This window comes from Camellia sinensis, chromosome 7 (genome assembly GCF_055761805.1).
Source record: "Camellia sinensis isolate YWXY chromosome 7, ASM5576180v1, whole genome shotgun sequence".
Taxonomy (NCBI): Eukaryota; Viridiplantae; Streptophyta; class Magnoliopsida; order Ericales; family Theaceae; genus Camellia; species Camellia sinensis.
In genome coordinates, this window is record NC_138967.1 from 98,055,207 (window position 1) to 98,127,295 (window position 72,089).

A 72,089-nucleotide genomic window follows, 5' to 3' on the forward strand; every position below is an offset into this window, starting at 1 on the left:
TGCGTAGACCGCATGTTTGTTCAATTTCATTACTTGCGTAGACCGCATGTTTTGCTTGTGTAGACCGCATGTTTGTTCAATTTCATTACTTGCGTAGACCGCATGTTTTGCTTGCGTAGACCGCATGTTTACATCCAAATTCATTATTTGCGTAGACCGCATGTTTTGCTTGCGTAGAACGCATGTTTGTTTAATTCCATTACTTGCGTAGACCGCATGTTTATAATTAATCACGTTACTCGCGTAGATCGCATGTTTTGCTTGCGTAGACCGTATATTTTGCTTGCGTAGACCGCATGTTTTGCTTGCGTAGACCGCATGGTTGTGATTAATTCCATTACTTGCGTAGACCGCACGTTCTGCTTGCGTAAACCGCATGCTTATGTTCAATTTCATTACTTGCGTAGACCGCATGCTTATGATCAGCTTCGTTGCCTGCGTAGACCGCATGCTCTACTTACATGACTATGCCTTCACAGCATTGTTATGTTTCCCACTTGCTTTGCGTTGTCACGCATTTTCAAGCACATTAATATGCATGTTGTTAATCACATTGTACCTGTTAAGTTTGTTTTCTTTGCAGGCACGATATTGTATGTATGGTTCATTTGAGGTTGGTGCAACCAGACGAGCCGCACAGGTATGGTACACTCCGAGTGAGACATATCGAGAATATACACGGTCTAGGAGACCTTAAATCCTTGGAAGGTGCAAGACATTTGGTGCATTAATGTGCACAGTTCGTTTGCATTGTCGTGCATCTCAAAAGCCGCGCATTGTCGCGCACTTCAAAATCATGCATCATCATGCATTTGCATCTCAAAAACGAAAAAAAAAATGAAAAAAAAAACATGCATTGTCATGCACCATCGTAAATAGTTGCATTGTCATGCACCATCGTAAATAGTTGCATTATCCATTGCATCATTGTAATATTTACAGATATTGCATTGCAGCTCGCATGCATTCACTGCATCACCTTCCATCTATGGCTTGCGTCTTTCCATGATTGAGCTTGGTCTGGTATGTGCCCATACTTTTCACGTCGAAACATAGTTCAGTAGACCGTTCTATGTTAGACACGGCTTGTATGTGTACATGTCTTTCCTAGGCAAGATTGGGTTTGGCCCGCAGGCCATATCCATCATATTGCATTTCCATTCCATTGCATATTTGTAGATATTGCATTGTAGCTTGCATGCATTCATTGCATCACCTCCGCCTATGGCTTGCGCCTTTCCATGTTGAGCTTGGTCTGGTATGTGCCCATACTTTTCACGTCGAAACATAGTTCAGTAGACCGTTCTATGTTAGACACGGCTTGTATGTGTACATGCCTTTCCTAGGCAAGATTTGGTTTGGCCCGCGTGCCATATCCATTGCCATTTCCCCAGCATTTTTATTATATATTACATTGTAGTGTAATTTCTGCATCCGACATTAGGATCGTAGTCCTTTCCCCAGCGGGTCGTTTCCCTACTTATGTCATCCCCACCCAAATACTTGTGCTTGCGTCCGTCTACATTACTTATAGTTCAGTTGACCGTTCTATGGTAGACGGACTTGTTACCTCCATCAATCTATTTGACATAGGTGTGGTTTTGAACCGCTCATGATTGGATCATGATTCAATTGCTTTGCATATAGTTTTGCATTGTTTTAATTGCATTGCATTTTCATTTGCATTGTTTATACATAGTTTTGTATATATAGCATATCATCTCGCATCCATTTTTGCGTTGTCATGCATGTTGCTAACGATATTGTACCTGTTAAGTTTGTTTTCTTTGCAGGTACGATATTGTATGTACGGTTCATTTGAGGTTGGTGCAACCAGACTGCACAGGTATTATATCCTCCGAGTAAGACGTATCGAGAATTACATAATTCTCTTACATCCTTTCTGCATTATAGTGTAGTTTGGTGTATGCTAGCTTAAAATTGTCGCATGTATGCTTCATTACAGCTTTCTTTGCATGATCATAAGTTATGTCCGGCTCTGTGCATTGTCTTGCATTTTGCCCCTGCCTTCGGGCACATACCTTGTTTGTCTTGCATGTTTGTCTAAGTCTTCGGCCTTGTCAAAAATGGGTCGTCTCTGGGCTTTAACATTCACTCCCGTCATTGTTATGACTTTGAGTTCTGTCAAAGAGGGACAACTGTAGACACCCCATTTTTGACCGTCCTCAAGACTTGGACGTCACCAGTTGAACACTCGGTGATTATCCATGTTTGTGTTCGTCTTGAGTTCCCGGAAGCCTTGGCAGCGCGCCTCGTCGCAGGACCTCTTGACTGACTGTTTTGTGCTTGGTTTGACACCAAACACTTGTGTTTTGCCTTTGAGAGGCAGGGTAGGGCTTGTAGACCATCCCCACCCATCACCGGCCGTGGCTTGAGGCCATCGGTTGTGTTTTGTGGCCACCGGCCAAATATTTGGCCGGCCGGCACTATAGATGGCAGGTCGGCTATCTTTTTTTGGTCAATTGCATCTTTGGCCGGCCGACTACTATGCATCTGCTTTTGCAGATATTTTGACACAGCTGTCTTGCATTTGGCTCCCCTCCATACACGTGTATGGAGGGATCTCTCTCTTTAGAAGCTTGTCTCGTAAGCTTTACAAGACAAAAAGCTCTATAAGAGGAGCCCTCCTCTCTTGGCTTTAGGGTTAGACATTTTAGACAGCCATTTTAGGGTTTGAGTTCTAGGGTTAGGATTGATATATATTCAATCTCTATACCTCTCTCTCTTTTTGCCTTTGTGTGTGTATAAGTGTGTTTGTGTCTTACTATTGCACACAAACACATAGTGTTACACCTTTTCTTGGTTCTTGAAGGGCCAGAGGTTTGTTCTTGAAGCTTGGGGGCTGTTTTGAGCTCAAAGAAGCTGCTGGAGCTTCATTTGTGAAGAGGGTCTTCAAAGGTAACAATCTTACTCCTTTTTATCCCATTCTTGCATACTATTTTTGCCTATCTTAGAACTGTTTTTGAGCTTAGTGTATAATATAAAAAAGTTCTGTTTTTGGGCCCTCTAAATAGTTTGTTTAGAGTGTTTTGTGGTTTGGAGGTGTTTGACCCCTCTTAAGCCTTGAGAGGCTCCATTTTTGTGCCATTTTGAGTGAGCTCCGGGACTTTGGTGTTTGGGCCTCCTCGCCACTGAAATCTTGAGGGATTTCAGTGGTAAGGATGGTGCCTTGAAGTCCCAAGAAGGAGAGGGTCACCCCCTCTCCTTGTTGTCCTTGAAAAGGGCCATTTTTGCCTCCTTAATGAGCACCTAGCTAAGCCTCATGTTGACCATGCCTTGGCTGTTATTTATGCTTATTTTGCCATGAAATAGCATTGTTGTATGTTGGTTTTGGTACGCCATGCATGCTTAGCATAGCTACCTTGTAATGCCATGTTTAGGCCTTAACATGCCTTAGGTTGTAAACCATTGTTCTAGCATGTTTTAGGCTTGGCTTTGTGAAGCTTTTCTGTTTATTTCGCCATGTTTGAGGTCTATCCATAGTCATTTTGGCCAACCATGACATGTTTAGTATAGCCCCTTTGCATTTTGGCTTGTTGGCCTAGAGTGTGTGAGTGTGTAGCATGCATTACTTGCTTTATTTTAATGGTTTGGCACCATTTATAGCATCATTTCAGTCCCCTTAGCATGCTTGTATGCTTGCCTTGGATGCCTCTTTGATGCCTTATGAGCTTGTGTGGTAGGCTCCTTGAAAGTGCATTTGTGTATGCTTTTGAATTCAAGCCATTTAGATGCCATCTAAGCGGTCTTTTCGGCTTTGTTTTATGTGCTAAAACTCTGTTTTTGGTCATTTAAGTCTTGCCATGTGTGGTCATATCAAGTGTAGTTCAACACTCCCTTAGCTTGCCTTGAATGCTTGGGTCATTTGTTGCATGTTTAGCCTATCTTGTTTGCTTGGTTTGGCACCATGTTCTTGCATGATTTTCAGAGCTTAATGCATGCCCCATGTCCATGATTATTCCCTTTTAAGTGCGCTTAAAAGATGCCCTTTGATGCTTAAGTGTTTAGGCCTTAACATGTGCATGTGTGTATGTGTCTTTGGTCCCATCTTCTTAAGCTTTGGCCACTGTTTTGGACCTAACTTAGAGCCGTCCAATTAGTGTAAGTCCATCCCTTGTATGCCATTCAAATGCTATTACATTATCTCATGTTTGCATGCTTTGGTTGCATGTGTTTCATGCTTGAAATTATTTGCATTTGGCATGCATTCCCTTGGTCAAATTACTAGCATATTGCATGATTACATTACATCTCGCATGCTCTAAGTAGTTTGCATAGTAGTGGCATACTTGTTTGTCTTGTTGCTTAGGTTGTGTACCTAATGTGCATTGCATGTTTGCATGCTCCCTTTTATACCATGTTGCATGATAGTTAACATGCTTAGGTTGCATTGAACATGCATGCCTTGTCCCTTGATTTAGTGATAGGGATTGGGCCCTTATGTGTTTGCGTGCATTACATTTGAAATCGAAGTGCACACTCGGTCCCTTGGGCCATCACGCATGGAAATGCGCGATTGATGGTCCAAGAACCAAAGATCATGGCCCTTTGAGTCATAAACATGATAAGGGGTGTGATTGGTGCACACATTGCTTGAATTGCATTACCATGCTCTGCCTTGCCCTCTGTTGCTGTCAATTGCAGATTCTGCAGGAACTTTCTGCCGACCGGCAGTGTTCAGTGCCGACCGGCAACCCATTGGTAGCCGATAGCTTCACCAACAGCCGGTGATTACACACTACTGCCGGTGGCCATTCTACTCAGCCGGTGGTGTCTCCCAATGTCCAGAGAAGCAATTCCGAGACTTTGGCAGTCTTCAAAGAGGCAGAGCAGGGAAAACAGAGGCGGCCTATGCATGGCAGTGTACTTCCGAGTAGGACCGAGCATGCTTTGCATTGGGCTCTCTTCCCGAGGCGGTTTATCTGTTTTCCCTAGATTAGTTAATTTGCCTAGCTAATTAGATGGCCTGTAATATTTAATTAGCTTGTAGGTTAATTATCTGTAATATTTATTTGGTCCCTCCGGGCGAGGGCGAATCTGTAATAAGTGTGGGTGCGTGTGTGTGCATATCTTCCAATCCCCACTTCTTTCTTCCCTTTTATTTACCTGCTTATGAAGGTAGATTAGGGCATGTTTAAAATTAGCATACCTTATGCTATGCATGCGTGCATCCATACATTTGTCTCACACGCACCGGGCTCGGTACATCATGCTAACTGCATTTGTACTTCAATTCCAAATTGAATACGTGCATCAATTGATTGCATTTCACATGCCATGTTTAGGTTAGTCGAGCCTACTCTAATTGCATCATGTATGTGTTGCATTAGTCAATTTGATATGAACTAGGACCATGCATGCTGGCTAACTAGTTTATTGTTTTGGCACGGAGTACGATGTAAGTATTTTCATGCTTTAGCATACCGCATGCGTGTGAATGCTATCATGACGACATGCTTACTATGTGGCTAGATGATTATGTGATAAAATGTTTGAATGCCTGTGGGTGAAGGTTGGATTGTCTGAGTTGGAAAAACTCGTTGAAATCCGTATTTTAGCCCACTTGCGAGTAGCAAATTCCAAAGTACTTTTCAAGACAAACGGATATGCAATGCTTATTTCCAAATTAGGCGATCTAGTCTATACTTGCTTGCTGTGCACATAACATAGTAATTTTAGGCTAAATAACTGGAATAAGAACACATAGCGTTTTCAAAAACGGATATCATGGTTAGTAGAGGCCGATCTTCGGATCGGGCGAGAGGGGGTGCTCATAGCTGACCTTCCCCAATCGTACCCAAGTTCCCGAGCCGAGGCAACTTTGGTGATGACGGACACGTGGCCTTTGGCACCGAGTCAAGGTTTCCTAAATTCTCCCATTTTAAAATATTTAGGTGGCGACTCTGTATCTGACAAAGTAGTCCATGTTTGGCACTTCTTTTCAAAAATCTGTTTCTCAAAACGATTTGCCGGATTTGGACTCTTTGGTTCAGATTAAGAACCGTGACACAAATCGAGTCCGAACTGTAGCGAGGGCCCCACGCGTTCTGGGACGTCTACAGTGATCAGGCACGAGACCAAGCTGAGAGATAATTGCCTAGACCTATCCGAGTCAGCCAAACCACTATGCCTCACGAAGAGGTTCCTGAAAAGCTGTTGTGTGTGGTCAAATTCTATGTTGACAGTAGCTGTTTTTGTTTACTATTTTCTGTTTTCTTTTGTGTCTGAATATTGGGCTAAGTCTCATCCTGTTTTGTTTGTATATCTGGTGACATATGACTATTGTTTATTTGACGTTACTTATATGTATATAAAGCTTTTAATTTTTTGTCTAATATGTATCTACACAGCTCTATGGACATTGTATTTCGTATAGTTGCTTTTGCTAACCCCTTAATTATATGTTATTCTATACAGAGGCCTATGGTAATCCAATGATTACTGGTCGGTTATGATGCTAAACCTATAGGGCGGGTTTGGGTCGTGACATGGTGGTATTTATGATAACAATGATAATGATGATATTAAGGTGGTGGTAGTAGTAGTAATAGTGGTAATGGTAGCGATGATGGTTGTGATGGTGGTAATGGTGGTAGTGGCATGATGGTGGTGGTAGTGAGTTTATTATAATGTATATTAATTCTTATATTTGGTATTTATAAATTCAGTCAGAATTAAGTAGGTTTCATATGATTTAAATTTTTCTTAAATTTTAGATTACATTTTAAGTGACAGCTAAAATTTTGAGTAATATCAATTATGATTATTAAATAGACTTAGTTAATTATTATTTAATACATTTAGTTTTTAAGTATATTAAAATTAAGTGTATAATAGAAGACAGAGAAATATTCTTTTTGGACAAGGGTAAAACAGTCTTATGATAGATAAAGTTGAACAAATGTTAGATTGTAATTTTGTCCAAAAGCACAAGAGAGCTTTTTGCCCATATTTAAATTATAGGAGTGTAAAGTGTTTCGAGCTCAAACCATAAGGAAATAAAAGTGAATTTAAAATAATAATAAAAAAAGAAGCAAAATAGGAATTGAATTCTTTCATATTCTATTTATAGATTATAAATTTTCTAGGTCAAAACATACTACAACAAACATACAGGTATATCAATAAAGCGTGAAGGGAAATTCTACTTACACAACATATTTATCTCTTTACATTTTCTATTGAAGATATATATATATATATATATATATTTAATTTTATCCATGTGTGAAATTATCTTTAAGGACAAAAAATAAAAATTAAATAGATTTGATTACCTCTTTACATCCATTACATTGTTTTCTCATTTCTTCTTCTCTATTATACATTTACTTTCAAAAAGTGAGAATCACAATGTTTTGATTATAAAAGAAATCAATGGATGAAGAATGGTAATGAATGACCAGCAAAAAAAAGTGAAATTGTGAGTTTTTTTTTTTTATTTTTTATATTTTCATTTCATTTTTAAAAAGGAATATTTGGCTTTTGTTCAATATGTCAAAACTGAACAAAATTAAATAGCCCGGAATCATATTACCGAATAAAAAATACATAGCTAGTAATCCACTGCTGAATAAAAAGTACATGTCCAGTAATTCACTGCAAACATTTCCAGTTTCATTTTTTGACATTTTTGTTTTTAATTTTGTTTTTGTGTTTTTGTATTTTTTTTTTTTTTTTTATACTTTGAATGATTATGCTTCTATTTATTACAGTAAGACTAGTAGTGCATTGTTAATGGTTTGTTAGATTTATCTGTTTCCTAGTTATCTAGTACTTTCGAAAGTAACTAATTGGATTCATTTTTATCACTCATGTGCTAATGGATGGGAGAAAAGCACATACTACCCGTATTGATCAATTCCGTACACTTATCAGCTCTAATGTAATAACTATCGAAACAATCATTATAGATATATTGTGATAACATCTCAGTGTGTTTTTATAAATATTTTTACACTTTATGTTTTTATGGATACTTGATGTTTTAAGGAAAGTTAATCTGTAAATGTGCGGAACAAATGGTTAGACAAATCTAATTTATTCCGCAACATGATACCAGAATAATAAAAATTGTTTGGCAATATATAACTGATCAAACCCATCATAAATTTAGAAGAAAAAAAAATAATATTTTAAGGAAAGTGAATCTGTAAATGTGTGACAATATATGGATGGGCACATATAGTTTGTTCGGTAACATAACACTAGAGTAATTCAAAAATAATAGGTGCAATGAAAAAAATCTGTAAGGATTTTAAAAGGGGTTTAATTTAAGGTTAATTTTGATATAATAAAGAGTAAAATGAGAATTTTAATTATTTATTGACAATATAATAATAAAATATGTGTAAAGAGATAAAATTATAGTGTAAATAGAATTTTTCAAACGCGAATCATATGAAGCGTAATGCGACAATATAAATTGAAAAGATGACCATTTGCTACGTAAATTACATAATTAACTGTTGTTCTAGTGCTTTGCATTATTGTTGTTGGTCCACCCATTTCAATACTTGAACGTTTTTTTTGGGTAATTTTACTTACACGTTTAATTGTCTTAATAGCTGTCACGAGACACATTTTTTTGTTTTATGTGCTCATGGTGCTGCTATGCACATTATTGAAGTTGTTATATATAGATATAAATGTTTGCAAGAGTTGCGTTGTACATGAAGCACAATAAGGCATATCTTAATAAGGGGTCGTTTGGGAAAGGTTTTCGGACTAAATTAGTCACTAAATATTAAAAGAGGCTAATTTAGCCAGTAAAGGACAAAAGAGCCACAGTTGGTTGGCAACAATAAACGGTCAGGGGAATTTACGAAACTACCCCTCATGAAGAGGGGCATGAGGCAGCACAAACAAAAAATAAAAAAATAAAACAATTTCCCAAAAAACACATTTTCCCAGAACAAACAAAGTTGAAAAAAAAAATTAAAAACATTTTTTTTGTTTTTTGTTAAAATATTTTATAAAAATAAATTCAAACTCTATTTTATAAAAATAGTTTTAAATATTTCAATTTTTTTGTTATGTATTTGGTTATGATTTACGTGTAGAGTTGTGAAAGTACTGTGGAGTTTCAAGTTATGTGTTTAGTTATGAGTTTTAAAAATAATTTATTACTTAAGTTTTATTTTATGTGTTTGGTTATGATTTGAATGTAGAGTTATTTTTAAATTTAAAATATTAACATTTTAAATTATTTAAATTTTTTCGATTTCAATTTTGTGAATATTTATTTTAATTTTTTACTTATTCAATTTTGAAGATTATTTACATTATTTAAATATTTAAAATAAAATATTACGATTTAACATATTATGATTTGAGTGTAGAGGTTTGAAAATAGTATGGAATTTCGAGTTATGTGTTTGGTTATGAGTTAACTCAATTATTTATTAATTGAGTTTCATTTTATATGTTTGGTTACGACTAGAGTGTAGAGTTGTTTTTAAATTTAAAATATTAACATTTTAAATTATTTAAAATTTTTGAATATTTAAATTATTTAAATTTTGTTGTTAAAATATTTTTTTTTTATTTTGATGTGTTTGATACGGCTCATTGAATTTTTTTTTTAAAAAAGAAAACATGAAAACATAAATTACCATTCGCCACGTAATTAAATAAGGCAATAAATATAAAAATAAATAAGGCAAAAAATAAATAATTAATGTATAAAACAATAAATAAAAATAAATATGGCAAAAAAAAATAAATAAATAAGGCAAAAATTAAATATTACGATTTAAATTTCAAATATTACGATTTTTTTTAAAATATTATGATTTAAATTTTAAAATATTACGATTTAAATTTAAAATATTACGATTTAAATTTTTTTAATTTTAAAATTTTTTATAAAAAAAATTCAAACTCTATTTTATACAAATATTTTTTAAATATTTTAATTTTTTTGTTATGTATTTGGTTATGATTTGAGTGTAGAGTTGTGAAAGTAGTATGGAGTTTCGAATTATGTGTTTGGTTATGAGTTTTAAAAATAATTTCTTAAAATACACAAGACAATAAAATAAAACCTCACTTTTTATTATTTTACAGAAAATGAAATCAAATTGAAATTAAAAATAGAATAAAAATAAAAACCACATGAAAAACTATTTGTAAAAAAAAAAAAAAAAAAAAAAAAAAAAACTTAGCCTGGGTTGGTGACGTCACTGTCAGGACAGCCGCCCAAATAAAAACAAAATTTAATACCAGGGACAGTTTAGTAATATTACATATAGACATCTCACCAAAAAGCCAAAAAGTCAAAAAAGCCAAAAAGCCCTTCCCAAACCAGACTTTTTAGCCCAGGCTAAAATAGTCAAAAAAGTCAAAAAATCAAAAAGCCAACCCACTTTCCAAACGAAGGCTAAGATGGATATGACCAATGATGAACGGCGGATAGAGCTACTCAACTCTCAAGCTCACATATGGAACCACATATTCAACTTCATAAACTCTATGTCACTAAAATGTGCAATTCAACTAGGCATACCAGACATAATCTACAAACATGGCCGAGCCATGCCTCTCTCGGAGCTCGTTGCAGCTCTTCCAATCAACCATTCCAAAGCCCAGTGTGTCTACTGTTAAAATTGATGTATTATTGATTGATGTATGTTATGTTTACAATGAGTCCTATATATAGAAGATTAGAGGAGGTAGGTATGTAGTAGGTGGAGTAGTAGGTGGAGTAGGTGAAGTGGGTGGAGTAGGTGTAGTGGTAGGTTTTGGTAGGTTTTAACAGCCCCCCGTAAACTCAAAGAGGATAGGAACTAACCAACTTGAGTTTGGAGAGAGTAACAAAACAAGAAAATAGACTAATACATAAAATAAAAGAGGATAGGAGACATTGTATGGTCGTGTCAGACCGTTGGTGAAGACACTAGATGGTTATGTCATAACGTTGTAGAGGACATTGGATGGTTGTGTCATAACGTTGTAGAGGACACTGGATGGGTGTGTCATAACGTTGTAGAGGACACTGGATGGTTGTGGCAGACCGTTGTAGCAGATAAAGTCTGGACAGTTGACGAGGTCACACCGAACCGATGGAGAAGCTAACCGGAATCAATGTTGGGACAGTTTATGGGGTCACGTCGGACCGTTGGAAAATACACTGTAGGATGGTGTATATAGGCTGCCCAAATATATATATACATGGATATATATATCGAGCCCTCAAAAGTCGCGCCCTCAAAAGGCATCGAGCGGAGCCATCAAAAGTCGTACCCGACAGAAAGCGTCGAGCCATCAAAAGGTGAGCCGGAGACGCGGCGAGGCACGTGAGCGACAGAGCGGCGTGTCGGCCGCGTCGTCAGTGTCGATATAAACCAATGCGGAGGCTGTGGAAACCAAACCAGGCATTGTCATTCTGAAACACTCTGTAAATACTCTGGATCCAACCCTTTGCTGAAAAAACTCTGCGTTTTCGGAGAGAGAAACTTTGTAACACTCTGTAGCCCAGAAATGGCCTCTTCTTCTCGTGGTCTGCTCACTCTCTTTCCAGACCTCAACGAGTCAACAAGAGAGATAACTGGTGCGGTGGCCCGTGAACTTCAACCAAACACCTCTGGTTTTGCTCCGTTGAACTTTCCGATGCGGTCTGTGGAGCAAAAAATGGCAGTGCAAACGGATATTGAGGCCAATCAGTATACATTGAAGTCATGTGTGGAGACCATGACTGCGGTCACAAACTTGTCGCACCGGCTTCAGAGTAGGACAAATGAGGTGCAGCAGTTAAACGCCCAACTGGCTTTGCTCCAGCGCATGTATAAGGATGCACGAGCAGAGATAAGTGTGCTAAAGGCGGAAAATAAGGAGCTGAAGCGGAAGGCCACCGTGATGTTCCGATTTGGAGGTCCGCCATATGCTGCAGTGGAGGAGCAGGGGGGAGTGAATGTGCTTGGTGGATTAGGAAGCACAGAGGCAGCACCGTCAAGGACCGCCCAGGACGGAGGCAAAAAGAAGAGACTGGCGGCAGAGTAGGTCGGTGGGTGGCCGTCTGCAGAAAAGAAAACAAATCTGTTGTTGTTGTGATGGTGATCTTGTGTGGTTTTTTTTTTTTTTTTTTTTTTTTTTTTTTTTGTTGTGGTGTAAAATGTGGATCGGGGTGAATCTCTGAGATGAATAAAATATGGTTTGTTGTGCAAATTTGTAAATGGTTTTGGGTTGTTTGTTTTTTTTGTTTGTTTTTTTCGTTTTTGTTTTTTTTTGTTAATAATAATAATAATAATATATTAATGGGGAAAGCATGTGCGCTCTGGGTTGGAAAGTGAAAAAAATGAGAGAGAGAGAGAGAGTGGGGTACATGATGATGATGTTGGGTCTGTTTAGCTCTGTGATAGCCGTGTGTGAGAAGATGAAGTTGGTGGTGTGAAGTGTGTGTCCTCTCTCTCTCTAAACCGTGTGTGTGTTGTGTGTGGGCTCTCTCTCTTTAAACTGTGTGTGTGTGAATGGTGTGTTGGGTGTAATGCTCTCTCTGTCTCTAAACCGTGTGTGTGAATCTGGAGGGTTCTTCCTGCGGAGGTGGTGGGGATCTGGAGGGTTCCGCCGACGGACATGGCGATGGCGGGGACAGTGCCGGTGACGGTGGCAGAGATGATGGAAGGCTCGGCGTGTTCCAGCAACCACCGGATGGTCTCGCCGTCGGACTTGTGGCGGAGTTCTTGGGTTAGTTGGAAGATCCGGGCGGCGCAGGTGGCGGGGATTCGGATTCTCCGCCATCGGCCCTCCACCTTGGTGTGGCGGTCCTTGGGAGGCGCCGCTGCAGATGGTCTGATCTACAACGGCAGGGGCATCGCAGCGGCCGGTAACATCCCAAATTCCGCAGGTGGCTCCTCCTTCAATGCCACTGCTGGCCGTGGCGGCGATTGACGTAGTTTCTGGGGTAGCTCCGAAGTTAGCGGTGGCGTTGAGTCCATATCACCTCCACCGTTGATTCTGTGATCACTTGTCTGTTTGTGAGTGTGTTGAGTGTCTCCAGGTGTGTGATCTGTGTGGAAGGAGAGAGAGATATGGAAGACGCTGTGGAGAGTGGAAGGTATGTGTAGAAAATTCCAGCGGGCAGCAAAGGCAAAGTTGCCCGCCGGCTGCCCGCCGGTGACAAAGAAATACAGGCTTAAATCTTATAGCTCTGATACCATGTTAAAATTGATGTATTATTGATTGATGTATGTTATGTTTACAATGAGTCCTATATATAGAAGATTAGAGGAGGTAGGTATGTAGTAGGTGGAGTAGTAGGTGGAGTAGGTGAAGTGGGTGGAGTAGGTGTAGTGGTAGGTTTTGGTAGGTTTTAACATCTACCGCCTCATGCGCATCCTCGTGCATCCCGGCTTCTTTACTGAGGAGAAGCTCTCCAAAAATGCGAAGGAAGAACAAGACAGCTATTTGCTCACACCGGCCTCTCGGCTCCTACTGAAAGATGAGCCATTGAGCGTGACACCATTTTTGTTGGCCATGTTAGATCCAATCTTGACAAAGCCGTGGCATCGTGTGAGTGAATGGTTCCAAAATGGCGATCCCACGCCGTTTGACACAGCTCATGGGAGGACGCTTTGGGAATATGGGCGACATGAACCAAGGCTGAACCATTTCTTGAATGAAGCAATGGCTAGTGATGCCCGGTTAGTCACAAAGGTGCTTGTTAAGGACTGTAAGGGGGTTTTTGAGGGCTTGCACTCGTTGGTTGATGTTGGAGGTAGCACGGGCACAGTGGCAAAGGCCATTGCTGATGCTTTCCCAAACTTGAAGTGCACTGTGTTGGATTTCCCACATGTGGTTTCTGGCTTGCAAGGGACTGACAAGTTGAACTATGAAGGAACCAATCATAAATATCTATGTAAAAAAGTGATGCAAAATAGTCACAAAAATTCATTGAGATATAGCATTTTTCAAAATATACATTCATTCTTTAAATTTTATTATAGAAGCACACGATTGTAGCACAACACCGTACTAGGATGGTAAGGTGATCAGCATGATCAGCACTGCACAAACACATGCGATGCGAACCATATAAACAAAACAAAAGGAGATGTTTATATTTGCTTAGCAATACATAATAAACCATGACAAGTTTGAATTGAATTGTTCTAAGGACAAACCTCAATGAAAGACGTCAAACCCAGAATGGGAGTGATTTTATAGTCACTGAAACCGTACTAGAAATTAGGTTCACTGAATATTTTTTATTTGTGAGAGATTTACCCTTTTCTGAAATAATTTAGTGAGCAGTCATTTTGTTTATTTTGAAAGACTTTATGTTTTCAATTTTACCCTTATATTTATTTGTTGACTTCTTCTTCTTCTTTTTTTTTTTATTTTGTTTTTTTATTTTTTTTATCTATTAACTTTTTTTGACTATTCAAATTTATATATATATTTCAAATTTGTTTGACTGTTTTTTCAAATTTATATCTATCTATTGAATTTTTTTCCTTATCTGTTAAATTATTTTCTCTATCTGTTTAAATTCTATAGGCTTCTCTCTTTAATTTTTTCAATCTGTTGAAATTCTTGTGTTGATTTTTCTTATTTGTTGAAATTCTTATGCTAATTTTTCTTTTATGCTGACACCTATTTTTATCTATTTAATTTTTTGAATGAACGAACATTAGTCATATATATATATATATAGAGAGAGAGAGAGAGAGAGAATTAAACAGATTGTATGCAAACAAAACGTAAAAATATTTTTACAGAGCACAAAAACAAACACATATATACAAATTTATTCAAATCTATTCAATTAAAACATTAGGGTAAATTACATTGACACCCCCTGAGGTTTATATTTATTACAGTTTCCCCCCTCGCGTTTTGGAAATTACATCTCCCTTCCTGAGGTTTAAAGTTTCATTACAGATTCCTCCCTCAGCAATTTAATTTTTTAAATACCAATTTTGCCCTCACTAGGTAAATTACTTTAACACCCCTCACATTTTAGAAATTACAATCACCTCCCTAAGGTTTGAAGTAGCATTACCAATTGCTCCCTCCGTTAGTATTAGTTGGAAAAAAAATTCATTGAAAAAAAAATTAATTGGAAAAAAATTTATTTGAAAAAAAAATTAATTGAAAAAAAAATTATTTGAAAACAAATTTTGTTAGTAAAAGTTTTAAATTTCTGTTTAAAACCAACGTAAACTCATTTTTTGAATTTACGTTTTTTCCTCAAATTTACAAATTGAGATAACCATTTATAAACCAAAAAAATTATCAAACAAGTTTTTATGACAGTTTTTTTTAATTTTTGTAAATATAAATTAAAAATTGAAAACGAAATGGTAACCAAACAGGTTTCAGATGGTAAAAATATCGTTAAATTAATAAATAATTAAATAAGTTACCAATGTAAGAAATGACTTATCAAAAGATTCTTAGACTATGTATGGTTTGATTTTACACAAACATACAGGTATATCAATAAAGCGTGAAGGGAAATTCTACTTACACAACAGATTTATCTCTTTACATTTTTTATTGGAGATATATATATATATATATATATATATAATTTTATCCATGTGTGAAATTATCTTTAAGGACAAAAAATAAAAATTGAGTAGATTTGATTATCTCTTTACATCCATTACATTGTTTTCTCATTTCTTCTTCTCTGTTATACATTTACTTTCAAAAAGTGAGAATCACAATGTTTTGATTATAAAAGAAATCAATGGATGAAGAATGGTAATGAATGACCAGCAAAAAAAAGTGAAATTGTGAGTTTTTTTCTTTATTTTTTATATTTTCATTTCATTTTTAAAAAGGAATATTTGGCTTTTGTTCAATATGTCAAAACTGAACAAAATTAAATAGCCCGGAATAATATTACCGAATAAAAAATACATAGCTAGTAATCCACTGCTGAATAAAGAGTACATGTCCAGTAATTCACTGCAAACATTTCCAGTTTCATTTTTTGACATTTTTGTTTTTAATTTTGTTTTTGTGTTTTTGTATTTTTTTTTTTATACTTTGAATGATTATGCTTCTATTTATTACAGTAAGACTAGTAGTGCATTATTAATGGTTTGTTAGATTTATCTGTTTCCTAGTCATCTAGTACTTTCGAAAGTAACTAATTGGATTCATTTTTATCACTCATGTGCTAATGGATGGGAGAAAAGCACATACTACCCGTATTGATCAATTCCGTACACTTATCAGCTCTAATGTAATAACTATCGAAACTATCATTATAGATATATTGTGATAACATCTCAGTGTGTTTTTATAAATATTTGTACACTTTATGTTTTTATGGATACTTGATGTTTTAAGGAAAGTTAATCTGTAAATGTGCGGAACAAATGGTTAGACAAATCTAATTTATTCCGCAACATGATACCAGAATAATAAAAATTGTTTGGCAATATATAACTGATCAGACCCATCATAAATTTAGAAGAAAAAAAAATAATATTTTAAGGAAAGTGAATCTGTAAATGTGTGACAATATATGGATGGGCACATATAGTTTGTTCGGTAACATAACACTAGAGTAATTCAAAAATAATAGGTGCAATGAGAAAAATCTGTAAGGATTTTAAAAGGGGTTTAATTTAAAGTTAATTTTGATATAATAAAGAGTAAAATGAGAATTTTAATTATTTCTTGACAATATAATAATAAAATATGTGTAAAGATAAAATTATAGTGTAAATAGAATTTTTCAAACGCGAATCATATGAAGCATAATGCGACAATATAAATTGAAAAGATGACCATTTGCTACGTAAATTACATAATTAACTGTTGTTCTAGTGCTTTGCATTATTGTTGTTGGTCCACCCATTTCAATACTTGAACGTTTTTTTTGGGTAATTTTACTTACACGTTTAATTGTCTTAATAGCTGTCACGAGACACATTTTTTTGTTTTATGTGCTCATGGTGCTGCTATGCACATTATTGAAGTTGTTATATATAGATATAAATGTTTGCAAGAGTTGCGTTGTACATGAAGCATAATAAGGCATATCTTAATAAGGGGTCGTTTGGGAAAGGCTTCCGGGCTAAATTAGTCACTAAATGTTAAAAGAGGCTAATTTAGCCAGTAAAGGACAAAAGAGCCACAGTTGGTTGGCAACAATAAACGGTCAGGGAAATTTACGAAACTACCCCTCATGAAGAGGGGCTTGAGGCAGCACAAACAAAAAATAAAAAAATTTCCCAAAAAACACATTTTCCCAGAACAAACAAAGTTGAAAAAAAAAATTAAAAACATTTTTTTTGTTTTTTGTTAAAATATTTTATAAAAATAAATTCAAACTCTATTTTATAAAAATAGTTTTAAATATTTCAATTTTTTTGTTATGTATTTGGTTATGATTTGCGTGTAGAGTTGTGAAAGTACTGTGGAGTTTCAAGTTATGTGTTTAGTTATGAGTTTTAAAAATAATTTATTACTTAAGTTTTATTTTATGTGTTTGGTTATGATTTGAATGTAGAGTTATTTTTAAATTTAAAATATTAACATTTTAAATTATTTAAATTTTTTCGATTTCAATTTTGTGAATATTTATTTTAATTTTTTACTTATTCAATTTTGAAGATTATTTACATTATTTAAATATTTAAAATAAAATATTACGATTTAACATATTATGATTTGAGTGTAGAGGTTTGAAAATAGTATGGAATTTCGAGTTATGTGTTTGGTTATGAGTTAACTCAATTATTTATTAATTGAGTTTCATTTTATATGTTTGGTTACGACTAGAGTGTAGAGTTGTTTTTAAATTTAAAATATTAACATTTTAAATTATTTAAAATTTTTGAATATTTAAATTATTTAAATTTTGTTGTTAAAATAATTTTTTTTTATTTTGATGTGTTTGATACGGCTCATTGAATTTTTTTTTTAAAAAAGAAAACATGAAAACATAAATTACCATTCGCCACGTAATTAAATAAGGCAATAAATATAAAAATAAATAAGGCAAAAAATAAATAATTAATGTATAAAACAATAAATAAAAATAAATATGGCAAAAAATAAATAAATAAATAAGGCAAAAATTAAATATTACGATTTAAATTTCAAATATTACGATTTTTTTTTTATAATATTATGATTTAAATTTTAAAATATTACGATTTAAATTTAAAATATTACGATTTAAATTTTTTTAATTTTAAAATTTTTTATAAAAAAAATTCAAACTCTATTTTATACAAATATTTTTTAAATATTTTAATTTTTTTGTTATGTATTTGGTTATGATTTGAGTGTAGAGTTGTGAAAGTAGTATGGAGTTTCGAATTATGTGTTTGGTTATGAGTTTTAAAAATAATTTCTTAAAATACACAAGACAATAAAATAAAACCTCACTTTTTATTATTTTACAGAAAATGAAATCAAATTGAAATTAAAAATAGAATAAAAATAAAAACCACATGAAAAATTATTTGTAAAAAAAAAAAAAAAAAAAAAAAAAAACTTAGCCTGGGTTGGTGACGTCACTGTCAGGACAGCTGCCCAAATAAAAACAAAATTTAATACCAGGGACAGTTTAGTAATATTACATATAGACATCTCACCAAAAAGCCAAAAAGTCAAAAAAGCCAAAAAGCCCTTCCCAAACCAGACTTTTTAGCCCAGGCTAAAATAGTCAAAAAAGTCAAAAAATCAAAAAGCCAACCCACTTTCCAAACGAAGGCTAAGATGGATATGACCAATGATGAACGGCGGATAAAGCTACTCAACTCTCAAGCTCACATATGGAACCACATATTCAACTTCATAAACTCTATGTCACTAAAATGTGCAATTCAACTAGGCATACCAGACATAATCTACAAACATGGCCGAGCCATGCCTCTCTCGGAGCTCGTTGCAGCTCTTCCAATCAACCATTCCAAAGCCCAGTGTGTCTACTGTTAGAATTGATGTATTATTGATTGATGTATGTTATGTTTACAATGAGTCCTATATATAGAAGATTAGAGGAGGTAGGTATGTAGTAGGTGGAGTAGTAGGTGGAGTAGGTGTAGTGGTAGGTTTTGGTAGGTTTTAACAGCCCCCCGCAAACTCAAAGGGGATAGGAACTAACCAACTTGAGTTTGGAGAGAGTAACAAAACAAGAAAATAGACTAATGCATAAAATAAAAGAGGATAGGAGACACTGTATGGTCGTGTCAGACCGTTGGTGAAGACACTGGATGGTTGTGTCATAACGTTGTAGAGGACATTGGATGGTTGTGTCATAACATTGTAGAGGACACTGGATGGGTGTGTCATAACGTTGTAGAGGACACTGGATGGTTGTGGCAGACCGTTGTAGCAGATAAAGTCTGGACAGTTGACGAGGTCACACCGGACCGATGGAGAAGCTAACCGGAATCAATGTTGGGACAGTTTATGGGGTCATGTCGGACCGTTGGAAAATACACTATAGGATGGTGTATATAGGCTGCCCAAATATATATATACATGGATATATATATCGAGCCCTCAAAAGTCGCGCCCTCAAAAGGCATCGAGCGGAGCCATCAAAAGTCGTACCCGACAGAAAGCGTCGAGCCATCAAAAGGTGAGCCGGAGACGCGGCGAGGCACGTGAGCGACAGAGCGGCGTGTCGGCCGCGTCGTCAGTGTCGATATAAACCAATGCGGAGGCTGTGGAAACCAAACCAGGCATTGTCATTCTGAAACACTCTGTAAATACTCTGGATCCAACCCTTTGCTGAAAAAACTCTGCGTTTTCGGAGAGAGAAACTTTGTAACACTCTGTAGCCCAGAAATGGCCTCTTCTTCCCGTGGTCTGCTCACTCTCTTTCCAGACCTCAACGAGTCAACAAGAGAGATAACTGGTGCGGTGGCCCGTGAACTTCAACCAAACACCTCTGGTTTTGCTCCGTTGAACTTTCCGATGCGGTCTGTGGAGCAAAAAATGGCAGTGCAAACGGATATTGAGGCCAATCAGTATACATTGAAGTCATGTGTGGAGACCATGACTGCGGTCACAAACTTGTCGCACCGGCTTCAGAGTAGGACAAATGAGGTGCAGCAGTTAAACGCCCAACTGGCTTTGCTCCAGCGCATGTATAAGGATGCGCGAGCAGAGATAAGTGTGCTAAAGGCGGAAAATAAGGAGCTGAAGCGGAAGGCCACCGTGATGTTCCGATTTGGAGGTCCGCCATATGCTGCAGTGGAGGAGCAGGGGGGAGTGAATGTGCTTGGTGGATTAGGAAGCACAGAGGCAGCACCGTCAAGGACCGCCCAGGATGGAGGCAAAAAGAAGAGACTGGCGGCAGAGTAGGTCGGTGGGTGGCCGTCTGCAGAAAAGAAAACAAATCTGTTGTTGTTGTGATGATGATCTTGTGTGGTTTTTTTTTTTTTTTTTTTTTTTTTTTTGTGGTGTAAAATGTGGATCGGGGTGAATCTCTGAGATGAATAAAATATGGTTTGTTGTGCAAATTTGTAAATGGTTTTGGGTTGTTTGTTTTTTTTGTTTGTTTTTTTTGTTTTTGTTAATAATAATAATAATAATATATTAATGGGGAAAGCATGTGCGCTCTGGGTTGGAAAGTGAAAAAAATGAGAGAGAGAGAGAGTGGGGTACATGATGATGATGTTGGGTCTGTTTAGCTCTGTGATAGCCGTGTGTGAGAAGATGAAGTTGGTGGTGTGAAGTGTGTGTCCTCTCTCTCTCTAAACCGTGTGTGTGTTGTGTGTGGGCTCTCTCTCTTTAAACTGTGTGTGTGTGAATGGTGTGTTGGGTGTAATGCTCTCTCTGTCTCTAAACCGTGTGTGTGAATCTGGAGGGTTCTTCCTGCGGAGGTGGTGGGGATCTGGAGGGTTCCGCCGACGGACATGGCGATGGCGGGGACAGTGCCGGTGACGGTGGCAGAGATGATGGAAGGCTTGGCGTGTTCCAGCAACCACCGGATGGTCTCGCCGTCGGACTTGTGGCGGAGTTCTCGGGTTAGTTGGAAGATCCGGGCGGCGCAGGTGGCGGGGATTCGGATTCTCCGCCCTCGGCCCTCCACCTTAGTGTGGCGGTCCTTGGGAGGCGCCGCTGCAGATGGTCTGATCTGCAATGGCAGGGGCATCGCAGCGGCCGGTAACATCCCAAATTCCGCGGGTGGCTCCTCCTTCAATGCCACTGCTGGCGGTGGCGGCGATTGACGTAGTTTCTGGGGTAGCTCCGAAGTTAGCGGTGGCGCTGAGTCCATATCACCTCCACCGTTGATTCTGTGATCACTTGTCTGTTTGTGAGTGTGTTGAGTGTCTCCAGGTGTGTGATCTGTGTGGAAGGAGAGAGAGATATGGAAGACGCTGTGGAGAGTGGAAGGTATGTGTAGAAAATTCCAGCGGGCAGCAAAGGCAAAGTTGCCCGCCGGCTGCCCGCCGGTGACAAAGAAATACAGGCTTAAATCTTATAGCTCTGATACCATGTTAAAATTGATGTATTATTGATTGATGTATGTTATGTTTACAATGAGTCCTATATATAGAAGATTAGATGAGGTAGGTATGTAGTAGGTGGAGTAGTAGGTGGAGTAGGTGAAGTGGGTGGAGTAGGTGTAGTGGTAGGTTTTGGTAGGTTTTAACATCTACCGCCTCATGCGCATCCTCGTGCATTCCGGCTTCTTTACTGAGGAGAAGCTCTCCAAAAATGTGAAGGAAGAACAAGACGGCTATTTGCTCACACCGGCCTCTTGGCTCCTACTGAAAGATGAGCCATTGAGCGTCACACCATTTTTGTTAGCCATGTTAGATCCAATCTTGACAAAGCCGTGGCATCGTGTGAGTGAATGGTTCCAAAATGGCGATCCCACGCCGTTTGACACAGCTCATGGGAGGACGCTTTGGGAATATGGACGACATGAACCAAGGCTGAACCATTTCTTGAATGAAGCAATGGCTAGTGATGTCCGGTTAGTCACAAAGGTGCTTGTTAAGGACTGTAAGGGGGTTTTTGAGGGCTTGCACTCGTTGGTTGATGTTGGAGGTAGCACGGGCACAGTGGCAAAGTCCATTGCTGATGCTTTCCCAAACTTGAAGTGCACTGTGTTGGATCTCCCACATGTGGTTTCTGGCTTGCAAGGGACTGACAAGTTGAACTATGAAGGAACCAATCATAGATATCTATGTAAAAAAGTGATGCAAAATAGTCACAAAAATTCATTGAGATATAGCATTTTTCAAAATATACATTCATTCTTTAAATTTTATTATAGAAGCACACGATTGTAGCACAACACCGTACTAGGATGGTAAGGTGATCAGCATGATCAGCACTGCACAAACACATGCGATGCGAACCATATAAACAAAACAAAAGGAGATGTTTATATTTGCTTAGCAATACATAATAAACCATGACAAGTTTGAATTGAATTGTTCTAAGGACAAATCTCAATGAAAGACGTCAAACCCAGAATGAGAGTGATTTTATAGTCACTGAAACCGTACTAGAAATTAGGTTCACTGAATATTTTTTATTTGTGAGAGATTTACCTTTTCTGAAATAATTTAGTGAGCAGTCATTTTGTTTATTTTGAAAGACTTTATGTTTTCAATTTTACCCTTACATTTATTTGTTGACTTCTTCTTCTTTTTTTTTTTATTTTTTTTTATTTTGTTTTTTTATTTTTTTTATCTATTAACTTTTTTTGACTATTCAAATTTATATATATATTTCAAATTTGTTTGACTGTCTTTTCAAATTTATATATCTATCTATTGAATTTTTTTCCTTATCTGTTAAATTATTTTCTCTATCTGTTTAAATTCTATAGGCTTCTCTCTTTAATTTTTTCAATCTGTTGAAATTCTTGTGTTGATTTTTCTTATTTGTTGAAATTCTTATGCTAATTTTTCTTTTATGCTGACACCTATTTTTATCTATTTAATTTTTTGAATGAACGAACATTAGTCTCATATATATATATAGAGAGAGAGAGAGAGAAAAAGAGAGAGAGAAAGAGAGAAAGAGAATTAAACAGATTGTATGCAAACAAAACAGAAAAATATTTTTACAGAGCACAAAAACAAACACATATATACAAATTTATTCAAATCTATTCAATAAAAACATTAGGGTAAATTACATTGACACCCCCTGAGGTTTATATTTATTACAGTTTCCCCTCTCGCGTTTTGGAAATTACATCTCCCTTCCTGAGGTTTAAAGTTTCATTACAGATTCCTCCCTCAGCAATTTAATTTTTTAAATACCAATTTTGACCTCACTAGGTAAATTACTTTAACACCCCTCACATTTTAGAAATTACAATCACCTCCCTAAGGTTTGAAGTAGCATTACCAATTGCTCCCTCCGTTAGTATTAGTTGGAAAAAAAATTCATTGAAAAAAAAATTAATTGGAAAAAAATTTATTTGAAAAAAAAATTAATTGAAAAAAAAAATTATTTGAAAAAAAATTTTGTTAGTAAAATTTTTAAATTTCTGTTTAAAACCAACGTAAACTCATTTTTTGAATTTACGTTTTTTTCTCAAATTTACAAATTGAGATAACCATTTATAAACCAAAAAAATTATCAAACAAGTTTTTATGACAGTTTTTTTTAATTTTTGTAAATATAAATTAAAAATTGAAAACGAAATGGTAACCAAACAGGTTTCAGATGGTAAAAATATCGTAAAATTAATAAATAATTAAATAAGTTACCAATGTAAGAAATGACTTATCAAAAGATTCTTAGACTATGTATGGTTTGATTTTACACAAACATACAGGTATATCAATAAAGCGTGAAGGGAAATTCTACTTACACAACATATTTATCTCTTTACATTTTTTATTGGAGATATATATATATATATATATATATATATATATTTAATTTTATCCATGTGTGAAATTATCTTTAAGGACAAAAAATAAAAATTGAGTAGATTTGATTATCTCTTTACATCCATTACATTGTTTTCTCATTTCTTCTTCTCTGTTATACATTTACTTTCAAAAAGTGAGAATCACAATGTTTTGATTATAAAAGAAATCAATGGATGAAGAATGGTAATGAATGACCAGCAAAAAAAAGTGAAATGGTGAGTTTTTTTCTTTATTTTTTATATTTTCATTTCATTTTTAAAAAGGAATATTTGGCTTTTGTTCAATATGTCAAAACTGAACAAAATTAAATAGCCCGGAATCATATTACCGAATAAAAAATACATAGCTAGTAATCCACTGCTGAATAAAAAGTACATGTCCAGTAATTCACTGCAAACATTTCCAGTTTCATTTTTTGACATTTTTGTTTTTAATTTTGTTTTTGTGTTTTTGTATTTTTTTATACTTTGAATGATTATGCTTCTATTTATTACAGTAAGACTAGTAGTGCATTGTTAATGGTTTGTTAGATTTATCTGTTTCCTAGTCATCTAGTACTTTCGAAAGTAACTAATTGGATTCATTTTTATCACTCATGTGCTAATGGATGGGAGAAAAGCACATACTACCCGTATTGATCAATTCCGTACACTTATCAGCTCTAATGTAATAACTATCGAAGCTATCATTATAGATATATTGTGATAACATCTCAGTGTGTTTTTATAAATATTTGTACACTTTATGTTTTTATGGATACTTGATGTTTTAAGGAAAGTTAATCTGTAAATGTGCGGAACAAATGGTTAGACAAATCTAATTTATTCCGCAACATGATACCAGAATAATAAAAATTGTTTGGCAATATATAACTGATCAGACCCATCATAAATTTAGAAGAAAAAAAAATAATATTTTAAGGAAAGTGAATCTGTAAATGTGTGACAATATATGGATGGGCACATATAGTTTGTTCGGTAACATAACACTAGAGTAATTCAAAAATAATAGGTGCAATGAGAAAAATCTGTAAGGATTTTAAAAGGGGTTTAATTTAAGGTTAATTTTGATATAATAAAGAGTAAAATGAGAATTTTAATTATTTCTTAACAATATAATAATAAAATATGTGTAAAGAGATAAAATTATAGTGTAAATAGAATTTTTCAAACGCGAATCATATGAAGCATAATGCGACAATACAAATTGAAAAGATGACCATTTGCTACGTAAATTACATAATTAACTGTTGTTCTAGTGCTTTGCATTATTGTTGTTGGTCCACCCATTTCAATACTTAAACGTTTTTTTGGGTAATTTTACTTACACGTTTAATTGTCTTAAAAGCTGTCACGAGACACATTTTTTTGTTTTATGTGCCCATGGTGCTGCTATGCACATTATTGAAGTTGTTATATAAATTTTGCAAGAGTTGCGTTGTACATGAAGCATAATAAGGCATATCTTAATAAGATGGATATGATCAATGATGAACGGCGGATAGAAGCACACGATTGTAGCACAACACCGTACTAGGATGGTAAGGTGATCAGCATGATCAGCACTGCACAAACACATGCGATGCGAACCGTATAAACAAAACAAAAGGAGATATTTATATTTGCTTAGCAATACATAATAAACCATGACAAGTTTGAATTGAATTGTTCTAAGGACAAACCTCAATGAAAGACGTCAAACCCAGAATGAGAGTGATTTTATAGTCACTGAAACCGTACTAGAAATTAGGTTCACTGAATATTTTTTATTTGTGAGAGATTTACCGTTTCTGAACTAATTTAGTGAGCAGTCATTTTGTTTATTTTGAAAGACTTTATGTTTTCAATTTTACCCTTACATTTATTTGTTGACTTCTTCTTCTTTTTTTTTGTTTTTTTTATCTATTAACTTTTTTTGACTATTCAAATTTATATATATATTTCAAATTTGTTTGACTATCTTTTCAAATTTATATCTATCTATTGAATTTTTTTTCTTATCTGTTAAATTATTTTCTCTATCTGTTTAAATTCTATAGGCTTCTCTCTTTAATTTTTTCAATCTGTTGAAATTCTTGTGTTGATTTTTCTTATTTGTTGAAATTCTTATGCTAATTTTTCTTTTATGCTGACACCTATTTTTATCTATTTAATTTTTTGAATGAACGAACATTAGTCATATATATATATATATAGAGAGAGAGAGAGAAAAAGAGAGAGAGAGAGAGAAAGAGAGAGAGAGAATTAAACAGATTGTATGCAAACAAAACAGAAAAATATTTTTACAGAGCACAAAAACAAACACATATATACAAATTTATTCAAATCTATTCAATAAAAACATTAGGGTAAATTACATTGACACCCCCTGAGGTTTATATTTATTACAGTTTCCCCCCTCGCGTTTTGGAAATTACATCTCCCTTCCTAAGGTTTAAAGTTTCATTACAGATTCCTCCCTCAGCAATTTAATTTTTTTAAATACCAATTTTGCCCTGACTAGGTAAATTACTTTAACACCCCTCACATTTTAGAAATTACAATCACCTCCCTAAGGTTTGAAGTAGCATTACCAATTGCTCCCTCCGTTAGTATTAGTTAGAAAAAAAATTCATTGAAAAAAAAATTAATTGGAAAAAAATTTATTTGAAAAAAAAATTAATTGAAAAAAAAAATTATTTGAAAAAAATTTTTGTCAGTAAAATTTTTAAATTTCTGTTTAAAACAACGTAAACTCATTTTTTGAATTTACGTTTTTTCCTCAAATTTACAAATTGAGATAACCATTTATAAACCAAAAAAATTATCAAACAAGTTTTATGACAGTTTTTTTTTTAATTTTTGTAAATATAAATTAAAAATTGAAAACGAAATGGTAACCAAACAGGTTTCAGATGGTAAAAATGTCGTAAAATTAATAAATAATTAAATAAGTTACCAATATAATAAATGACTTATCAAAAGATTCTTAAACTATGTATGGTTTGATTTTTAGAAAAAAAATTTAAAAATTAAAAATTAATTTTGGTCAAGAAATAAAAAATAAAAAATAATTTTTAGGGCGGCGAGGACGACGAGGACGATACCGACACTAGAGCCAACAACGACATCGAAGGCAGTAGCGATTCGCAGAGGCAAAGGCAGAGGCAGTGGCAAGGCGACGACGGCGATCAGCACCAGAGGCGGCCGTCTGCGTCTACGGGAAGATGAAGAGAGAGAAGAGGAGTTGTTAGGATAAACTGGCCATGTTTGGTTTAACTTTCAAAACATAATTTTTGAAAAAAAATTTCAAAATTTTGTTTGGTTAGAAATTTTTTAAAACAATTTTTAAAATTACTTTTTTTTTTTTTTTTTCTCTCATCTCTCCTTCTCAATCACTTTTTATCTCACATACATACATTCAATTACAATAAAATATCAAATCATCCCAAACTCTTATACTTCAAAACTATTTTCAAAATATATAACCAAACAAATAAAAAAAAATTCTAAACTCCCTCTTCAAAACTTTTTTTTTTTTTTTTTTGAAAATTTATCTCCTAAAACCAAATCAAATACATCCACTATTTTTGCAACGGGTTAGGCTAGAGACCCCAATAATTTATTAAATTTTTTATCAAATCTCTCACATGGGTATGAAACTCACCTACGCTTGTGTAGGTCTCTTAGCTATATAAAAAATTTAATAAAAACTTTTATAAATCATTTGGGTCTATAGATTTTTTTTTTCCCGGTTGCAACCACTTATCCTCATGACAAAGTATTTTAAAGCATGAATGTTTGAAGAAAGAAAATTCGTAATTGGACTATTTAACTTAACTCTCAGTAATAAAAGCAAATAGTGTGTTGCCATGGAGCCGGTGATATAAAATGGTTACTATAAATAAAATAAAATAAAATAAAAGGATATAAAATGGTTACAAAAATCAGGTGCCCTATAGAAGTCCTTTGTTTGTTTTATTTTGCGTTTTATGTCCGTGGATCAATTGTATGACAATATATATTGCAGAAAATCAATAGAGTAAAATATATTAAAATTACAACGATGTAAAATTTTTGGTACAAACAAATCAGATTGCGGTATGAAAATCTCACTCTTTTAAAGAGGTTCAACCCTTCTGCGGTTGGTAAAATTCACAAATCGGTGCAGCAGAATTTAACTTTTGAGTTGTCTGAAACACCCTTTTTTATTTTGCCCAAAAAATTAGGTTCGGCTTGATTTAAAAAAAAAAAAAAAATTTATAAAAAGTTAAAATAAAAGAAAATGAAGTAGAGGAAAAGAAAATATTTTCTGGCAAGTTTTTGACTAATATGAAAATTTTATAAGAAAAATATAAAAAAATTTAAAAGTTTTGTTATAGATAACTCACATATTCATTTTTTTTTGTTTTTTTTCTTTGTATTTTTTGCAAAAAATAAAAAATTAGTTACAATGTTAATATAAGTTGTATAAGAAAATTAGTTTTTTTTTTTATACTTTCCACTACTTTCAAGCTAAACAAACTCATAGAAATTAATTATTATTATTATTATTATTATTATTATTATTATTATTATTTTTTTTTTTTTTTTTTTTAACCTATTTCATTCTAAACAAACTGAGCCCAAATGTTTGATTTGTTGAAAGATAGAATAAGTGCATAAGAGAGCTAAGTAGCACTTCCATGTGGGACTGTGCAAAATAACGTCCAATCTGCTAAAATCTCACTGATCCACATCAATTCGCACCGCTTTAACCGCTAACCATGGTTTAAACTTTAAAATTTATAATATGCCTTCCAAACCACACCGCTCCACTATAGTTAATATATATACTTTTCAACTTCTAATGAAATATCAAAGTAAAAATGAGTGTGGGAGAAATTTAAGATATGAAATATATTATGTAAAATTATTTTGAGTTATATATATATATATATATGTAATATTATATAAATTAGTATTATATATTATGTAAATTTATGATAATTAGTTAAAATATTCTTAAATCTGCCAATTCGTCAAAAATTATCCAAAAATGCAGTTTTTTTGTTGGTTGGCTTGGTGTGGCAGGGTTAAAACCTCTTCATTCATACAAAGAATTGAGGCTCTTGACATGAATGCTAATAATCTGTGTGTTTTCTGTCACTCTGAGGTGGAATCTATTGATCATGTACTTATGTTTTGTCCTCTAGTGTGGCAGTGCTGGTCTAACATGGTTAATTGATGGGATTAGGCATGGGCAATACCAAGATCAGTAGCAGATCTGTTGCAATGGTGTGCTGGAGGCAAGTTATGGCAGATAGTCCCTTCTGTTGTTTTATGGTCTGTCTAGAAGTTGAGGAATGAATGCTTGTTTAAGGGTGCTCATCCTAATATTCAAGAACTGTGTGAAAAAATTAAGGTGCTTATAGCCTTGTGGATTAAATGGCATTTGGAGCTGGATTATTCAGTTCATGACATTGTGTCCAATCTTCACCAGATCAGGCTGGCTCTTTGAGGCCCCAGATGTGCAGCGTTTGTTTCAGTTAGTGTGTCCTTGGTCTGTGGCTTTTGCCTTTTGTTGGTACCTTACCAACTTTTGTGGCTTCTGTTAGCATTTGCTATGGCTCTCTCTTGGTGTCCAATTTGATGGGATCATGTAGTAGTCCTATGATGCTTGCTCTTTCCTTTCCCCTTTATTGATGTACCCTCATACTTTGTATGCTCCATTACATAAATAAAGTTTTTTGCTGATCAAAAAAATAAAGTTGGGCTTAGATTTAGATTTAATCTTGGTTTGGACTAGGCTTGTGCTTGTGCATGTGATGGGTTTGGTCTTAGACTTATAATCTTGAGTTTGGGCTAAGCTATGTTGTGTTGGACTTAGCTTGTGCATGTGTTTGAGAATTGGGTTTCGATCAGGTTGTGACCCAACATTATTATCCATTCTGTGACCCATGTAGTTAGTTTATTCAAATATCATTATATACATATTTATTTGTATATATTAAGCACATGAAAAATGTAAATTTTTGTAACTCTCATCTTTTGATGATGGAGTAAATGACCATATTAGTGGCCATAAGTTTTTAACCTTTGTAACTCTAGCTCTAATGGCTAGAGTTGATGGCCTTGGTTAATGGTATTTGAAGGTCCTACTAATGTATAATCTGCATGGCTAGGGATTCCCTTACTTGTATAAATAGGGGTATTTTTTCTCCAACTTGGTAGAATAATTTTTGGAGAGATTTTTTTTTTATGGAAAATGAGGTGGTGTTTCACTACAAAAAATTAGGTTTTAGAGACCAAAATTTAGGGACCAAATTATTTTTTAGGGATCAAATATTTTTGTTCCAAAAAATGTCGTCATTATATTTTTAACAAAGAAAATTGGATATTAGTGATGAATTATTATCATTTTGGGACCAAATTTTTTGTCTCAAAAAATAAACTATTTTGAGACTAAATAGTTTCATCCTTAAAAGTCTATTTATTAGTGACATTTTCAAAATTTTGTCGCTAAAAGCCTTGTTTTTGACTTTTCAGAATGACCTTTTAGCAACTATCCTCACGAAGATAAAAATTGATCCCTAAATGTCTTTTGCAACAAAATTTTCACTTTTACAGACTAAAAAATTTGGTCTCTAAAACTCTTATATGGTGTTGTGTTTTGATAATAAAGGTGCAGATGATTTTTATATCAAAGAATTTTTTTTCTATTTTCTTTTTGCTAGCCTCTTCTTTAGTTCTTATTAGAGAGAGAATGCTGCCATTGTGAATTTTGCCGAAGCTATTCAAAATGTGCTTTTACATTAGTTGGTTTCGACGTATCCTAGAAGATAGATGCTAGCATACCTCCAACATCCATCGGGAGGCGGTGAATTTGTTTTAAGGAAACTGTAGTATCACATAGGCTTTAGTTTGCTTCTTTTCTTATCTATTGTCATAGCGGTTCTGGTGTGAACCCGACCCATTTGATATTCTGGAACCAAGTTTTATTGCCTTACACGATTGTTCATATCTTGTCACTACAACAAAAAGCAGTTTTGGCCGCTTAACAAAATGTGTTGGCAAAAGGCACATATCGTCGACAAAAAGTTTTGCCGACCCATAAAGTTGCGTCGGCAAAGGTGTGTGGGGAAAAACTTTTGCCAACGAAATATGATTATGTCAATAAAAGTGATGTCTTTAGCAACAACTATCTTCGTCGGCAAAAGCCCTCATCAATCATTGTCATTTTAGCTTGCGTCGGCAAAAATGGCTCAAATAAGATGATTATGTGGCACTTTTGCCAATCCAAATTACATCAGGAAAAAAAGAGACTTTTGGTGATGCAATATCTATCGGCGAAAGTAGACTTTCAGTGACAAATAGTTGTGTTGGTAAAATATCTAATTGTTTTCAAAATAATAATAATTTGGTATTTGGGATGGCCAAAACTACCATTATAAATAACAAATTACTTTTCAATAATAAATTATTTATTGCTTACATATCAATTCGACAGTTCACATACATCAATTTTTTAACATCCAAATATATATTTCTATTTATACCTACACATGTTCTTACAATTCAAAATTTAATTTTATACAAAACAATACTTAAAAGTGAAACTAAGTTAAAAAAAAAAAAAAACAACAACAACAAAAACAAAATTAAGTCAATCCTAATTTGAACAATATCCTAGAGATGGAGATGCTGTTGCAATTGTTGCATAACCAATGATGATCTACAATTCTAAGATTAATGCAATTGAATAAGCCTTCTACTCATATCCACTTAGCACTCGAGCAAGATCATAATATCCATCTTGAACAACCTATATTTAAGAAGGCAAAAGAAAAGCAAGTTATTATTATTAATATTATAAATAAAGAAAATTTAAACTTATGTTATGAGTTTAACTAGGATGATATTAATCCTGTCCACACTTGGTAATTTACCAATTTACTTTATGTCTGTATTTAAGATTCCTTATATGTGGCTAATGAATTGGAGAAATTTCAGTGTAGCTTCTTACATATGAGAGACAATAAGGATTAAAGAAAGCTTAGGTTGATTAAATGGGACAATGTGACTAGATCAAGAGATTTTAGTGAGATGGGTATTGGATCACTTACAAATTATAAATTATGTTTGCGCTATAAAGAAAAGTTCTATCGATTAATTTAAAAGTAATCAATTCAGTTCTATCGATTTTCTTAATAAGAAAATGATTCATTCTCACAAAAATCTCTCACAAAAGTATCTCTTTATAAATTTTGATAGGTAAAAATTTAACATTACCGTTTTTTTTTCCCACTCTTAATCTCTCCAAATTCAAAGTGTGGGTTATGATAAAAATGAGTTTCTCTCAATTTCTACTCATTTCTCTTCTTTTTACTTATTCAAACAATTAATATAAACAAAAAAAATTCTTTTTTCTTCCCAAATCATCCAAATCAAAATGAGCTATTAAACTTGAACCCTGTGCTACAAATCTAGAGAATAGCAGTTGAATTTTGTTCTTTTTTCCCCCCAAAATCAGGATGCATTTTCTCATTAAATTTATTAATTAAGCATTGAACGCTAAAATCTAAAAACAACTGAAGTTGTAATAAAATATGTAAAAACAACCACTTCACTCAACCATCATATAATTTTTAACAAAAAAATATATATTTTTCCTAATTCAATCAACAACTCCACAAAAACAAGCCACAACACCAATCCCCCAAAACCAATACAGAGAGACCTGCTGGAGATGTTCGATCGACACAGAGTGAGGGACTTTTTGTTACAGTTTTTGGGAGGTGATTATAACTTATTTGATATTGGTAATATCAGAGTCGGGTTCGGCCGGCGGGGAAAGTTGCAAGGTTTGGAACTTTGCAAGGATTAATTGAAGGGTGTTATGAATTTGATCGAAATTTGACTCATGACGGGCCAAAATTTCGCTTACTTCATTGCGGAATTCGGTGTTGGTTTTGCCATGGGTATCCATGGAACGCGGCTCTGATACCACTGATAAGGAATTTGTGAGAAAACAGTTAGAGAGAGAGCAAGAAGCAGAAGAACAGAGGCTTGAGAGAGGAATGAAGCTGGGAATTAAACTTACTATCTTTATTCAATAGTTTCCAGGCTATTTATAAGCTAAGTCAGAACACTAACTACAAAAGATAATGCAAAAAGATGTGGTTGATCATGGAAAAAGTGGTTATAATCATTTGCTGAAAATAATGAAAACAAACTATTATTAAGCCTATTTCTAAGGCAGTATATTCTCTAAGCCCACTTTCACGTATGCATGAGATCATGGGTGTGAGCATGGTATAATGGGTGATGTTTGTGGATAATGGGTGTGCAGTATCACATAGTTTTATTTGTTTTATTTGTTTCTTTTTTTTTAAAATTTTTTTTATTTATCTTTTTTCTTTTTTACATGTTGGGCATTTTTTATTTTTTTTAACGTTAATGTTTAATGTTTTTGTATTTTATATTTGTTTTATATAAAAATAATTATGAATCTCTTCATTGTGAATCATTTTCATTCTACATCTGAAAACAAACGGGGCCTGAGTCTCTACAAACTGTTAGATTTACAAAATTTTTTTTGCTCTAAGATGGCTTGAGGTCCATAATTCTTTTTATTTATACTTTGAAGAATTCATGTCCCCTTACATATAACTGAAGGCCCTTTATATGGCATTTCCAGACTTTAATTTCAAATTTCAAACTACTCTAAAACAGTACAATAGTTGATATACTGCTCCAAACTTAAAATACTGACTTCAAATATATTTTAACAATGCACTAATTAAAAATAAAGGTGGAACTATATCCCATCAATCTACAACATTGATAATATTTCATTCCCCTGTATCATTCATGGCATGACTAAGATAAAAAACACCCTCATATTCTTCCCATCAACCCATAGCTTTTTTGCACAATAATAAATTTGACAGCAACATTTTAACAATAAAAAAATATATTTGACAGCAACGCTTTGATTTTAAGAGTTGTCCTTACCCATCATGGTGCTGCTTTATATCTTCTGCATCCCTACATTAAATATTTATTTTTAGTGTATTCTTTTCAGCTTTAGATTTTCTTTTCCACCGAATCTTTATTTGTCTTTCTAACTTGAAATGTTTTTTTATTATTATTATTATTATTTTTTTTTTATTGTTACACTTATCACATTTTTATATCATCTTTAATATATCATCTTTTATGTCAACATATTATTAAAAATAAACGTGAGTGATGAGACCTATTACATCAATAGTATGTTAACTCATGATGTGCGGCTTGAGATTTGCGATGTGTAGCACAGTGTTGTGAGCTCATGAGAGCGTGTCCCAAATTTATTTTAATAATCTGAATTGTTCATAATATAGAGTTCGTTGAGTAGATCATCCATAAAAAAAATTAAATTAATTAGATATTTATAACCCATAACAAGATCACGTTTATGTTTAGAAAAAATAAACTATTAGTGCATGATTTTGATTGTTTTTTAAGGCTATTATTCGGCTTGATCATAGAATTATATTTGTCTGATTAATTTTATTTTTTATATGGAAAATATATTTAATGAACCTTATAATATGAACAACTTAGATCATCAAAATATAGTCCGAACAAATCTCATGAGGTGTGACAACACAGATGCTGTGATAATACTGGTGCTGACACAACACTCCCTCCAAATTTTATGAGATGATATCTTAAAAATAATATATAAAATGATAAATGTAGCATTATTGATATTTTTTGAAGCGTCATCATCTCCACAACAAACAGCGGCTTCAATTATGAGATATGTATCCTACAATTAATATTAAAATATCAAATATCCAACCATGCTTAAAATGCGTAATTTCTGGTGAAGTACAACTGTGGCCGAAATTTCAATAGAAATTAATGTAGGTTTACTATGATTGTAATAATATTTAAATATGACATGGATAGGCCTATAAAGGTTACAGTCCACTGTGAACAACTCAAACTCACCACTTAGGGCCCAATACATAATTCAACTGATAAGGCCCAGTACCATCTAGAAGTCAACATAGCATGAAGGACCAATGATATTCAGACACCTGGCAGGTAAAGGGCAAGCCACATCAACAGACAAAGATCTGCAAAGTTATAGCCACTGCACATCGCCATTAATATAGCCCTTCACTGCATTTATTACGACAACACCTCTCCGTCGGGACAGCACGCCCTCACCCTGAACAAGGTAAGCCACAGCATAAACTTTTGGCCAAAGTGGACAGGTTGGAAGAGACAACGAAATGATTACCAGAATATAAGCAAATATTGAAGAGAAGAAGAAGGTTAAGCTTTTTTATCTCTAATTCATCTCCACACTCTACTTCTCTCTCTAACTTGCTTGTCGGAGGGTTCGCTGGGGGACTCCCGTTCCCCGTTGAACTCGTGTGCAGGTTCTCTGGTGGGTTTGATCATTCAGATACCGGTTCGAGAAGTGTGGATCAGTCCGACCCGCTCTGCTTGGAACTCGTTACATTACAACTGTATCATCAGTTGGCGCCGTCTGTGGGAAACGCCTTGCTCCGCGCGCCAGTTGTGCTCATTGCCGCCGGTGACCCTGTCCCAATAACCCTTTCTTAGTATCCATCAAAGTGTATGGTCACGACTAGATCCATGGCTTCTCACTATAACGCTCCGGACCACCAAGCCGACCCCCCCAATCTAAACAACCCATCGCAATATTTCATCGAGCTTACCAACAGCATTAACCGCATGGCCAAACAAAACCAAGCCCTGATAAATGCCCTACTCCAAAAGAACCTTCTTATACCCCCCTCCACCACCTCCCAATATTAGGCCCAACCAAGAACGAGCCCCGAGCCATACCATCCCGCAGCCCTATCCACCCAACTTGAAAGGTTTGCAACCTCCTCCTCGTCATATGAATCCACCACCCCGGTCCCCGCATCCACCGCTCCTGGTACCAGCCCCTGAAGGGGAGGCTAGTAGCGTCCAACCCCCACTGCCTTCCGATGGTGATAACATCCTTCTCTGGGATGCAGAACTCCGAGCCATGAAGCTCCAACTCCAAGGGGTCATGTAGAACATCCAGCATAAACCCTCTACCACAGCAAACTCACTATTTGTCGCCTCCATCCGGGACAAGCCTCTACCCCCCAAGTTTAAAATGCCCACCATCGACTCTTTTGACCGCACGACGGACCCAGTCGACCATCTGGAGACCTACAGAACCCTCATGATCCTCTATGCATTCCCTGACGAGATCATGTATCGAGCTTTCCCCGTGACACTAAAGGGATCAGCTCGGTTGTGGTTTAGCCAGTTACCAGCAGACTCCGTCTCCACTTTCCAACATCTTAGTGACTCCTTCCTCAGCCATTTTACTGGAGCCCAGCGCTAACGTCGTCCGGTGACCTAACTCCTCAACATCCGTCAAACCGAGGGGGAGTCCCTGCGCAGTTTTGTTACCCGCTTCAACACCGAAGCCTTGCAGGTGGCGAAAAATGATGATAAGGTCATCCTTACGACTTTCATGGTCGGACTACGGTCGTCTGATTTCCTCTTCTCCCTCTCTAAAACCCCCCCACTTCTATGGCAGCCCTACTCTCTAAAGCCCAAAAATACATGAACGCAAAAGATTCCCTAACCGCTCGCCAAGACCCTACAACAAAAAACCTGACCTCCCGAGAAAAGAGAAAGGACCTAGAAGCCAAAAATACCCAGTACGATAACCAAACACCGCATTATACAGACCGACCCCCTTGAGCCGACCGGTCGGCACCAGCCCGACCGCCCAGTCAGTTTGAGTGGTACACACCTCTCAACTCCCCCATAGAGCAAGTCCTCAACCAGATCCAACGGGATTACCCCCTCAAATGGCCGCACCCATTACGAACCCTCTTCGGTCGGAAAGACCAGTCCAAATATTGCCGTTTCCACCAAGACCACGGCCATAACACCGATGAGTGTGTCAACCTCAAAGATCAGGTCGAGACCTTCATACGTCAGGGACGTCTTAGTCGGTTCACGGACACCCGCCCTCAGCAGAGGCAAAGGAATGAGCCCCCCAGAAACAACCGCCGGTGCAGCCCCCTCCGACAGCCAACCCAACCTAACCCAGGCCATGATCGCCCTCCACAGCAGCCTCGACCGCAAGGTAATCCCCCCCCACCTGTTGGAGAAATCAGAGTTATTTCGAGCGGCCTTGCTTTTGGGGGACCATTTCGCTCGGCTCAGAAAGCAGAGTTCAGAAAGATAAGGCAGGGTTTAGACAAAGCTGTTGCCACGGTGGACTGACCCTCCAAACGGCCCAGGCAGGGGAACGAGCCTATCACCTTCACGGACGCCGACTGCGCAGGCATCCGCTACCCTCATTATGACCTCTCGTCATTTATGCCCTCCTCTCCAACTACAAGGTCAGACGAGTTCTCATCGACAACGGTAGTTCTTCCGACATCATTTTCCTCAACTGCTTTTGCCAGCTCAAGATTGGAGAGGAAAGTCTGTCTCCTCTCCAGACCTCTTTGGTCAGTTTTACTGGTGACCGAGTGACCTCCATCGGCTCCATCGATCTTCCTATCATACTCGGCGAGTACCCGCGGCAGACCACAAAGTTGCTCACCTTTCTTGTTGTCGACTGCCCCTCCGCCTACAACGTCATCCTTGGCCGCACCGCCCTAAACGCTTTCCAAGTTATCACATCAACTTACCACCTTGCCATTAAATTCCCCACCGATCTGGGGGTTGGGACAGTGAGAGGAGAGCAGACAGTTGCCAAGGAGTGTTATGTCGCCTCACTCAAAGAAGTCAAGCTGAAGGAGGCAATGATCATTGAGGGGCTTGACGTCTGAGATGAGGACGAGCTGGTCAGAGGGGAGCCTATGGAGGAGCTCGTTGAGGTTCTCATTGACCCCGCCAACCTGACCAAAACTGCCAAAATTGGCAGCCAACTATCCCCCCAAGCAAAGGCAGACCTTACTGCCCTCCTGATCGAGCACAATGATGTATCTGCCTAGACCCACTCGGACATGCTGGGTATTGACCCCTCATTCATAACGCACCACCTCAGCATTGAACCCCATTTCCGACCTTACCGCCAGAAGCAGCGCATCTTTTATTCGGAGCGCAACACTCTCATTGCCGCAGAGGTCGACAAGCTCCTTGAGGCATAATTCATCAAAAACGTGGACTACCCTAGATGGTTGTCAAACGTTGTCCTGGTCCGTAAGAACAATGGTAAATGGCGACTCTGTGTCGACTACTCCGACCTCAACCGAGCTTGCCCCAAAGACAGCTATCTTCTCCCCCGCATAGATCTGCTGGTTGACGCCATGTCCGGTCATCAAATGCTCAGCTTCATGGATGCCTTCTCTGGGTACAACCAAATTCTGATGCACCCATCTGATCATGAACACACCTCCTTCATTACAGACCGAGGTACTTACCATTACCGTATGATGCCATTTGGGCTGAAAAATGTTGGGGCCACCTACCAACGGTTGGTCAATGCTGTTTTTCATCATCAAATAGGTCGGAATATGGAAGTATATGTTGACGACATGCTAGTCAAGAGCAAACTCTCCGCTGATCACCTGGCCAACCTGCGAGAGACCTTCGCCACCTTATGAAAGTACCAAATGAAGCTCAACCCGAAAAAGTGAGCTTTCGGCGTAGGATTTGGGAAGTTTTTGGGTTTCATGGTCAATCAGCGGGGCATTGAAGCCAACCCTGAAAAGATCAAGGCCTTGATTGAAATGCAGTCACCCAGAATAGTTAAGGAGGTTCAAAGACTCACTGGCCGAGTCGCCGCCCTCAACTGCTTCATTTCCCGCGTAACGGATAAGTGCCTCCCCTTCTTCAAAGTTCTTCGGCAAACTTTTGAATGGACGACCGAATCCGAAGAGGCTTTTCAACAGTTGAAGCAGTGTATGGCCAACCCCCCTCCTTTCACGGGCACTCACGGGCAAACCCCTTTTTCTCTATTTAGCCGTGTCAAGCACCGCAGTCAGTGCAGCTCTTATCAGGGAAGATGGCTCTATCCAACGGCCGGTCTACTACATCAGTAGGGCTCTCAGGGGAGCAGAGCAGAATTACCCACTGTTACAAAAATTGTCCCTGGCCTTGGTCACTGCCTCCAGACGACTCCGTCCTTATTTCCAAGCCCATTCCATAGTGGTCCTCACCGACCAACCCTTGAAAAAGGTAATGCAGCAACCAGAACTCTCTGGCAGACTCATACAGTGGTCAGTGGAACTCAGCCAGTTTGACATCTCCTACCGGCCTCGAACGGCGATTAAGGGGCAAGTTGTCACTGATTTCATCCTGCAGTTCACTAAACCTACCCCAACCACGGTCCCTCCATCCCCACCCATCCCTACCGACCCAGAAGACCCCCACTCTTGGACTTTCAACGTCGACGGGTCATCCTGTAGGGAAGGCAGCGGGGCTGGTCTCATCCTCACCGCCCCTGAGGATAGTTATTTCAAATGTACTCTCTGTTTCTTGTTCGAGGCTAGCAACAATGAGGCCGAGTATGAGGCATTGATAGCAGGTCTCCGCCTAGCTAGGGATATTGGTGTCAGCCACATCCAGGTGTTCAATGACTCCAAGCTCATTGTCAGACAAATTACGGGGGAATTCGATGCCAAGGAGGACACAATGCGGGCTTACAGGGATATAGCCCTCCCCTTTGTTCGCCTCTTCAATACCTTCCACATCAAACACATCCCTCGGGCAGAAAACTCCAAGGCCGATGAGATGGCTCAATTAGCCTCTGCAGATCAGTCAAATCTTAACCACGGTGTTCGCCTTGAATACCTGACCCACCCTGCCATCTCCCCCGACCAACAAGCGGTCCATATAGCGATCCCGGGTTTACCCTTGTTGTACAGTGATCCGGACATGTGTCCGTGGATGTTGGTTGTTGTTTATTATCTTGTTTGCATCCTTGTTATTTCATATTTGAGTTATAGGATGTGTTAGGCAGGTTTGTTACAGGTTGGTTGTGTTCGGGAGCCTAGTGTTGCTGCCCAGAATTTTGGACCTTCGCTCGAGCGAGGAGTTGGTCGCTCGAGCGAGAGTGGGGTTCATGTTTGGTGGGTCGAGCCAGAGTGGCTCGCTTGAGCGAGCGGTTGCACCTGGTTTTGGACCTGAGAGCTGTCTTTCTTGGCTCGAGCGAGCTTCCTTCGCTCGAGCGGTCTGGGTTTTTCTTCGCTCGATCGAGAACTTCTTGGCTCGAGCGAGAGTTTTCTGTGTCTGGTCGCTCGAGCGACCAAGCCTTCGCTCGAGCGAGCGTGTTTTATATCAGCGGACAGCAGCGTCTTAAACATCATTTTTTCACTTTCTTTTTTGATCCAAAACCTAAATCTGAGACTCTCTCTCTACACTTGTATTCTCTCTAAGATTTGATCTCTCTGGGGTGTGAATCTAGCCTAGGGCCTTTGTTAAAAAGATAGAGGGTGTTGAGAGCTTCGATTTAATCTGAAAAAGTTTGGATTTGGGGCAAGTTGATCTTCGAGTCTTCATCTCCTTTTTGGCTAAAACTTCAAGGTAGGGATATCCTACTCCTCTCTATGGATTTTGTCTTTAAATTTTGGTATTTTGAGATGTTGGGCTTGGTTTGGTAATTTTGTGAAAGTTTGGGGCTTTTGTGTAATTTTATAAAAGTTGGGGTTTTATTCATAATAAACCTGAATGCATGTTTGGCATAGAGAAATTGAATGAATGTTAAATCATTGATGAAAATGGGACCTAAGGGTTGAAATGGTAATTATGGAAAAGGGCCTAATTACATTGATTGATTAATTGGGATAATTAATGGTAAGAAATGAGGAAATGAAATGTTGATTGAATATCCATTTGTGCATTTATTTTCTGTTTAGAAATAACTGCTTTGGGCTATCGGTGGAGGATAGTCGTGATTGTTGTAGATAATGCATGATGATTAGGCAAACTGAAACTAATCAATGAAATGTGTCAGGGAACTTGACGGTTGATAGAATACATTAATTATATGTATTGGGTGATTGTATATAGAACCAATGTGTTTATATACGTTATGTGTAGAGGAGGAGATAGGGGATGTACTCCGCGGTTTAGGGGAAGATAGGGGATGTACCTCTAAACCGGATAGTGTTGGGAGAAGATAGGGGATGAACTCCGTAGATACAGCTCATATGCTTGTCTAGAGAAGTGAAGATAGAGCTCATATGCTTATCTTTGTGAAGTGTGGATATAGCTTATATGCTTATCTGATAAAGTGGATATTGTTGTTATACATATCTGTTGAGAATGTGGATGTAACTTTTATGCTTATCTGAATGTGAGATATAGTTTTTATACATATCTGTGGAAATGATGATAGAGCTAGCATGCTTATCTGTTGAAAAGGGGAAAATGAAAGGTAACTTAGACTCATAAGTTGTATGACATAAATGTGTAATTTATGTTAATGTATCTGTGTTAGCCATCTATCAATTGCTAATCTTTTAGTCATTGTTCATGGTTGGTTTAGTATATTTCTACTGGGCTGTGGCTCACCCTATAAGGGAATATCATTTTCAGGTGCAGGAAGCATGCCACCTCCAAGGACATAGCTGGAGGCTAGAGGCGGACATACTTTTGTCGCTTAACTTTTGATGTATTACATGTAACTTCAAGCCTAGGGCTTAATGTGTAAACGAGTTAGTACTCTTTCGTTGTAACCAAGTGATAACTTGGAAAGCTGTAAGCCCGTAGGGCATTTTGTTTTGATGTTAACATGTAATACTTAAGTAATGGAACTCTAATGTATAAAAGAATGTGGTTAGTTTATATGAAAATGCATGTCTTATCTGATGGGTTTATTGTTGTTATTTTGAGGGTGTTACAACTTGGTATCAGAGCGTACCGGGTTCGAATACTTTGGGTACGTGGGAAGTGATTAGGATCACAATGGGTTTGTCTCGCTTGATAGAGACTTAAATGTAGTATCATATGCTATGTGCTTAAATGCTAACATGCTTATGTGACTATGTGGGTATGGGATTTAATGTCTAGGATGTTGATTGGATCCTTGAGTTTCTGGGAGTCTTGTTGGAAAAGCACTTGATCAATGCTGTTTCTAACCGGAACTCTAGTAACGCCTCGGGACTATCATTATCCGGGAATGAAATTCGTAAGTGCTTATGTGTTTATGTGCTTATGTGGAGTGAATTACAGTTGTCCATGTATTAGGACGTGAGTGTTTAGTTTCGGCACATTTGTGAATGTGCTAACGTTCTGTGTTGCCTTTATTAGGATGTCAGGACGAGGAAGAGGAGCTAGGCGTGGTAGACCTGCGAGGCAGGAAGTACCGTTACCGGGTGAGATTCCGGCAGTGCAGGAGGGAGTTGGGCAGGCCAATGTGGCCGAGCCAGTGGGTCAGCAGGCCATGGGTGCCTTGGCCAGAGAGATAGCAGGAGCTTTGGGTATTCTTAGAGCTGGGAATCAGGCAGCTGAGACAGGGCCTTCTTTCTTGAAGAGGGAGTTTTTCCGGTCTAATCCGGATGAGTTAGTCGGGGATCCGAAGGAGCCACTGAAGGCTGATGAGTGGTTAGAGCAAATGAGTAAGACGTTCGAGATGCTTGGCATCGAGGACGGAGCACTGAAAGTGACCTTGGCATCCTTCCAGCTGAAGGGAGATGCGGGTCAATGGTGGAAGTACGAGAAGGTTCGTGTTGGTGGTACTTGGGAGGCGTTTGTGAATGCTTTTCAGGAAAGGTTTTTGTCTGCAGTAGCTAGGGAGAAGCTGAGGGATCAGTTTAGCCGGCTTAATCAGCAAGGCTTGTCAGTGGCCGAGTTTGAGGCTACCTTTACCAGTCTGTCTAGGTTTGCACCGGAACTGGTGGCGTCTGAGGAATGCCGTTGCTATGAGTTTGAGCGGAAGTTGAGGCGGGGCCTCAAGTTGAGAGTTGGTGGGTCTTACATCCGAGAGTATAGACACCTAGTTGATGCTGCAGCTCATATGGAGATTATGATGCAGGAGGAGGAGGAAGAACAGAGGGGCTCCAAGAGGAGCCAGGATAGTCAGAGTGATGGCAGGAGACAGAAGGGTTATAACCCTCAGCAGTCTCAGGGTGCAGTCTCTAGATCGACTTTTCCAGTGCCGAGTGTAGGCTCGGGGAGAGGCAGTCAGGGGGAATTCACTTGTTACAAGTGTGGCCAGCTGGGTCACAAGGTTTCAGTTTGCCCGCAGAAGGGTGGGGGTCAGAAAGCTGCTTCTTCTTCAGCTAGACCGCAGAGTCAGAGTTTGGGCAGGGGGCAGCCCTTGACTTGTTATTAGTGTGGACAACCTGGGCACATGAAGAGGTTTTGCCCACAGTTGAGTGCCACTTCGGGAGCGTCTGGTTCTAGGCAGACGAAGGGTTTTCAGCCAGCTCAGTCTGTGCAGGCCTCGAGGGCCAATCCAGGAGTTTCGTCATCCCAGTCTGTGCAGCAGTCTTTTGCTCCGAGAGGTGAGCAGGTAGACCAGGGGCCTACGGGGCGCGTGTATGCTGTTACCGCGCAGGATTTAGTACCGGCTCCATCAGTAGTGAGAGGTACTTTTCTGTTTTGCAACTCGGTTGCTAGTGTGTTGATAGACACAGGTGCATCTCATTCTTTTGTATCTGCTGCATTTGCATCGGTTTCGGAATTGGAGTTAGCACAGTTAGCATCTCCTATTTGTGTGGTATCGCCTTTGGGTGGTGAGTTGATTCTGAAACAGGGTGTTAGAGGATGTGATATAGAGGTCGCCGACTATAGGCTTCCTTTTCCGTTTGTTGTCATGCCCATGAAGGGTTTTGATGTTATTTTGGGTATGCACTGGTTATCGTCATACCGGGCTGTTATTGATTGCTACCGCCAGAGGGTCACGTTATGTACCTTGAGCGGGGAGTGGTTCCATTTCTTGGGAGACCGGGTTGGTAGCGTTTTGCCACCGGGGTATGATTCGCGAGGGCGAAGTGAGCTTAGTAGTCTACTTGCTAGCTTTAAGAGTGGTGAGAGTGGTGAGACCCAGCATGTATTGCCGAGGGTGGTTTGTGAGTATTCAGATGTCTTTCCCGAAGATCTTGTTAGTTTGCCACCTCACCGAGAGATAGAGTTCTCTATTGATTTAGTGCCCGGCACGGCGTCAATTTCTATGGCACCTTACCGTTTTGCTCCAGCAGAGTTGGTTGAGTTGAAAGTTCAGCTCCAGGAATTGCTAGATAAGGGCTTTGTACGCCCTAGTGTTTCGCCGTGGGGAGCACCGGCCCTCTTTGTTAAAAAGAAAGATGGTGCCTTGAGATTGTGTATTGACTATCGGAAGTTGAATCGGGCTACGGTTAAGAATAAGTATCCTATGCCCCGTATAGATGATTTGTTTGACCAGTTGAAGGGTTCCCGTTGTTTCTCTAAGATAGACTTGAGATCGGGTTACCACCAATTGAGGGTTAGGGATGAGGATATTCCGAAAACGACATTCCGTACGCGGTATGGCCATTATGAGTTTCTGGTGATGCCATTTGGGCTTACCAATGCACCGGCAGTCTTTATGGACTTGATGAACCGGGTTTTCCGGGAGTTCTTAGACCGATTTGTGGTCGTCTTCGTGGACGACATTCTTATCTATTCGCCTTCTGAGGAGGAGCATGAGGCACACTTGAGAGTGGTGCTTGAGTTACTTAGAGCCCATAGGTTGTATGCCAAGTTTGGGAAGTGTGAGTTCTGGCTGAGGAAAGTCAAATTCTTAGGCCACGTGGTATCCGGGGAAGGGGTGTCTGTTGATACATCCAAGGTTGAGGCAGTGCAAGATTGGGCACAGCCTAAGAGTGTGTTTGAGATCCGCAGTTTTCTGGAATTGGCTGGGTATTACCGTCGGTTTGTGAAAGATTTCTCCAGGTTAGCGTCACCGTTGACTAGACTAACTCGGAAGGGAGTCAAGTTTGTGTGGAGTGAGACTTGTGAAAAGTCGTTCCAAGAATTGAAAGTCAGATTGACCACCGCTCCGGTGTTGATTATTCCGGAGAGGGGGTTGGGTTATGCGGTTTATTGTGATGCCTCACGAGAGGGTTTGGGTTGTGTGTTAATGCAAGAAGGGAAAGTGGTAGCTTATGGCTCACGTCAGTTGAAAATACACGAGAAGAATTACCCCACACACGACCTAGAGTTAGCAGCAGTGATCTTTGCCTTGAAAATCTGGAGGCACTACCTTTATGGTGAGAGGTTCGAGGTATTCTCGGATCATAAGAGTTTGAAGTATCTGTTTACATAGAGAGACTTGAATTTGAGGCAGAGGAGATGGATGGAGTTCATCGAGGATTATGATTTTGAGTTGCACTATCATCCGGGAAAGGCCAATGTTGTGGCCGATGCCCTTAGTAGGAAGACCATTAGTGATGTTGCTAGTATAGCCATCCGGGAATAGGAGATGTTGAGAGCACTTGGCGAGTTTGATTTGCTACTGGGCGAATCTGTTGAGGCTGCGGCCTTGTTTTCTGTTGTTGCGCAGCCTACACTTGTGATTAGAGTGTTAGAGGCACAGAGAGGTGACCTTGAGGTAGAATCCCTCCGAGAGAAGATCTCCAGTGGGAAAGTTGAGAAGGGCTTGACGGTGTATCCCGACCTGAGTGTGAGATACCGAGACCGTTTGTTTGTACCGGAGTCTTGCCGAGAGGAAGTACTCCGAGAGTTTCATCATTCGCGCCTTGCGGTGCATCCGGGAGGTACAAAGATGTATCAGGATTTGGGTCGCTAGTTTTGGTGGCGGGGTATGAAGAGAGATGTGGCCGTTTTCGTATCGAAGTGTCTTACTTGCCAGCAAGTGAAGGCCGAGCATCAGAGGCCAGCGGGTTTGTTGCAACCCTTGCCTATTGTCGAGTGGAAGTGGGAGCATGTCACTATGGACTTCGTTATAGGTCTTCCGAGAACTCAGCGGGGTAGTGATGCTATTTGGGTGGTTGTAGACCGGTTGACTAAGTCGGCGCACTTTATTCCTATGCGCGTGAGAGATTCGGTAGATCATCTTGCCGATTTGTATGTTCGGGATGTAGTGAGATTGCACGGGGTCCCAGTGACGATCGTCTCAGATAGAGATCCTCGTTTTACTGCTAGGTTGTGGCAGAGTTTGCAGAGTGCCTTGGGCACTAAGTTGACCTTTAGTACGGCCTATCATCCTCAGACTGACGGGCAGTCCGAGCGTACTATCCAGATCCTCGAGGATATGCTTCGGGGTTGTGTCCTTGATTTCAGTGGGACGTGGGAGAGGCACTTACCTTTGGTAGAGTTTGCCTACAATAACAGTTTTCAGTCTAGCATCGGTATGGCACCGTTTGAGGCCTTGTATGGCCGACTGTGTAGGTCTCCTGTTTGTTGGGCCGAGGTGGGTGATGCACCTTTGTTGGGTCCGGAGTTGGTTAGGGAGACGACGGAGAAAGTTGAGCTTATCCGTAGAAGGGTTGTTACAGCCCAGAGTCGTCAGAAATCTTATGCTGACCGTAGGAGGAGGCCTTTGGCGTTTGAGGTAGGTGATCATGTCTTTCTGAAGATATCACCTAGGCGAGGTCTGGTGAGGTTTGGGAAGAGTGGGAAGTTATCCCCTCGGTTTATTGGTCCTTTTGAGATCCTTGAGAGGATTGGCAAAGTTGCTTATCGGTTAGCCTTACCACCGCAGTTGTCCGGAGTGCATGACGTGTTTCATGTGAGTATGCTTCGGAAGTATGAGCCAGATCCATCACATGTGTTGGATTGGACCGATTTAGAGGTAGATGAGGATGCCTCGTATGAGGAGAGACCGGTTCGGGTCTTGGATAGGCGGGATCAGGTCCTGCGTGGCAAGACCATTCCTTTGGTGAAAGTCTTGTGGAAACATCATGGAGTGGAGGAAGCCACTTGGGAACGTGAGTTGGGAGTCCGTGAGAAATATCCGGACTTGCTTGTTGCTACGTGATCTTGTATTTACATTTTGTATTTTGTTGAACTTAAGAGCTTTTATATATGTCTTAAGTTGAGAAACATTGAAAATGTTTTGATTATTGGAAGTATGTTTTGGGAACTTGCCTCATATGGAAGTTGAATGTAACATTATGTATGTTGATTGTATTGTTAAAATTGGAAAGATAGTGCATAATGTTGATGCATGTTAAAAGTACATATGTTGTTTACATATTGTGATATGTCTCTTGTTAAAGGGATGGGATGACCGGTAATGGGTCGAATTGTTGAATGTTCAAGTGTAACATTGTTTAAAGTGGAGAAAAACTTGTTTTTGAAAAACTTGTGCTTAATTTCGGGGACGAAATTCTTTAAGGGGGGGAGGTTATAGCGATCCCGGGTTTACCCTTGTTGTACAGTGATCCGGACATGTGTCCGTGGATGTTGGTTGTTGTTTATTATCTTGTTTGCATCCTTGTTATTTCATATTTGAGTTATAGGATGTGTTAGGCAGGTTTGTTACAGGTTGGTTGTGTTCGGGAGCCTAGTGTTGCTGCCCAGAATTTTGGACCTTCGCTCGAGCGAGGAGTTGGTCGCTCGAGCGAGAGTGGGGTTCATGTTTGGTGGGTCGAGCCAGAGTGGCTCGCTCGAGCGAGCGGTTGCACCTGGTTCTGGACCTAAGAGCTGTCTTTCTTGGCTCAAGCGAGCTTCCTTCGCTCGAGCGGTCTGGGTTTTTCTTCGCTCGATCGAGAACTTCTTGGCTCGAGCGAGAGTTTTCTGTGTCTGGTCGCTCGAGCGACCAAGCCTTCGCTCGAGCGAGCGTGTTTTATATCAGCGGACAGCAGCGTCTTAAACATCATTTTTTCACTTTCTTTTTTGATCCAAAACCTAAATCCGAGACTCTCTCTCTCTACACTTGTATTCTCTCTAAGATTTGATCTCTCTGGGGTGTGAATCTAGCCTAGGGCCTTTGTTAAAAAGATAGAGGGTGTTGAGAGCTTCGATTTAATCTGAAAAAGTTTGGATTTGGAGCAAGTTGATCTTCGAGTCTTCATCTCCTTTTTGGCTAAAACTTCAAGGTAGGGATATCCTACTCCTCTCTATGGATTTTGTCTTTAAATTTTGGTATTTTGAGATGTTGGGCTTGGTTTGGTAATTTTGTGAAAGTTTGGGGCTTTTGTGTAATTTTATAAAAGTTGGGGTTTTATTCATAATAAACCTGAATGCATGTTTGGCATAGAGAAATTGAATGAATGTTAAATCATTGATGAAAATGGGACCTAAGGGTTGAAATGGTAATTATGGAAAAGGGCCTAATTACATTGATTGATTAATTGGGATAATTAATGGTAAGAAATGAGGAAATGAAATGTTGATTGAATATCCATTTGTGCATTTATTTTCTGTTTAGAAATAACTGCTTTGGGCTATCGGTGGAGGATAGTCGTGATTGTTGTAGATAATGCATGATGATTAGGCAAACTGAAACTAATCAATGAAATGTGTCAGGGAACTTGACGGTTGATAGAATACATTAATTATATGTATTGGGTGATTGTATATAGAACCAATGTGTTTATATACGTTATGTGTAGAGGAGGAGATAGGGGATGTACTCCGCGGTTTAGGGGAAGATAGGGGATGTACCTCTAAACCGGATAGTGTTGGGAGAAGATAGGGGATGAACTCCGTAGATACAGCTCATATGCTTGTCTAGAGAAGTGAAGATAGAGCTCATATGCTTATCTTTGTGAAGTGTGGATATAGCTTATATGCTTATCTGATAAAGTGGATATTGTTGTTATACATATCTGTTGAGAATGTGGATGTAACTTTTATGCTTATCTGAATGTGAGATATAGTTTTTATACATATCTGTGGAAATGATGATAGAGCTAGCATGCTTATCTGTTGAAAAGGGGAAAATGAAAGGTAACTTAGACTCATAAGTTGTATGACATAAATGTGTAATTTATGTGAATGTATCTGTGTTAGCCATCTATCAATTGCTAATCTTTTAGTCATTGTTCATGGTTGGTTTAGTATATTTCTACTGGGCTGTGGCTCACCCTATAAGGGAATATCATTTTCAGGTGCAGGAAGCATGCCACCTCCAAGGACATAGCTGGAGGCTAGAGGCGGACATACTTTTGTCGCTTAACTTTTGATGTATTACATGTAACTTCAAGCCTAGGGCTTAATGTGTAAACGAGTTAGTACTCTTTCGTTGTAACCAAGTGATAACTTGGAAAGCTGTAAGCCCGTAGGGCATTTTGTTTTGATGTTAACATGTAATACTTAAGTAATGGAACTCTAATGTATAAAAGAATGTGGTTAGTTTATATGAAAATGCATGTCTTATCTGATGGGTTTATTGTTGTTATTTTGAGGGTGTTACAGTCCACTTCCTCCAAAATGAACCTATCCCCTGGGCGTCCGATATCTTTCTATTTTTGACAACAGGAGAACTACCAGAGGACAAATAGCAGGCCGCCAAAGTCAGGGCCCGGTTGTCCAATTACATTCTTGTTAATGGTCTTTTGTACAAGAGGGGCTTTTCACGCCCATACCTCAGAGGCCTCAATCCTGTTTAGGTGACTTACGTGATGAGAGAAATCCATGAAGGCGTATGTGGCAATCATTCGGGTGACAGGTCCCTAGCCCACAAAATACTTCGCACTGGTTATTTCTGGCCCACTCTCAATCAAGATACGACAGACTTCGTGCTCAAATGTGATAAGTGCCAACGCTTTGCCAACATCCCCCATTCTCCTCCTACAGAATTGATCACACTCTACAGTCCCTACCCGTTCGCCAAATGGGGGTTCGACTTGGTCGGCCCATTGCCCACTGGCCGGGGCCAAACCAAATTCGTCATTGTCACCATCGATTACTTCACTAAGTGGGTGGAAGCAGAACCCCTCGCCACAATTACCGAGCGTAACACAACCCAATTCATATGGCAGTCGATCGTCTGCAGATTTGGCATTCCTCAAGCCATCGTCTCCGACAACGGTAAACAATTTGACAATGCAAAATTTAGGAAATTCTGTGCAGAGCTCGAAATCCATCCATGTTTCTCCTTCCCAGGCCATCCCCAACCCAATGGCCAAGTTGAGGCCACCAACCGTTCTCTTCTCAAGATCATCAAAACTAAGCTGGAAGCTGCTAAGGGACTCTGGGCTGAGGAGTTGTGCCTTCATGATCATGAGCGTAGTGGCCATATTTTCTCACACTCACTCTGCATTGAATTTTTCTTACAAGTTAAAATTCACTCTGCATTGAGTTTTTCTCACTCTCACTCTGCATTGAATTTTTCTTACAAATTAAAATTCACTCTGCATTGAGTTTTTCTCACATTCACTCTGCATTGAGTTTTTCTTACAAGTTAAACTTCACTTTACATTGAGTTTTCCTTACATTTTTCACTTCACAATAATTTATACGTAAGCCTTCTACAAGTCGCCATTCTCATTCATTTTATTTATTCACAAAAGCAGTAGCATGAAAACAAGACTCAAAATTTTATTTATTCACAAACTTGTACATAAGTTCCTTACAGTCATTCACAAGCAAAAAAAAAAAAAAAAAAAAAAACAACAACAACAACAACAAAAACACAAAACAAACCCTAAGCACAGGATTTGCTCACGCCACTTACTCCTCCTCACTTGACACCAGGTCTTCTTCTTCAACACCCTCATCCAAGGGGGTCTGGGCCACGTCGTCTTCACCAATCCTTATATCGCTAAGGTCCAAGTCTGGGAACAGTTCTTCTGCCTTCCGCTTAAACATCTTCCAGCCACTATCCCAAAACTCAGCCATTTCGTGTTTGTAGAAGTCCGACCGCTGGAAGCTCTCAATAACTTCTGCTTCAGTCCTGCCTTCAGCGGTCGTTCCCAACGGACTCGCCCCCCCAGACACCTCCCTTGCCAAGTTGCTGGCGACCGCGGCGTTGATCGCCATCTGGAAGTCAGCAGACCCCTTGAATTGCTCTACTACTACAATGCACAGATCAGGATATGCTGCCCTTTCAGAGGCTGCCTTGGTTTTTTCTTCCTCCAACTCCTTCTGCAATCTTGTCCTCTCATCCATTCCCCTGGCACGCTCATCCTCCAGCTCCTTCTGCAGCCCAGCAATCTTTACGTCTGCTTCATCCTTCTCTTTGATCTGCTGGGCGCGCAGTTCTTCATTGTTGATCATAGCCTCTTCAAACCCGCTCGGTGGCGACTGTGCAGGCATTCTGAGCATCCCCCAGCTTCTTCTACTCACCAGCCAGCTGGAATTCGAGCGACACTACCTTGCGGCGTTCGTCCTCTAGCTCCAACTTGACTGCAAAAAGCTCAGCCTGGACTCGAGTGGCGACATTACTCTGAACGATCGCCAACGCTTCCATTTTCTTCGCCTCTCTCAGCCTCCTGCCAACCCTCGGCACACGCGCCTCGCGCAGCCTTCTTCCAGCTTGCACTCTCTTTCCTGAAACTTGCAAGTTGGGCCTTAGCCTCCTCCGACTTGACTTTCGTAGCGGCCGCCTTTCTCAGTAGAGCCCCTGCTAAGGTGGTTACCTCCATTTGGGCAGAGCATAACCCCCTTAGCAGCTCAGCCTCATTGAACCTGGAAATGAGCGCACGGCTGCCTCGTCCACAATCCCCACAAGGCGATCTGCAGCTGCCCTGGCTGGGCCTTCTTCTCCCTCCAGCCGCCCAGACACTGCGCGAGCGTGGTAGATAGCAGTCGGCAGTCTGGCCCCTTCTCCTTGGGGCGCAGGGCCCCCTTTGGGCTGCTGCTCCATCGCTTCCTTAGGGTTAGCTGACCCACTCTTCATTTGCATCTTGGGGTCGAAGGCGCTTATGTGCCTTTCTTCCTCTGGGACCCCTTGACTTTTCTCCCCTCGCGCCTCTGGGGCAACCACCATCTTTGGAGCAACCTCCATCCCTTTCTCCCCCCTCTCCTCCACCAGCGGAGTGCCCTCACCACCCACCATGGCCTTCTTTGATCCAGGCGCATCTGAAGCCCCCTCAGGGGCAACCCTCATCTTCTTCTTCTTCTTCTTCTTCTTCAAGACCTCCCCCTCCTTGTTTGACCTTTTCTTCACTGGATCAACGGGGGGCGGTCGTGGCTCAAAACTACCCAAGTCTTTTTCCCCCAGCGGCTTGGGGTGCGGTCGAATTCTTTCCCTCGCGACCAGTTTTGGTGGCGGGCCTAACTGCGCTTCTTTGAACTTATTGGCTTTGGAAAAAATGGTTTGGTCCTCTGCCTCTTGCGCTCTCCTTTTCATCTCAAGCTCTGCCAGTGCCAGATCCCCACCAGTCGGCTGAGGGCCCAATCCAGCGGCACACAAAGCTGACGGCTGAACGAGGTCATCCCATCTGACGCCCTCATTCTCTCTCTATGCCTTCACCTTCTTCACCCTTTCCTCTGCGGCCGCCCCCAACTTTGGCTCCATAGACTTGGTGGGTACTCTTCACACCGTGCGTACTCTAACTCCCCCGTTTGCGGATACGTAGAACAACCGCGGCCTCCATCCCTTAATTGATGACGGCAACCCTGTCACCAGATCCCTTCCTACTACCACCTACAGAGTGACCCAAGTTTCTTAATGGCCCGAGGCCTTATAGCAGGCAAAAAACTCGTCCACCGTCATGGCCGCCCCCTTCTTTGCCTTCGGCCACGCACTTGCACAGGCCAGTGCAATCTTCTATGTGTTGGGCATTAGTTGGCCTGGCGCCACTTCCAGTCAGTTGAGGACATCCACTACCACCTGTGGAAGCGGCAACTTCAACCCTCCCTTCAACGTCTCCTCGTAGAGGGCAAACTCCTCCGGCCGGGCGTCGGATGGCCTCTCCATTGTTGTCGGTAACATTAACTCTATTTCCTCAGGCACTTGGTATTTTTTTCGCATACCCTCCAACTCCTCCGCCGTAACGGTTGACTTGTCGGCCTTCATATGCCAGTGATCTGGCTCAGCCTGGCTAATTGGCTTCGGAGCCGCTATCATTGTCAACGGACGAGGTAAACCTGCTGGCTCTCCTGACTTCTCTACTTGCCTCTCCCTCCTATATTGTTCCGCCAGTTCAACCACGTCATCATCCCCTAGGGAATTAACCCTTGCGGTGGTTGCTTCCTCTTGTGCCATCTCTCTCGTATATCTTCGAATAGCTTTGGATGCAGGCGCAAGAAAATTCAAGAAGTGTTGCAGGGGCGCATCGTTAGCAACGAAGGAATTTACGCTTGGAATGTTTTGATGTTTTGCACAAAGATAGGTAACGCGAATAATCCCAAAGGCCCAAGGTTTGCCCGTATTCCAAGGGTCCTTATTAAATTTTGCCAGTTTGAAATTTTTTCAAAACACTGCCAAAACTGTTTTTTCAACACCTATTATGACTTATCGTTTCACCACTGGCCCAACACCTAACCTCCCCCACCACGAGATGATGCCACGTGTACGACCACGATTCACTGCACCGTTCCCCTAATCTATCTTTTCCACTTCAAGTCACCACATGACCCGCCGCCTCTCGAGCCCTGCCCCTGCCACTTCCCCCTTCGCGGTCGGCCCTCCTCATGGTCGGCCACTCCATTAGGCTACCCTTCGTGGTCGGCCCTCCTCGTGGTCGGTCACCCCATTTGGCTACCCTTCGCGGTCGGCCCTCCTCATGGTCGGTCCCTCCACTCGGCTACCCTTCGCAGTCGGCCCTCCTCGTGGTCGGTCCCTCCACTCGGCGACCCCCCGCGATCGGCTCTCCTCCTGATCGGCCCCTACACTCGATCACTCCTATCGGTCGGTCCCCCTCCTACAGATCTCTAACCACCCTCATTTTCTTCATTATTCCCTTCGTTGGACTAAAGCAGCACTCGAGAATGGGGGACTACTGACATGGGTAGGCCCATAAAGGCTACAGCCCACCATGAACAACTCATGCCCACCACTTAGGGCCCAATACATAACCCAACTGATAAGGCCCAGCACCATCTGGAAGTCAACATAGCATGAAGGACCAATGATATTCAGACACATGGCAAGTAAAGGGCAAGCCACATCAGCAGACAAGGATTTGCAAAGTTATTGCCACTGCACATCGCCATTAATGCAGCCCCTCACTGCATTTATTACGACAACACCTCCCCGTTGGGACAGCACACCCTTACCCTGAACAAGGTAAGCCACATCATAGACTTTTGGCCAAAGTGGACAGGTTAGAAGGGACAACGAAATGATTACCAAAGGATATAAGCAAACGTTAAAGACAAGAAGAAGGTTAAGCTTTTTATCTCTAATTCATCTCCACACTCTACTTCTCTCTCTAACTTGCTCGTCGGAGGGTTCGCTGGGGGACTCGCCATTCCCCGTTGAACTCGTGTGCAGGTTCTCTGGTGGGTTTAATCATTCAGATATCGGTTCGAGAAGTGTGGATCAGTCCAACCCGCTCTGCTTGGAACCCGTTACATTATAACTGTATCATCAAAATAGTTATTTTGAATCAGGCTAGCTGACATAAATCCTTTTGACTGAATTACACTTGACATTGCCATAAGAATCAAATGCTAAAAATCTCTAAAAACAAATAAAAATTCATCTAAAAATAATTATTGAATAATCAAACCGAACAATAGACAGATTTTTACACAAAGTTTAGGCCACTATTAATAAATTATATACAAAATATTAAATATCAACATATTTTAATCCAATATATTTTTTTAAAGCTCTAGACCATTTCAAAGATAGGACAGGGTAACCCTACCTCGCATAGGGGTGTTTGTTCTTTTTCCTACTATGTGCTGTGTGTAATGTATGGGGTCTACATAGGGATTCTCAAATTCAGATGAGTGGTTCAAGCATTTCAGTTTGTGGGGTTGAGTTCAGTTTTAGCAGTGATTAGTTGAGCCAAAATGCTGCTGAAATTTTGATTGGGAGTTCTGTTTTTTATTTTGCTAGGAAGTCGTAGTACTATAGCTTCAGAATGGTCTAATATCCCTCAAGTTTTGTGGACTCGCGCTGGTAGACAGATATGTTTCAGGGATAATTAGTGTTAGTTTCTCTGCTGCCGATTACATGAAGAAGAGTTAAAACCTCACAGTTAGTACCTCTCCACCCGAAATTTCTAAAATCTGTGATGGATCCACCTCTAGTGGTGATATATATAGTAACGAATCATTCTCTAACAGATATAGCAAACATGCTTTTGTCCCTTCAAAAAAGCATGGATGCTCTTACTAACAAGGTTGTCGCCAACAGTGAGGCTCTTACCGAATTGTAACACCCATCTAGGGCATCTACATCTCATCCACCCCCAGTGGTTTATCTGGATCTAGAACTACCTCTCCCAGTTGATGAACTTCATGAACCTAAGCTGCAAGAAGATCTTAAGCCAATAAGAGGATTTTTCTCCACAAATATTGATGAAGTTGACCCAGCAGTGCTAAAAATATCCAAATTAGAGAAAATGTTCAAAAAAATCACAAGGGATCAACTCTGTTCTAGACATCGAGGATGGTCTTATACAAACAACTGTGAGGTTTCCTGAGCGGTTCAAAATGTTGTACTTAGATAGATTTGATGGGTTGGTGATCTTATGGTTTATATTCGCCTCTTCTCAGATATTTTGAAGCCTATGGGCTTATCTAGTGCTCAAAAGCCTTCCTTATTCAGAAGAACGATGTCAGGAGTGGCTGCTATTTGGTATGCCAAGTTAGATGATTTGGTCAAGCAAAACTGGGAGGAGTTAGCTGAAACATTTGTCATACAATGCTTCTATAATACATAGATTGAAGTAGCCACTCGAGAACTAAAGGTGACCCGACAAGAGCCCTACGAGAGCTTCATGGCATTTATCACCAAGTGAAGGGCAAAGACAACCATGATGAGAAACTGACCCTTAGAAAAAGATCAAGTCCGCATGGCTGTCAAGAATCTGCATGGAAGATTACCACAAAATATGATAGTTCTCCCACTCTTCAATTTCAAGGACCTCTATGAGATTAGGGTTCAAATTAAAGATGCTATCAAATAGGGAATCGGTATAAAAGGAAATGAGCCCGTGAGAAATACATTTACTCGCAATTCCAATACTACTATCAGTAGTAGCACAATTGCCAATTCCATACCCTCAAAGATCAATACTGTCACCACTTTTACCAAAATGGCCAACCTTTTTACTGATGTTGACCCATAACCAACCACTTCAACCCGACCTCAAACTCGAATGGTTCACCCTCTCGACATGTCTCCAACTCGTGCCATGAAAATTTTAGTAGAAAATGGGCACCTCAAGCTCCTTGATCTCCAACCCCTTCCTAGTCCACTTCTACATAGTTATGATCCTACCAAGTATTGTGCCTTCCACCAACAATATAGTAATGATACTGACTGTTGCATCCAACTTCATCATTAGATTCAAGATCTTATTGATAATAGGATCATAGCTCCACCCCAAAGAGCCAAAGCCATCTCAAACCCATTGCCACCCCATGACCAAGCCCCACTGCCTTCCCAACTCAACCTCATCCATACACTACCACCCTCTTTCAACCCTAGTATATACATCACACCTTCCCATTTGCCCAAGCCCGAGGTGTTTATTCTAGAGAGCACTGATTTATTCATGATATATGCACCTCAATCCCAACCAAAACCCCAAAACCCTGTGGTGGTAGATGCTTTGGAGCCAGAATTGGATGTTATGGTAGATATTCTCTCGGGCATGCACTTCCCTCTTTGTGGTTTTCTCGAGCCATGGAATGATCATACAACAAAAAAGCACAGGAGACATTCTAGGTCTGGGTCTGGGTCTGGGTCTAGCACTGGCTGAATCTATGATAGATCTTGAGAGTAGCGCGGGACCAGTAAACTCGGGAGATAATGTGACCATTTCTGGGATTGGGGATGGACCACCCGTGAATTGCATAAATTTCATCATAGATGTCATTGATGGCCTACACTTTAACTCTTGAGAATGGTTTTTATTTTGAGTTATGAACTGAATGTTGAGTCTAAGTTTTATATGAGTCTAAATCTGTTGATTTCGAGAGTGCTAACTTAGACATCTCTATCCTACCTACGTCTTCTTTGTTGTTCTATTTTGAGTCTATTGTCATCCATGAGTTGGAGTCTCTTGTGAATAAAGTGCTATAGATTCTGCCTACTTCTCTGTGCCTCTAAATCATTGCATTGACCAAAATTTTTTAAGACTTTTCGAAAACTTTGATAAAAACGAAGATGAAGGAATTTTCGGGGTTTGTAAAATTTGATCAACTGAGGAGAAGAGATGTGTGCGAAGGAGGGAAATTGTGGAAGGTAAAAATATTAGCCTAGAGCCCAAAGGAATGGATGCATGGCCCAGAGCATTTAACCCAGCCAAAGTAGCTCGAAAACAAGGGCTGGGCCCAAACCTCTGTTAAGCCCATCCAAAGAAGAGACAAAGTCACATGACCAAAGGTTTGAATAAGATCGCCTTTTGGAAGGAAATTTGTAGTACAAAGGAGAGCCCTTAGATCTATTTGTAATCTCGATGGAGATCGGAATTGATAGAGATAGGGATGTAGGATCAGTATATCCTAACAACATGATCATCTAATAAGCAAAATTCGATGGTCAAAGATAGGAATAAGTATCCGAACTAATCCAAGCCATCCAAAATGAAACAAATTCGATGGTGACAAATCGAGATAACTTGACCACTTGCCCAACCAAGGTCTGGGGACATAAATTGCCGTTAGATCAAAACAGTCATCCAACGGCCTAAATACAAGGTATTTACACTATAAAATGAAGGACTAGAAATAACAAAAAAGAGGCAAGTAAAAAACAATATAACTTAGTCTTTTGTTTCAATATAATATGCCAAAACACTATTATGACTTGACCGTAGGAGGATTCTCCTGACCAAATATGGTCGGTAGTGATCATTGACGACTTGGTGTCTTTTTGCAGAGCATAGGAAGGAATAGCTTATCTCGCTTTCCCTGTAGGGAAAATTTCGTCCTTTCACAACTTATACTCATTGCAGTAAGGCTAGTAGTGCATTGTTAATGGTTTGTTAGATTTATCTGTTTCCTGGTCATCCACTACTTCAAAAAGTAAGTAATTGGATTCGTTTTCGTCACTTATGTACTAATGGATGGGAGAAAACACATACTACCTGTATTGATCAATTTCGTACACTTGTCAGTTCTAATGCAGTAACTACCGAAACTATTAATATATATGGATTGTGATAACATCTCAGTGTGTTTTTATAGATGTTTGTACAGTTCATTTTTTTATGAATAGTTGATATTTTAAGGAAAGTTAATATGTAAATGTGCAGAACAAATGGCTGGACAAATCTAATTTTTTCGGCAATATTACACTGGAATAATAAAAATTGTTTGGCAATGTATAACTAAACATGCCCATTATAAATTTAGAAAAAAAAATGATATTTTAAGGAAAGTGAATATGTAAACGTGTAACAACAAATGGATGGAAACATATAATTTATTTGGTAACATAATACTGGAGTAATTCAAAAATAATAGGTGTAATGAGAAAAATCTTTAAGGGTTTAATTTAGGATTAGTTTTGATATTATAAAGCGTATAATAAGAATTTTAATTATTTTTAATAGTGTAATAAGAAAATAGGTGTAAAGAAATAAAATTAGGGTGTAAATAGAATGTCTCAAACGTGAATCATGTGAAGCATAATCCAACAATACAAATTGAAAAGATGATCATTTGCTACATAAATTACATAATTAATTGTTGTTTTAGTGCTTGCATTGTTGTTGTTGGTCCACCCATTTCAATACTTATCATCTACGAGCAAGGATCCTCTAGAGTGATTTTTTCCTAAAGTTTCCTAGAGTGCTACATTGTGTGGTTGAGATTTACTGGCAAGTCACATCAATTTTTCTGATGTGACTTCCCAGTAAATCTCAACCACACAATATAGTACTCTAGGAAACTTTAGAGAAATTTCACTCTAGAGGATCCTTGGTGATCATCTACACGCTTAATTATCGGAAATATATAGAAAAGTAAAAGCTGTCACGAAACACGTTTTTGTTTTATGTGCCCATTTTTTTTTTGATCGGCGAAAAAAGACTTTATTAATGGAAAAGAAAAATTACATCACGAAACATGAAACACGTTTTTTTTTTGTTTTATGTGCCCATGGTGCTGCTATGCACATTATTGAAGTTGTTATATATAGATATAAATGTTTGCAAGAGTTGCGTTGTACATGAAGCATAATAAGGCATATCTTAATAAGATGGATATGACCAATGATGAACGACGGATAGAGCTACTCAACTCTCAAGCTCACATATGGAACCACATATTCAACTTCATAAACTCTATGTCACTAAAATGTGCAATTCAACTAGGCATACCAGACATAATCTACAAACATGGCCGAGCCATGCCTCTCTCGGAGCTCGTTGCAGCTCTTCCAATCAACCATTCCAAAGCCCAGTGTGTCTACCGCCTCATGCGCATCCTCGTGCATTCCGGCTTCTTTACTGAGGAGAAGCTCTCCGAAAATGCGAAGGAAGAACAAGACGGCTATTTGCTCACACCGGCCTCTCGGCTCCTACTGAAAGATGAGCCATTGAGCGTCACGCCACTTTTGTTGGCCATGTTAGATCCAATCTTGACAAAGCCATGGCATCATGTGAGTGAATGGTTCCAAAATGGCGATCCCACGCCGTTTGGCACAGCTCATGGAAGGACGATTTGGGAATATGGGCAACATGAACCAAGGCTGAACCATTTCTTCAATGAAGCAATGGCTAGTGATGCCCGGTTAGTCGCAAAGGTGCTTGTTAAGGACTGTAAGGGGGTTTTTGAGGGCTTGCACTCGTTGGTTGATGTTGGAGGTGGCACGGGCACAGTGGCAAAGGCCATTGCTGATGCTTTCCCAAACTTGAAGTGCACTGTGTTGGATCTCCCACATGTGGTTTCCGGCTTGCAAGGGACTGACAAGTTGAACTATGTTGGGGGTGATATGTTTGAGGCTATTCCTTCTGCAGATGCAGTTTTACTAAAGGTAACGCTTTGTTTGTTTAGGTGAAGATTTTTTTAATAAAAAACATTTTTTTAGAAAATTTAATTTTTATATAAAAAAATTATAAAAAAAATATTTTTTCATGTTTGGCTACAACCTTGAAATTAAACTAATGTGCCAGTATTTGTATTAGTAGTCGTGGTGGAGGTAGAGGTGGCATGGTGGTGGTGGGGTGGTAGTTACGGTGATTGTGGTGGGGGGGCAGTGGTGGTTCTGATTGTGGAGGTGGTGTGGCGGGGGTGGTGATGGTAGCAAGTTAGTGATGGTGGTGGTGGTGCGAGTGGTGAAGGGGATGGCAAGGTGGTGTTGGTAGAAGTGGTGGAGGTAGTAATGGTTGGAGTGGCAAAGGCGGTGGTAATGGAGTTGGTGATAGCAACAACTATGGTATGGTGGTTAGTAATGATGGGGTGATGATATTACTATGATTTTAGTTCAAAAAAATGTTTTTTCATCGTTTAAAGTTAATATTTTTCTTCCAAATAAGTTTGTTTTATGTTGAATTTTTTTTCGATCTAACAAAAGTTGTCGGTAGCTGGCTGGTCCGGCGATAGGTAGTGGTGGGTGATGGATGGAGGTAGTGAGAGAACAAGGAGAGCGAAAGTTTGATTTGAAAACAAGTAAAACCACATTTTTTTTTTTCAAAAAATTTTGAAATCTACTCTGTTTTTTTTAATACGAAAATAATATATCAAACAAGTTTTCATTTCCGGTTTTTAAAGAACATAATAATAATTGAAAACAAAATTAGAAAATGAAGGCATTACAAAAATAAAACTATTTTCAAATGTTTAATAATTATTCTTGGACAAAGACAAAAACAACATAAAATCGAAGAAGGGGGCTTTGTTTTATTTAATAATGTTACAAATAATATTAACTAGTGTACCAATTAACATACAAAATAGATACAATATTATGTGAGATATTAGTGTTATTAGCATTGCTCTATTTTTCAGTTCCATTTTCATTTATATCTTTTATGCGTCTGGCTCCTCTCCAATTTGTAATCAGATTGAAGGCTATTCTTCGGCCATAATGGGGCCCAAATCCAAGCTCATCTTGATGATCAAAACCGTTCAATGTGTAAAACTTGTCGAGTATATAATTCCTCCAAAAACTCACATTGATTGAATATCAATAGTCATTTTAATTGAACCACATTTCAGTCAACGACAAGTACGATTTTAAAAATAAAATGTGGATAAAAATGTGATCTGATCAAATGGTTATCGATATCTAATCAAGTTAAGTTTTTACAAGAATAATGTACTTGACGAATTTTACACATTCAATGATTTTGATCATCGAAATGGGCTAGGATTTGAGCCCACCATGGTCCAATTGCACCCTCCGGTTCGATTGTGAACTGGAGAGGAGCCAGACTCGTCTTTTATAATCACAATTTAATGTGCAAAAAACTAGTAATTGCCCTTCCAAAGGAGCACTGTTATTGTAATCCAAATGATGGATCAATTTTTTATACTCAATGACATGACAATCAATTTAAATATCTAAGACAACACTTTATCTAAAAAAATTTCTAATCATTAACTAATCATATCTCTTACATATCACTAAGTCTAAAAAATAAGCTTTTATATCATTTTTCCTTCGAAAATTGATGCTTACAAAAATTGTGCTTGACAAGTATAACATCTTCAATAACCTTTCTATTTTTGCCTTCTTACGTAAGAAGAGAGAGTCAGAATTTCAAAATTCATTTGAAACAAGTTCTCTACCCCACTCTTTATTACTAGGGAACAATGTTGTGTGTCCTAAAATTCTTACTAAAGGTATATGTCTAAACATCATTAGATGTTCAAGTATTATTATTTTTTTGACAATAAATTTTATTTAATCTCTCATATTTTTTAAGAAAAGTTTTAGTATATATAGAATTATTCACTACTGGGTGCTTGGTTTAGGCTCCTTACACATAGAAGTGAAAACTCACTTTCTATCCTACCCTTTATCTTCAATGTATATTGTTTTGGGTATAAATTCCTACTAAAATGTAAGATTAAAATAGAGTCTAAATTGAGAAGAGAAGTCCATATAACTGTTGAGAATATAACATTATGTAACTAATAAAGTTACTATCTTTCTAACAAGTTAAATCTTTAAATGAGTTGGTGGTCAATAACATCACTATAACATATAAGAGTTTAGTAATTAAACTTTTTTTTGTCCTTCGGAGTAAAAATTTTGTTACAAAAAATATTTAGGGAAGAATTCTTGTTTTTACAAGAACAGTTGCTAAAAGGTCGTCTAAAAAAGTCAAACACAGGGCTTTAGTGACACAGTTTTAAAAATATCGCTAATATATGTATTGTAGGAACAAAAAAAATTGATTCCAAAAGCGTTTATTTTTTATTCAAAAAATATTAGTCCCAAAAGAATAATAACTCATCATTAATTTCTAAATTTTGTTGCTAAAAGTACAATAATGACACTCTCACAAGTTGATTTTGTCTTTAAATTTTTATTTCTAAAATCTTCATTTATTGTAGTGACTACAATGTGATATTAGACCAATCAATTTTTTAGATGCGTTGATCACAACACTTCAATGCCTACTACATAAATCTTGTAATCTTACATTAAAGGTGCTTTTGATTAAGAGAGAGAAAAAACTTCAACAGAACAAAAATTTAATCCAGTTTGATGGCTTGAAACATTATATTATGTGAGATGAGAGAAAAAAAAAAAATTGATTGGAGTTTTTGTGAGAGAATAAAAGAAATTATTATAATTTCTCACCTTATTTGGATGGATAATGATTAAAAGAGGATACATATGTCATTTTATTTCATTTGGTTTGTGTTTAGAGGGGTAATTTAGGTATAATAATTTTTTTATAAACAATAATTTTGGTTTTTTTTTTTTTTTTTTTTACCAAATCTCACCACTTTGGTGAGAAACAAAACTTAAGTTTGGAGTAATACCTGGCTCACTGGACTGACTAATCCGGAGGACTAATCCTACCATTTACTAGCAATGTTCTCAATTAAAGCCAAGGCAAAAGCGCCATACTGATTGACTTTGAAAAATTATTTGTACTTACGAGATTTTAAACTTGAGACCATGGAGGGACCACAATCCCAAGCTGCAAGCCATGACCACTAGGACAACCCCTTGAAGTTACTTTTATTTACCTCATTAATCATCTAAACAAGTGATAAGAAAATTCATTATCTTCATTTCTTTTCTTTTCTCACTACACCTCTCAATCTGAACTTAATGTTATAGTTAGGATTATGGATGGCCTTTTTGGGGGTTGCAGTTTATACTTTATTTTAAAGTTGTGTTTAAATGTTGAATTTGTGAAGATATTTTTAGAAATAAATAAATAAATAAAATAAAGGAAAAAAGAAAAATAAAGTAGAAACTTTACAATTTTGAAATTCAAACAAAGTGTTTCAAAAGATAGTTTTTAGGAATGCTAATTTTGTGTACGAATAATGGCAAACAGTGGATATTGCATGATTGGAGCGATGAGGAGTGCATAAAAATACTGAAGAGATGTAAAGAAGCAATTGGAAGCAACAAAGAGAAAAGAGGAAAGCTGATTATCATAGACATGAAAGTTGAGAACCAGAAAGCAGGAGATCATGACGAGTCAATGGAAACACAACTCCTCTTGGACATGCTTATGATGATTTTGTACACAGGCAGGGAGAGAACTGAGCAAGAATGGGCCAAGCTCTTCTTCGATGCCGGTTTTAGTGACTATAAAATCACTCCCATTCTGGGTTTGAGGTCTCTCATTGAGGTTTATCCTTAGAACAATTCAATTCAAACTTGTCATGGTTTATTATGCTTTGCTTAGCAACATGAGTCTCTCCTTTTGTTTTGTTTATATGGTTCGCATCGCATGTGTTTGTGCGGTGTTGATCGTGCCAGTCACCTTATCATCCTAGTATGGTGTTGTGCTACAATCGTGTGCTTCTATAATAAAATTTAGAGAATGAATGTATATTTATCTGTTTGAAAAATGCTATATCTCAATGAATTTTTGTGACTATTTTGTATTACTTTTTTACATGGATATTTATGATTGGTTCCTTGTAAATAATTCTTAGGAAATTAAGAAAGGGAAAATTATGAAAAAGTCTAAGCTAAGGAAAGTATAAGGTATTAGTATAAGGTATTAGGTTCACTGAATATTTTTTGTTGGTGAGAGATTCACCTTTTGTGAAATAATTTAGTGAGAGGTCATTCGGTTTATTTTGAAAGACTTTATGTTTTCAATTTTACCCCTACATTTATCTGTTGATATTTTTTTTTTTATTTTATCTATTAACATTTTTTGACTATTCAAATTTATATTTATTTGTTTAAATTTGTTTGACTGTCTGTTCAAATTTATATCTATCTATTGAATTTTTTTTCTTATCTGTTCAATTATTTTCTATATCTGTTTAAATTCTGTAGGTTTCTCTCTTTAATTTTTTCAATCTGTTGAAATTCTTGTGTTGATTTTTCTTATTTGTTGAAATTCTTATTCAAATTTTTCTTATATGCTAACATCTATTTTTATCTATTCAATTTTTTGAATGAACTAACACGAGAGAGAGAGAGAGAGAGAGAGAGAGAGAGAGAGAGAGAGAGAATTGAATAGATTGTACGCAAACAAAACAAAAAAATATTTTTACAGAGACCAAAAACAAACACATATACAAATTTATTCAAATCTATTCAATAAAGACATTATAAACTATTCTAATTTTACAAACACAAACATAATTTCCAGATCTATTTAGAAGGGGGGAAAAAAATTCAACACCATGAACGACAACAACAACAACAAATTTGAGCCAAAAAAATATGAGCAAAAAAAAAAAAAAAAAAAAAAACTAAGAGAAGGAGGTGTAAGTTTTAATAATACATGTAACCATAATAATTATGTGGAATTAAACTTTACAGGATATTGAATTCGATATAACTCAAGAATAAAATGAACATACCTTTGTTAGTCATTGAATTAGAAAAGTTGAGAAAATATCCCTAATAATTGAACCTTTAATTCTTGGCTCACCTTCTTCTCTCTGTCTTTCTTAATTAGGATGACTATAAAACTTGGAGTGATGGGAAAATACTCATGATATGAAAGGGGAGTCACCCATCCTTATATAGAGGAGAGAAGATGGCCAGATAAACTCTATCAGAAGAATTCCTATCCATCAAGGTTTCCTTCTTATCTTAGAAGAGTAATTATATTAAAATTCTAATTACTAAACTTTATATCAAATTGGCTTTATCTAATTGTGGAGTCTAAATAAATTAAAACATGTAGATATATGTAGGCTATTGGCCCACACTAGAAAATAAATTCAATATTCTCCCACTTGGCCCATTAAGCCGATTATGATGCAATTATGAGTTTTTTTCCAAAAAATATGCAATTTATAAAATTTTTGACTTATTGGATTCCACACTAAAAACTTTGACACGTGATCACGAATTTTAAAAATAGCCAATAAGTTCAGATATATTAGAAACTATAATACTGTGATTACTTCAGATCACCAATGTGAGTCATAGCGGTTATATAACATTTATGTCATATTTCCTTCTATGCACTACACCATCGATAACTTTCTCCAACCCAATCAATTATTGGAATATGTAATTATTTTTTTGAAAGGACCTTATAATTTTCCTTGTAAAGACATTTTCTGTTTATCTATATTCAAATTAATGTGTGCACACACTTTTAGAAACAGAAAAAATAGAAACAAAATTATTATTGCGCAAATAGTATCAAATAAAAATAAGCACTCACGATTAACCATGCACATCATGGGTTGCTTAAATGACCCATCCTGATAACATGCTCTTTGTATGTCTTTGGTGGCAATCCCTTTGTGAATGGATCAGCAATCATAAGTGATGTGCTTAAGTTTTCAACTAACACTTACTGTTTCTGGACTCTTTCTCTAATAACTAAGTATTTTACTTCCATGTGTTTGGAACCACTGTAGTACTTTCTATTCTTAGAGAAGAAAACTACTGCGGTATTGTCACAATATATCTACAGCGGCCTGGCAATTAAGTCAATAACACCAAGTCTTGAGATGAAATTTCGCAACCATAAAGCATGATTTGTAACCTTAAAGCATGCCACAAACTCAGCCTCCATAGTAGATGAAGCAATAGTGGACTGCTTCACACTCTTCCATGAAATTGCTCCACTTGCTAATAGAAAAACAAAACCTGATGTAGATTTTCTACTATCAAGGCAACCAGCAAAATCTAAGTCTGAGTATCCGATCACTTCCAACTGTTCTGATCTCTTATAGGTGAGCATATAGTCCTTTGTTCCCTGAAGATATCTCATAACCTTCTTCACTGCTTTCCAATGTTCCATTCCAAGATTACTTTGGAATCTTTCCAACATTCCAACTTCAAAATTAATATCTGGCCTGGTACATGTATGAGCATACATCAAGCTTCCCACTGCTAATGCATATGGAATGTCCTTCATTTGTTTCTTTCTAAGTCATTCCTTGGACACTGTTTTTCACTTAATTTATCACCCTTCATGATGGGTGCATCACCAGCTGAACAAAACTGCATATTGAATCTCTCCAAAACACGATCAATATATCCTTTCTGAGATAGTCCTGGCAATTCTTGAGATCGATCCCTAAAGATCTCTATGCCAATAACATAGTTTGCCTCACCCATATCGACCATTTTAAAGTTCTTGGAGAGATATTCCTTGGTTTCATGCAATAAGCCAAAGTCATTACTAGCTAACAAAATGTCACCCACATATGGCACTAAAATAATGAACTTACTCCCACTAAACTTCAGATTGCCTTTCTTTGCAAATCCTTCTGGCTGCTCCATATAAATTTCCTCATCCAAATTCCCATTCAGAAAAGCAATTTTCACATCCTTTTGATGTAACTCTAAGTCATAATGAGCTACCAATGCTAGGATGATTCTAAGCGAATCCTTCTTAGATACTGGAGAGAAGGTCTCTGTATAGTCTATGCCTTCTTTTTGAGTAAAACCCTTGGCAACAAGTCTGGCTTTAAATCGTTTAATATTGCCTTTTGCGTCGCGCTTGGTCTTGAAGACCCATTTACACCTGACCTTTTTTCAATTATTAGGCAATTCGACGAGATCCCAAACACCATTCTATTCCATGGATTTTAACTCTTCATTTATAGCATTGACCCATTTAGTAGAATCATCACTATTCATGGCCTGTGAAAATGAGACTAGATCTTTGTTAATCCCAATATCAAAATAAGATTCCTATAGATACACCATATAATTATCTGGAATGGCAGGCTTTCTTTTCCTCTGAGATCTTCTCAGAATTGTCGATTATGGTGGTTCTATAATATTTTCAATGGTGGTATCTTCATGAAGTGGTGAAACATGAGGTGGTGAAGGATTTTCATTATGTTGTTCGTTTCCCTCAGCCTGTGGAATAGTCTAAGGAACAACAATTTTTCGATAAGGGTCAAATGTTGGCACATCCACCCTAATTTCCTTGAAATTCACCACTCGTGTTTTCTTACTCCCACTAATTTCACCATTCTCTAGGAATCTAGCATTACCAATCTCCACTATCCTTGTACTGTGATTAGGATAATAAAATTTGTACCCTTTAGACTTGTCTGGATAACCAATGAAATATCCAGATATTGTTCTTGAGTCCAACTTTTTCTCTTGTGGGTTGAAGATTCTTGCCTCTGCTGGATAACCTCAAATATGTAAGTGTCTCAAACTAGGTTTCCTACCAGTCCACAGCTCAAAAGAAGTTGTTGGGACTGCCTTACTAGGAACCATATTTAACATATACATTGCAGTCTTTAAAGCTTCACCCCACAGTGAAATGGGTACAATTGAGTAACTTAACATACTCCTAACCATGTCTTTAAGTGTACGATTACGCCTTTCAGCAACTCCGTTTTGTTGTGGCGTACCAGGCATTGTATATTGAGCACAAATGTCTTTCTTTTCTAAGAATTTGGCAAATGGGCCAGGATTTTGGCTAGACTCATCATATTTACCATAATACTCACCACCCCTGTCTAATCTCACTATTTTAACCTTTCTATCTAATTATCTCTCGACTTCAGTTATGTACACCTCAAAGATGTCAACAGCCTGAGACTTTTCATGAATTAGATACACATATCCATAACATGAGAAGTCATCTATAAATGTGATAAAATATTTTTCACCACTAAGACATGGGATGTTGAGTGGCTCACAAATATCTATATGAATTATCTCAAGAAGCTCATTACTTCTTGTGGTACCTTTCTTGGAGTGTTTGGTTTGCTTTCCTTTAATGCAATCCACACACATCTCAAAATCAGTGAGGTCTAGGTTTTCCAAAATCCCATTCTTCTCCAATTTTTCAATTCTATTTATAGAGATATGCCCCAACCACCTATGCCACAAGATTGAGGATTTATCATTAATTAGACCACATTTTAAACCAATATTCGAATGTAGAGTTACTAATGATTGTGCAAACTCATGATTTAAGGTAATTTTATATAAACCATCACATAAATTGCCAGAACCAATTATTATTGAATTAAACATTAAATTGAGTTTTCCACAACTAAATAAAACTGAATATCCAACACGATCTAATTTGGATGACGAAACTAAATTCATAGAAATTGAAGGAACATAAAAAGTGTCTTCTAGATCCATTTGAAAACCTGTCTCTAAGATCAGTCGATAGGTTCCTACAGCTACGACTTCAGCTTTGAGACGGTTCCCCATATAGACAAATCTTTCACTTTCCCTTGGTTTCCTAGTTGAGAGGTATCCCTGTATGTCATTTGTAATGTGGGTTGTGGCCCTAGAGTCAATCTACCAAGTATTAGAAGGTACTTCAGCAAGATTTGACTCATAACAAACAAAAGAAAATTTCTTACATTTCTTTTCGAACGAAGCCTTGCACTTATTGCAGTCTTTCTTCACATGTCCATTCTTGCCACAAAAGTAGCACTTGATAGTGAAACCATTCTGAGCCTGATTTTCTTTCCTAGGTTCATTCTTTTTCTTGGGTGGATTTTTCTTTGATTTTACAAACTTATCCTTCTTTTTCTTTATAGCTCCATGAGTTACAGCCAATACAGTTTGATGTCCTTCCTCCCTCAACCTCATTTCCTATTGAACACACATATTAGTGAGCTCATTCAAACTCCACTTATCTTTATTGGTGTTATAATGAATTTTGAATGTGCCAAACTGTGATGAAAGTGGGTTGAGAATAAACTACACGAGGAAAGTTTCATCAACTTGCATCTCTAAAGTTTTAAGCTTTGCAACTTTGTCAGCCATATTGAGGATGTGATCCTAAACTCCTCGGTTGCCATCATATTTCATTGTTGTCAATTCAGCTATAATAGTGCTAGCAAGTGACTTGTCAGCAGATCTAAATCGATCTTCAACAACCTTTAAGTATTCCAATGCATTAACAGTTTGAGGTAAGGAGGTCTTGATGTAATTTGCAATGGTCATCTTCATGAACATCAAACTAAGTCTATTGGACCTTATCCAAGATTCAAAAAGGGCAACTTGTTTTGCAGTACTATATTCATTAGTGTTTGTAGGTTTATCTTCAAGCAATGCCATATCGAGGTCCAACACACCCAATGTAAACTGAACATGTTCATACCATTCCGAAAAATTCGAGCTAGTAAGTAGACGGACGCCTGATGCAAGATAATGCAATGAGGTGGGAACTGTCACTGAAATAAGATAGAACAATATACATATTAAAGCTTTGAGAATTATGATGAACTATTGATATCACATAAGTCATTCCTTTGGGCAAAACTTAGGTATATCTATTGTCCACTCGTCAAAAATCACTTATGTAGGTCTAAAGTAATTTATGCAACTTTTTTGTTAGTCATGTTACCTTTGGATATTCAATTCTAATCTATCAAATTACATAAGTTACATTACCTTACCCAGTTCATAATTATTTAAAAGTGACTTTCCTTTGGGCTAGTCTTCATCTCCTAATTATAACTGCAATTGAGAATATTATCGACCTTAATGTTACCCTTTCAACAATTCTTTTATGTAGTTCTATATTCATAAGTTTTACAAATCTAGGCCACTTTGGTAGCTACTAAATTAGTAAACCTTATGAATACGGAACTAACCAACAATATTCTCTATTCATTAATTTGAGTTATTTAATTATCATTAATTCAATCACTATTTTAATGAAATCACTATTTATGATTTCTAGAATTTCTTTTATGTGATTGTAATTACCAATATAATAATAATAATAACTCTAGACGAACATGAATATTTATATATCAAATTATGTAATATAACAATCATGAATATCTCATATAATGGTCAATAAGAATTACACCTAATATGAATTAACCACTCCAATATTTAATATTCAATGTCATAAAATTATATCATGATATCAAATTTAAATCTTGAAAATATATAAATAACAACAATAATAGACAATAAGTGTATATAATCAGATGAGGTAAAATCATAATTCTTTAATAAACCGAATGATTCAACAAATTGCTTTTAATCTATGCTCCAACCGTCTATTTAAATAATAATTTTATAATCATTCAATTCTATGGCATACAGGAAGAAGTAATATTCTTCACTAATATTATAATGATTATAAAATAATAACCGAATCATGCATATTACTTATTGTAAAGGGATATGAACAACATGTTAATAGCATAACAAAATCAAAAGGTGCATTAAACGTTTGATCAATTCAAACAAATTGAGATAATATTTTAAAGTCTATAGCGATCCCGGTTGTCCCTTTACTGTTCTGTTGTATTCCGGACTCGGTTCCGTGGAGTTGGTAGTTGTATCTATCTCGTTGCTATCCTTTAAATCCATTTGTTTGAGTTTTAGGATGTGTTGGGCTTGTGTTGATCAGGTGGGTTAAGCCTTGGTCTAAATCCTTGTTGGCCAGGTTTTTGGTGTTACGCTCGAGCGGGTCATTCTGCGCTCGAGCGGAGTTTGGTTTCTGGTTTAACGCTCGAGCGGGCCGTTTGGCGCTCGAGCGGAGATTGCACACTTCCAGTATTTCATGTCCCTGCAAAACTTCTGCAGATGTGTTTTCTACGCTCGAGCGGGTTTCTTGCGCTCGAGTGGGTAGCGCTCGAGCGGGATTGTTGGCGCTCGAGCGGGTAGCTCTGTTTCGGTGTAAGTTCTGGGAAGGGGGAATCTACGCTCGAGCGGATTGGTTTTCTCGCTCGAGCGGGTGTACTTTATTCCTGTGTCTTGGCGCTCGAGCGGGACTTCTTGCGCTCGAGCGTGTCCAGATTTTTGTGCTTGACGCTCGAGCGTTGTGTTTTCCGCTCGAGCGGGAAAGTCGTATAACAGAGGGTAGCTGGGCACTTTTGAATCACTTTCTACGCTTTCTCTCTCTCTCTTACTTTCTAAAAGGTTATTTTGAGAGCCTCTCTCTCTAGAAACTCCCTTCTCTCTAGGGTTTGATCTAGTTAGAGTGCTTTCCTTCCCTTTGCCCTTTGTAAAAGTTGTGTTGATCGTCGAGGGCTTCGTTTTGATCCGTGGATCTTGGAGTTTGGAGCATTTTGGTTTTCTTCATCTTCTTCTCTTGGGCTCCGAATTTGAGGTAGTGATAACTGTAACCAGCCCGCGGGGGACCTCGCTACAGCTCGGACTCTCGATTAGTGTCACGGTTCTAAGTCTGAACCAAAGCGTCCAAATCCGGCAAATCGTTTTAAGAAAACAGATTTTTGAAAGAAGTGCCAAACATGGACTGCTTTGCCAGATACAGAGTCGCCACCTAAATATTTTATTTTGGGAAATTTAGGAAACCCTGACTCGGTGCCAAAGGCCACGTGTCCGTCATCACCAAAGTTGCCTTGGCTCGGGAACTTGGGTACGATTGGGGAAGGTCACTTCGTGAGCACCCCCGCTCGCCCGATCAAAGATCGGCCTCTACTAACTATGATATCAAATTTTGAAAACATTGTGTGTTCTTATTCCGGTTATTGGCCTAGGTTACTATGTGATGCGCACAGCATACAAGTATAGACTGGATTGCCTGAATTGGAACAAAACATTTCCTGTTTGTTTGTTTAAAAGATGGTTTGCTACTCGCAAGTAGGCTTAAAATGCAGATTTTGCCACCCTCAGGTGGGCTTAGAAAAACATGATTTTGCCACTATCTAGTGGACTTAAAACTCACAGTTGATGATTTATTCCAATCCAAGTAACCCAACCTTCACCCACAGGCATTCAGGCAGTTATATCACATAAGCAATTAGCCTCATGGTAAGCATGCTA

At 38.1% G+C, this 72,089-nt stretch overlaps 1 protein-coding gene and 3 pseudogenes across 1 annotated transcript; 3 read left to right on the forward strand and 1 right to left on the reverse strand.

Moving 5' to 3' along the window:
• Positions 1-10,407: 10,407 nt before the first annotated feature.
• LOC114286921 (putative O-methyltransferase 3 pseudogene) lies at positions 10,408-14,531 on the forward strand (annotated as a pseudogene).
• A 4,177-nt stretch (positions 14,532-18,708) lies between these two features.
• On the forward strand, positions 18,709-37,665 carry LOC145795974 (putative O-methyltransferase 3 pseudogene; annotated as a pseudogene).
• Positions 37,666-58,902: 21,237 nt separating this feature from the next.
• LOC114286907 (trans-resveratrol di-O-methyltransferase) lies at positions 58,903-63,772 on the forward strand. Its single transcript, XM_028230135.2, has 2 exons — positions 58,903-59,759; positions 63,250-63,772. The coding sequence occupies exons 1-2, from the start codon at positions 58,929-58,931 to the stop codon at positions 63,559-63,561; spliced, it is 1,143 nt and encodes a 380-aa protein (XP_028085936.2). The 5' UTR covers positions 58,903-58,928; the 3' UTR covers positions 63,562-63,772.
• Positions 63,773-65,811: 2,039 nt separating this feature from the next.
• LOC145795975 (secreted RxLR effector protein 161 pseudogene) lies at positions 65,812-66,632 on the reverse strand (annotated as a pseudogene).
• Positions 66,633-72,089: the final 5,457 nt, after the last annotated feature.

Excerpts from the sequence above, each read along its gene's own strand:
- LOC114286907 (XM_028230135.2), top strand. The coding sequence starts at position 58,929 with ATGTTTGCAAGAGTTGCGTTGTACATGAAGCATAATAAGGCATATCTT. Across the intron at positions 59,760-63,249 it reads CAGATGCAGTTTTACTAAAG|TGGATATTGCATGATTGGAG; the intron begins GTAACGCTTTGT and ends AATGGCAAACAG.